General features: G+C 42.3%; 4 protein-coding genes across 4 annotated transcripts in view; 2 read left to right on the forward strand and 2 right to left on the reverse strand.

Moving 5' to 3' along the window:
• The first annotated feature begins 316 nt into the window (after positions 1–316).
• Positions 317–11,658, forward strand: GNG13 (G protein subunit gamma 13). Its single transcript, XM_075179274.1, has 4 exons — positions 317–722; positions 6,649–6,875; positions 7,059–7,195; positions 10,961–11,658. The coding sequence occupies exons 3-4, from the start codon at positions 7,098–7,100 to the stop codon at positions 11,064–11,066; spliced, it is 204 nt and encodes a 67-aa protein (XP_075035375.1). The 5' UTR covers positions 317–722; positions 6,649–6,875; positions 7,059–7,097; the 3' UTR covers positions 11,067–11,658.
• A 723-nt stretch (positions 11,659–12,381) lies between these two features.
• Positions 12,382–46,448, reverse strand: CHTF18 (chromosome transmission fidelity factor 18). Its single transcript, XM_075179275.1, is given in 23 exon segments — positions 12,382–12,731; positions 12,733–12,839; positions 15,380–15,437; positions 16,047–16,175; positions 19,507–19,651; positions 22,453–22,583; positions 27,187–27,336; positions 28,777–29,001; positions 29,109–29,277; positions 30,073–30,203; positions 32,192–32,290; positions 33,796–33,889; positions 34,403–34,545; positions 35,110–35,233; positions 35,600–35,697; positions 36,303–36,515; positions 36,621–36,768; positions 38,382–38,434; positions 38,844–38,942; positions 40,539–40,734; positions 41,822–41,963; positions 42,047–42,274; positions 46,282–46,448. Coding segments are annotated over 23 exon segments (2,994 nt in total). The 5' UTR covers positions 46,367–46,448; the 3' UTR covers positions 12,382–12,704.
• A 53-nt stretch (positions 46,449–46,501) lies between these two features.
• RPUSD1 (RNA pseudouridine synthase domain containing 1) lies at positions 46,502–58,473 on the forward strand. Its single transcript, XM_075179276.1, has 6 exons — positions 46,502–46,547; positions 49,763–49,961; positions 51,009–51,132; positions 52,765–52,867; positions 55,103–55,204; positions 56,169–58,473. The coding sequence occupies exons 2-6, from the start codon at positions 49,780–49,782 to the stop codon at positions 56,549–56,551; spliced, it is 894 nt and encodes a 297-aa protein (XP_075035377.1). The 5' UTR covers positions 46,502–46,547; positions 49,763–49,779; the 3' UTR covers positions 56,552–58,473.
• A 7,399-nt stretch (positions 58,474–65,872) lies between these two features.
• The window catches only part of MSLN (mesothelin), an 18,934-nt gene continuing 12,717 nt past the window's right edge, over positions 65,873–72,089 (reverse strand). The window contains exons 12-17 of the mRNA XM_075181318.1: positions 72,001–72,089; positions 71,222–71,355; positions 69,225–69,355; positions 69,018–69,112; positions 67,367–67,571; positions 65,873–66,949 (exon numbers count right to left, since the gene is read on the reverse strand). The exon at positions 72,001–72,089 is cut by the window's right edge and continues 58 nt beyond it. Of these exons, the coding sequence (XP_075037419.1) occupies positions 66,876–66,949; positions 67,367–67,571; positions 69,018–69,112; positions 69,225–69,355; positions 71,222–71,355; positions 72,001–72,089 (728 nt within the window). The 3' untranslated portion in view covers positions 65,873–66,875. The remainder of the gene's footprint in view (positions 66,950–67,366; positions 67,572–69,017; positions 69,113–69,224; positions 69,356–71,221; positions 71,356–72,000) is intronic.

Raw genomic sequence — 72,089 nt, forward strand, 5'->3', positions numbered from 1 at the left:
CACCTGCACCTGTCCTATTTTGTATATAGTCTTTAATCCAACTTCCCAAAAAAAAACACTTCCACGTTTTGCACTACGAGACTCAGCCGCGGCATTTGGCAAAGGAACCTCTTTGTCTTAACTGGGTGTCAACTGCTGTATCCTAAACACACGCACAAGCCTGGGCCAGCGTTTTGTTTTCCTAAGGGAAGCAATTAAGGCAGAATCCTGTAGACAGGTATCTATGGTAGCCGAACATTGCATGTCATTAGAATCAGCTAGCAATAAAATGGTAAAAATACACCGGGTAACTAATGAGTTCATCAGCCGCATCTGAGGCCATTCCTATCTCATTTCTCTGTGTGTGTATGTATGGGTTTTTTCCTGCTACTTAATGCAGAGAGCATTGTAAGTGCTTACGAGAAGACAGGCATATAGCTGCTCTCTCTCTCTCTCTCTCTCTCTCTCTCTCTCTCTCCATAAAACCTTATCGCTGGGCCCATCCCCAGAAATAAAGGGCCATCACTCTTATTAATCCTCCCTCTCTCTGCAGCAGCTGGATTGCTGGTACATTAACAGATTATATCCTGGATCTTGGGCAGATTTAGCAGGATTCCATCTGTTTAAAGGCCACTGACTTTTTGGTGAGGCTTCAGGATACACCTCCCTGTCTTTACTGCAAAGGATTGAATTTTATTTTTAATGTTTCTTTATCTTCTTTAGAATATCTCCATCGCAAAAAGGTAAGATATTTTTTGTATTATTATTTTCCAGTGACATTTTACAGCTATGGGGAAATGTTGATTTAAGGTACACAGACTCTGGACGTCAACTGGTTAATGTCTGTTGCAATTCATGCATGTCCTGACAGACCGCAGTGGTCTATTATATGTAAACCTGAAACTAAGAGGGGGAGGAAAAGTGGACACGGTTTTGTTGTCACATTGCATTATTGGGGTTAGACCACTGTTACTAAAAAAGACCGATATATATGTGCATAGTGGTTTATCCCAGCCTCTGGCTCCAAGAACTTACAATCTAAGCAATGTTGGAGCATGTTGTTTTTAAACAAGCACACGTTTATTCTACGTCTGATCAGAGAGTCATTCTGAGACTTTTGCTGAACAATGGACGTTTTATAAGCCAAGTGCCATCTCGACAAGACAGTTCTGCCTGTGTGATGTTCGCTTAGGCCGCAGCCGTTTTGAACAACTAAACAAGTCAGTTCGGACAATTATGTGAAGTTGCAGAAGAGAAGGGTTTTAAGTACGACTATAAAACATACTGCCCTTTTCTTGTATTCTTAGTATATAAATGTAGGTTGCTGCCTCATTGTCTCCGAAACCCCTTTCTACTTCAATCCATTTAAGAAATACTGTTAAGTAGATTAGGTTTGAAAGGTGTGTTCAGTTTCCTGAGTGCTCAGGACATTTGTTTGGTGGGTATCTGTGATTTGTCAGTCGCCCATGCCACTTTGACCATGTTACAACAATGACTGCAAAGTCAGCTTTTTTAGGAAACTATTTATGAAAATGGGCTCAGTGTGGTCACCTGATGGCCTGGGTTGGTTGAGATGTCGTCTTGTTCACCGTACTTGCCAGTAAACCTAATAAATCTACTGGTGAACGTTTTCCAATGATGTGGCAGTGCACCATTTTACATGGCCAAGATTTGTGATAATTAAAGCGTTTGTATTCTACGGGTCAAACGTGATCTCATCCAGGAAACCGGTCCGAATTGTATCCCCATAATTTGCTTTTGTTTTCTCTAGGCCCCTAATATTTAAGGATTAATTTATTAAAATATATATGCAACTGGTAAAAAGAGGTGCGACATGCTTTAAACCAGGGGAAGACACCTGTCCAGAATAAGGCGGCCTCCCAATTGTATCCCCAATCTAGATTGTATTTGCATTGGTTTGCACTTTTTTGTGATGCTCTGTGTCGGTCAGTATTGTACAGCACTACAGAATATGTTGGTACTTTTATATATATATATATATTTATTCCTAGGTATAATAAATGGACTAAGTTGGATACTTAGTTTCATTAGGAGAGGTGAGCGCAGAATAATATTGACTTTGAAAGGAATAGAAGCACCTCCCCTCCACCCCTAGCCAAACTCCTATCACCCCTCCTATTTTCCATCTAAATTGGTAAACATTTTGCTAGGTCTCCTGGTGGAAGTTTATGCTGTCCCCAGGCTACGCTGGTGCTATTAGGTTATTTTTATTAGTCTAATTAGTTGCAGAAGATACCATGATATGCTGCGCTTCCTGCTCCCTCATCTCAGCTCAGTACAGTTATCTAAATTCACTGCCTCTGAACAAACTATCTCGGCTCCTGTTGTCTATTAAAATCTTCCTGGCAATTAATTTGTAAGCTGTCTTGCTGCAGAAGCAGAGCTCAAATCCTGCCCCGGTCTCTGTTTGTGTTGGATTTATATTCCTCACTTCCGCAATCGCTTGCCAGGCAGGACCAACGCTTGGGAAATATTGCTATTCAGTCATTCCATCTTTGCAGTCTGCAGAACCTTTACCGTCCCTGAAGACCATCACAGTCCTTGCTCAGTTGGGTTTTAAAGTTAGTATACATTTCCTAAATCATTGCTGTAACCAGTGCAGGAACACGTCTGGGGAGTTTATTCTGAAATTGCAGGCCTTAGAAATGGCAGCAGGCTTAGTGGCAGCTAACATTTGCACCCTGTGTCAATATGATATCCAGGGGCTTATATAACATGTGGTGGTAACACAGATCCAGTATACAGACATAGGCAGTCAGGCATACAATGCTTGCTGCACGCTCTGGGTGGTGGAAGTGGGTAGGAGTGTGCAAACAGATGGGAACTTGTCAGCAGAATTTGCATTGGGCTAATGTGATGCATTAGTGGCTAAAAACTGCTATCAGCACACAGTCAATAAATAGTAATGTACTGAGTAATCTGATCAGCTCAGCAGGAGACCTCTCTGTATATCCATATGTCACAATCCCATATGGTTACATTTTGGGACCAGTTATTTTCACATGAACCTCGGTCCTATAAAAATAAAGCTCGTTGGTGGGTCTCAATAATAATTCCACGTACAGTGGCTCTCGGCTCTGCAATCTAGCTAGATTCTTCCCCATATGAGCCTGTTCAAGCATCTCTGTAAAAGTGGATTAATTTACGTCCCTACAGTCGATCTTTCCACCCCTGTACCTGTGAGGAGAGTCACCAAGCATGCAAATTTTGGTAGGACTTTAGGACAGGTTTATGTAACAGTAACTTGAATTCTGCCAATAGGGACACCTTAAGCCTATAAACTCTACCTATGTCCACCCGGAGTAGAGTGATGCTGGGCTGAATTCTGCACTAGGGCGTGTGTGGTGTTGTCTTCTATTCACCTTATAAAAACACTTCCCTTCAATAAGTACTTATAAAGCCCTGGGAATAAGAATAGCTAGAGTTTCATTTTGTAGAATAAGACACATTGTACTATGTATGTGGTCATTGGTGAGAAATAGGGATGTCTCCAGGGAGAAATCTGCACCCAGACCCCCACCAGCCCTGGAATCCTACATGTACTCCAAAACTTCCTCCATGTGCCCCTCCCCCACGTACCTCTCACATATAAGTTACAAATCTGTACAGAGTTCAATAGACCGATATGTCCTCACACAGGAGGTCACATAACACGAAATAGGACTACTCTCATTCAATCATATTCTCACTTTAAAGCAAAGCAGAAAATAAGTCAAAACGGGAGCAGACGGTTGAGGGCCATAGGTGAAAGGTCACTGGTGGCCTCTAGACCACCTGATGTCCACCACTGTTATAGAGGTTAATATATATATGTATTATGATCATGTCCAGTGGTCAGGTCATGTTGGAGGTGTAGTGTCCTATGTCTGTATAGAGTGTAATAGAATTGTATTATGACCATGTCCAGTGGTCAGGTCATGTTGGAGGTGTAGTGTCCTATGTCTGTATACAGTGTAATAGAATTGTATTATGATCATGTCCAGTGGTCAGGTCATGTTGGGGGTGTAGTGTCCTATGTCTGTATAGAGTGTAATAGAATTGTATTATGATCATGTCCAGTGGTCAGGTCATGTTGGAGGTGTAGTGTCCTATGTCTGTATACAGTGTAATAGAATTGTATTATGATCATGTCCAGTGGTCAGGTCATGTTGGGGGTGTAGTGTCCTATGTCTGTATATAGTGTAATAGAATTGTATTATGATCATGTCCAGTGGTCAGGTCATGTTGGGGGTGTAGTGTCCTATGTCTGTGTATAGTGTAATAGAATTGTATTATGATCATGTCCAGTGGTCAGGACATGTTAGGGGTGTAGTGTCCTATGTCTGTATACAGTGTAATAGAATTGTATTATGATCATGTCCAGTGGTCAGGTCATGTTGGGGGTGTAGTGTCCTATGTCTGTGTATAGTGTAATAGAATTGTATTATGATCATGTCCAGTGGTCAGGTCATGTTGGGGGTGTAGTGTCCTATGTCTGTATATAGTGTAATAGAATTGTATTATGATCATGTCCAGTGGTCAGGTCATGTTGGGGGTGTAGTGTCCTATGTCTGTATACAGTGTAATAGAATTGTATTATGATCATGTCCAGGGGTCAGGTCATGTTGGAGGTGTAGTGTCCTATGTCTGTATAGAGTGTAATAGAATTGTATTATGATCATGTCCAGTGGTCAGGTCATGTTGGAGGTGTAGTGTCCTATGTCTGTATAGAGTGTAATATAATTGTATTATGATCATGTCCAGTGGTCAGGTCATGTTGGGGGATGTAGTGTCCTATGTCTGTATAGAGTGTAATAGAATTGTATTATGATCATGTCCAGTGGTCAGGTCATGTTGGGGGATGTAGTGTCCTATGTCTGTATAGAGTGTAATAGAATTGTATTATGATCATGTCTAGTGGTCAGGTCATGTTGGGGGATGTAGTGTCCTATGTCTGTATAGAGTGTAATAGAATTGTATTATGATCATGTCCAGTGGTCAGGTCATGTTGGGGATGTAGTGTCCTATGTCTGTATAGAGTGTAATAGAATTGTATTATGATCATGTCCAGTGGTCAGGTCATGTTGGAGGTGTAGTGTCCTATGTCTGTATACAGTATATTAGAATTGTATTATGATCATGTCCAGTGGTCAGGTCATGTTGGGGGTGTAGTGTCCTATGTCTGTATAGAGTGTAATAGAATTGTATTATGATCATGTCCAGTGGTCAGGTCATGTTGGGGGTGTAGTATCCTATGTCTGTATAGAGTGTAATAGAATTGTATTATGATCATGCCCAGTGGTCAGGACATGTTAGGGGTGTAGTGTCCTATGTCTGTATACAGTGTAATAGAATTGTATTATGATCATGTCCAGTGGTCAGGTCATGTTGGGGGTGTAGTGTCCTATGTCTGTGTATAGTGTAATAGAATTGTATTATGATCATGTCCAGTGGTCAGGTCATGTTGGGGGTGTAGTGTCCTATGTCTGTATAGAGTGTAATAGAATTGTATTATGATCATGCCCAGTGGTCAGGTCATGTTGGGGGTATAATGTCCTATGTCTGTATAGAGTGTAATAGAATTGTATTATGATCATGTCCAGTGGTCAGGTCATGTTGGAGGTGTAGTGTCCTATGTCTGTATACAGTGTAATAGAATTGTATTATGACCATGTCCAGTGGTCAGGTCATGTTGGGGGTGTAGTGTCCTATGTCTGTATACAGTGTAATAGACATATTTATAACTTATCAGGTGTAAATTTGTTTATTCCACCTCTAGACGAGTTTAATGTATTGCTTTGTGTAAGCCCTCCTGCAACTGTTACTAAAAACAGTTCTTTAGCTTCCTCTACGTCTTTTTATCATCACAGATATATTTATTTTCTTTGCCTAGGATACAATACAGAGTTGCTCTCTAGAAACGGTTGTATCCAAGGAAGAGACCTGAGCGGAGATGTAAAATATTCTAGAGCCAGGAAAATAAACCATTGGTAAACACAGAGCACACAGTCCTGATATGCTGCGTAAATGTACATATATGTATTTGTGACTGTCGCGTGAGGCCGGTTTATTGGAATACATTTTATTATCTCTTCAGTGCGCTGTGAAAATTAACCCATATGACACAAATTCATATGTTGCAGTAGCGCAGAGGTAGGCTGCCTGGGGAGCTTCAGCTGTTGTGGAACTACAAGTACCAGCATGATCTGCCAGCCTTTCTTACAGATCCCTATGAATGAATCCAGTCTTTTTTTCTTTTTTTTTTAAATGATCCCTCTCAAGACTGTAGACATTTATATCAGGTCCTCTCAGCAGACTTATTGTTAAGTTTGGGCTGTTTGTCAGTTACACTATACTGTACATTAATATATATTGTTACATCCACAGATGGAGCAGCCTTTGTTACAGCATTTTGGCTCGCAAAGTTCAGCAGTCAGGTAGATCAATATGGCATGAAAATAAAACATATGTATATGAATGCGCTTTAGAATGTGCAATACAGCCTACTCCATCTGTACTATGATAATGGCTCAGTACTCACCAGAACCTGCACAAAGTGTGAAGACACCCAATCTCCAATGGACGAACGCCTAGTTGTGTCAAGGAAAGGGTTGATAATATGACATATTTGATGTTCCCTCACTTTGCCCTAATTTGCCTTCCCCCTAGGCACTCGCATGGACTCCGGTGACACACCTGCCCTATATGACAATTAGTGCAGCCTCTGATTGTCACCATAAAAGACTCCATCCTTGCAGCCGGCTCACTGGAACATTCAAATCCCATTCAAATTCTCCCTGTGCGTTATTTGACTGGTGCTGGGAGCCCATGCAAAGCAGGAAATAAGCAGCCTGAGAAAAGAAGCTACTGCTTGTCCAAAGTTTGTCTGACAGCAGGTAAGAGGGCCTCCAACTCTCCTTCCATAGTGCCTACTACTGCTAATTTATCAACAGGCACCTTGGGATGATAAGAGGACCAGTCCAATTATTTAATAATAGGAAATGATGTTTTATACAGCAAACCAGCTATTGTCTCTGCTTCTGTCATGGCTCAATACAGTTTACGTGTTTGTTTTACAGCACAGTCTCCGTGGAGTCTTCCAGCTTGAGTCGGTCATCATGGATGAAATGGATGTGCCCCAGATGAAGAAGGAGGTGGAAAGCCTAAAGTACCAGCTGGCTTATAAGAGAGAGATGACGTCCAAGTCAATACCTGAGTAAGTACGGGAGAAGGGGACAAAGATCAAGGAGGGAGGGGAGGGGGGGCAGATAATTAGTCTTCCAGCCCAACATTGGGGTCTGTCTGTGAGAAACTACATGGGTGAACAGACCCTTCTTACAAGCGATGGGGGTGGGTTAGCTCAGAGTGCTCCTCTTCACTAAAAAGCAAATGACACAATTGGGAACCAGCGCCTTTTTGTTTGTAGTGCGGTGGCCGCTTTGTCTCTTGAGGTTTTCCAGATCTACATCACGGGACATCTGCTTGGTTATACAAATGTGTGAACATATATACATTCTCATGACCTCGGTGATTCACAATCAGTGCGATGGAACACATCTGTGCACCACAGTACACGGATGAACGTGTCACTAGAAGTTATGGGTGATAGGACTTTAAATATAAAAAAAAAAAAAAAAGTTGAGCTACGTTTTCAGTAAAAGTGTAAATCTATTCTTATCTTCATAATTAAAATTCACTACAATTTAACATTGTAGTGTCGCACATAAATCGCGCTGCCTCACGTCCTGTGTGAGCCTGGTCCTCTTACTGCTTTGTCTGTCTATTAATACCCAGTTTTGGGTTTCTTTGTTTTTAACAATTTTTAACTGAGTTTTTAAAATGTGGGGGGAGAGGGGGCGTAGAAAACAAATAAGGGAGTGAGGGGAGGGGGAAGAGTACAGTGAGATCAGCGGCAATTATTATATTACCCAGGCTTGTTTTACTACTGATTGCCCCCATCTGTACAGTAGTATGCTGGTGCTATATAAATGTTAATTGTAACAAATCCTATCATAATGTATAGTAAAGTGTAAGCTCCAGTGTCCTGAAGTCACCTATATGTAAAAATCATCCTGTATGTGGTTAGTAAGTTGTTCTGTACCATTCTGCTTGCTCATGGGATATGACTTTCATGCTGGTGCTCTTAACTTTATTGAATGAAGTATAGTGATTATCGATTCACTAAGGATCTGGTGTGATCTTTATATTTACAAGTGCACCTGTTGTCTCCACACAGTGGAGGCAGCCATATTGTGGCCTAAACCGCCATCCATGAGAACTCAGCCTCTCACTGTACAAGGTGCACATTGCTGGGTCCCATGGCAAACTTTTTGAGAGGGCTCAGGCATAGTGCTCCAGCCCCCCGGGCCCCCCGCTCTGCCCTGACTGGATCTTCACTGCGCACAACCCGCTCGTGGGGACCATCCATGCCCTGTAGGAGCCATACCTGCTGAGGTGGAAGTAGTTCACATACGGTGCCTCATGCCTCATAGCACTAGTTACCAGTGACTTGAAAGGGTGAATTTTGGTACAGGCCAAAAAAATGGCTTCTTCCACTGTGGGTTGGGGACAAGTACATTTAAAATTGTCATCTGACCCAAACCTATTCCACAGCCATATATTACATTGTATAAAATGTCAATTGTCTATTACATACAGTAACTGTCCTTCAACTGGGGAAGTGGGTCCCTGATATGTGACCCAAGGCTTTACTTTAATGTCTTGTGTATGAATTATATATAGTGTGTGTATGTATTATATATATATATATGTGTGTGTTCTCTTCCTTTTCCTTTTCCTTTTCCTTTTCCTTTTCCTTTTCCTTTCCCACAATATTACCTGCACTGATCAGAAATCCTAACTGAGAAACGTAGCTAACAGGGCAGATTTTCGGATACCCTAGATTGAGCCCAAACAAATGAATTGTGCTGTTATGTGAACAAACACCACTAAAACGGGTTTATTGTCATTTTTACACTTTGATAATTGTTCACTGGAACACTGTGGAAGAGGTATTCTGTACAGGGAACGTAGTTTATTTGCATATGGTGATAAGTTTGATAAATGAAACATCAATCAAACTCCAATGAAACACTGCCCCTAGTGGGCAAAATTATCATGTGGCACAGTAGTACATTAGTTGGGTATTACCCAATAACAGTTTCTGGACACAGCGTGTCTTAGGAAGAACGTCTTTGTTTTAAGACAAGCTGCCTTATTGGAAAGAGCTACTGCCATTCATATAAGCTCCTTCCCCACCTCCCAAACCTTAAAAAGGAAAATGTCACCCCTGTCTCCATTCTGATTAACTCCTGAAACTTTTACAGATATACTTGTGAACGTCAGTTTAATTATATAAACCATCTGTAGATTGGGTTATAACTATTCAGTGTGACTCTTGAGGTCAGTCATTAGTCACTATCCACAAACTCATCATGATCAATTGTGGAACTTATTATTTACATAATCTAAGCGCTGCTGGCCAATATGTCATTTGTTACATATATTAAATTCTGCAGGTACTTTTGAAGTGGTTTTCATGTCAGGTGATATCCAGCAAGTGTGAGCTATAAGGGGGGCAGCTGACACTATCCCACGCTGGAAGCTGCTAGTACTACTACCACCCAGTAATGGTCATGGGGTGTTGATTTTTTGTTAATGTCAGGACCGGTCGTCTTTGGCTGAACGTATAACAACAAAGCAAACTTTTTAAAAAGTAGTTTTCTCAGGTAGTGGGTTACAACATTATTGAATATATGCTTTTTAAATCGTGCTTTAAAACACCTCAAAAAGATCGGCAGATTCACGTCCCCTTTGGCCATACACACAGGAGGATCGCCTTGTCAAAGGGCCGGCCGAAATGACTACGTCATAAGGACCCTATGGATTCTGCTTGGCAGATAATTGTATGCACACACCAGTGCAGTGATTGGCTGGTCAGATTTCCAGACCTGTCCAATCAAGCTATACCATGCATTTGATTGTTTGGGATCCAACCACAAGGTGCTGTCAAAACTGCACTTTGTGCTGCAATCTTAAAAGGGGACCTGTCACCTACACACACACAGTGGAGGCAGCCATTGGGCATTGCGCTACTTATCATTAGGAACCATCAGGCACCGTATCCGGTGATGTCACTGGCTGCACGTTCTAAGGTCAAAAGCAGTCAGTCCTGATGTAAGGCTGTGAGGACACAGAAAATCCACTTACAGACAAGACTGTTTCACCCTTGTTAGACCCTCTAAAGAGCATTTGTCAGGAGTTTATTATTTGCATTTTGCTTTCCATACAAGTGGCTTCTGCTACATTACATGTCCAATGGGAAAGAGGGATCTGCAAACCACAATAGAGCACTAGCTAAATGAAATGGAACTAGAAAAACTTTTGTAAAAATGCACTCTATGTTATACATATCACTGGTATGAATCTATACACTTCTAAAATGCTTATTTTTATATACTATAAAGTATATGTCATGTGCGACAGACCATACACATGTACTTTAGATGTATTTATATTGAACCTATTATTACACATGCCCCAGATGAAAAAAGCAGATCACCAAATGCTCCAAAAAAAAAAAGAAAACGCATTCTATACAGAATGGCAAAAATAATACAAGACTTGTTTATATATCAGTGGTATAACAGGTCCTTTAGGAATAGTTTCATTTTTTCCCCCCACAGATATCGTCTCAGCTTATACGATGGCGTCCAGCACTGTGTGTAGGCGACAGGTCCACTTCGGGGGGAATAACGCAATCTATTTTCAATGTGTGTGCTCCAATTAAGTTACTTGCAAGGCTTTAATAGCTGTGCTGACTGCCTACTAAGGTCTATTGTATTAACCAGGAGGGGGGGAAGGGGAGGGGCAAAGGTGAAAGCTCAGACCATTCTCTTTTCAAACTCACTCCATACATGTCTACCCACATCTTCCATAGAGTAATTCTCTCATAACTACCATTTCTCTCTCACATTTTCAGATTATTAAAGTGGATTGACGAGGGAATACCCAACGACCCCTTCCTGAATCCAGAACTGATGAAGAACAACCCATGGGTAGAGAGAGGAAAGTGTAGCATCCTGTGAGGCTCCAAGATCAGGCTCGGACCCCCCCACCCCACCCCCCAACTCAATGTATCATCTACTCTGAATGTAACTAAATTATAATATTAGAATACAGCCAGGAAGCTGATCAGAACTGTATGATAACACTGCATTGTTCCAACTGATATTACACTCACAGATGGATCTATAATCACCCATGACAGCTAAAACCATGGGGTAAAGAGGTGGTCTAGTTTTATTTATTTTTTTTACTGTAATTTTATGTTTAGAAGGTTGGTGAAACGCGTGGAAGTGTTTTAGTTTAATGAGACATTGCAGTGAAACGGTTCCGTTGTACATATCTAAGCTGTAGGTTGTCACAATTGTACGACAGCAATAAAACAGTCTTGGGCTTTTCTCAGAACACGCAGAGCCTAGTAGCAATTACTGATACAGCTCCCCCTGACTGTACCTTCCAGATTATGCACTATAACAGTCTATGCTTTTCAGGTTAATGCCACTGTAATAATTTATAAAATCGGGGGAGCTCCTGACCCCCCTTTGTATTTTTCCTTTTTTGTCCAAATAAATTGAATAGAAGATTCATATCTAATAAAAAATGTGGTTAATTTTTCCTCTACTGTCACCATTGTTTTTATATCTTCCAATGATGCGTGACTTTGAGGCGCTTTTACTTTTAAACTTGTATATTCAGTAATTAAGGGCAGTAAGTCATGAAAGGTTTGTTGAACATTCGTGTCCAAATAACCAATCCCCATTCCATTAAAAGGTAAAAACTCGCTAGGGGACCCTACCGCTTGCTTCACAATCCCCACCTCCTGAGATGCAGCCGTTGTCCGAATCACTGGGGAAAACAAAACATTTGTAGTACCCTGATGAACAACTCAGCTGCTGCATTTACGTGGTAGCACCACAAATCCAGCACCTGCGCGGCTCAGGAATGGCGCCCTCTGTCGTGTTTGCGATGGAAGGCTTCGGGATCCAAAGGAGGTAGCCCTAAATTGGACTCTTACTCATTGGGTTGGCTTCCGTCAGGGTGGAAAACTCTATTAAGTTTTTTGTTTTCCAAATTGCGCTTGGATTCTTGTTGAGTAAATTGCACAGATGCAATTTGTAGGGTTGGAAAAAAAAAGTGCATACTCAACTTTAAGTCAGGCTTATTGATATGTAATCCATGGAGGATAAAGGGCCCTTTTTGGGCAACAGGACGAGAGTCTTGGTCTAGGGATTACAAAAAATGGTGGCACTTTGAAAACGTAGCTAATTCCAAGGAGTAAAACGGAGAAAATAAGATCTACACACCTAAGTGTTTATGGTATAAAGAAGGATGCATTAGTTTATAAACACTGTTTATTCAATTATTATCATCAATACAAAAACATATCCTTAACAAAACCCTTTTGATTGTAGAGAGGCCATCCAAAAATGATCTGCTCCATATTTAGTGCGACTCTGGTGTAAACAGGAAGAACTAACAGCTCTTTTCTAGCTCCCTGTGTATACAAGTGGTATAGTTCCATGTCCAGGTAAACGTTTTGCAATAGTCCACGAGCTAACAGCTGGACGATGCCATAAATGGTCAACAAACCCTTTCCTTGATCAATAACAAGTCTTAATTTACATGTTACATTCCGGCCTTTATATACACAAAAAAAATAATCATAACAAGTCTTTAATGTACACATTTCCTCCGCACAGCATTAGAAACTCCTTCGTTGAATTTAAACCAGACGTGACTGTTCCCAACAGCCGCCCCAATCTTCTTCTCTATAGAATCCTCCTGGTTTGCGCTCGCTGCGGGAACAAAGAGAATGGATTCAAATACAGAACAAAATCTGGGGGGGTTTTGTTCTCCTCCAAAGCCTATTTAAAAAGGTATCTCCCTGTTTATAGAGAAACTGTCAAATAATTATAAATTTCACCACAGAGAAATCTGATCACAGATTTAGAAGGTAGATGGCAGTTTACAACAGTTACATTCCAATGTCTTAAAATGCTTTACATTAACAAAAAGACCCTATCTGAAATCGCCAGCAGTAAACATGGCAGTGACCGACCTATTATGGCAGAATAACGATCTGTGAGATTGGCCGTGGACATACGTCTGCCATGCCATTGGTCAACAGTTTTTTGTTTTTTCCCCTCCCCTATCATATACACAAAAAGTTGTAGATTAACTGTTAGATGCTGTTTAAGCTTTGGCTCTAAATGCATTGATGTTAGCAGAAATTTTACTAGACATGCAACTTACCCGCAAGTATCCAACACTCCGAAACATTGCAATGTGCATGCAATTTAAAGGGCCACACACAGACAGCCATTTTGCCGGATGAAAACAATGCAAAATGCAGCCCAACAACTCAAGGAAGTGAAGGTTTTTCATGAATATTTGACCGTGGAGCGTCTCAGTGAAGTCACTGGTTCCTGGTGAATTGATAGGCTGCATTTTGTGGGTTGACTACTAGTTCACCCCACACAATGGCTATACACAGGCCACAGATACACAAGTGAAAAGAAAAAATGGGACACTAATTTTACGCTCGACTAGTATAAAATATTGAAACCCCTTTTCTGTTAAGGCAGAAAGCTGAACAACATTACAGCTGAGTACAGCACAGAGAGAAGCGGAAACACAGTACATAGAAGTACGGGAGATCTTTACATAAAGCATTCTTGATTGCCAAATTAAATGTACATAAATAAAATAATGAACCAGGAGATGGAGGCTTGCTGGAAGAATGCATCAATTATTCAAAGCAATGAATTACGGCCTAGAGTAGTAAAGAGCGTGCAAAATGGAAGATGCAGCATTATCTATGTATGCCGTAATCTTTTCCATATAGTCAAGGAATTGTAAACTATATTCTGTGGAGAAGGAAACTTGTGATGAAATGTACGTAATGTAAGACGACCGCTGCGCAGTGCACTACAGAGACTCAATGCACTCAGAAAGGAGGTAGAGGTCTTTAATGTAAAAGAGCAGTCTAGAGACAAACACAGTGGGCCACTATCATTGCCCCAGTGGTGTCACAGGGCCAATCATCATCATCTATATTTATATAGCGCCACTAATTCCACAGCGCTGTACAGAGAACTCATTCACATCAGTCCCTGCCCCATTGGTGCTTACAGTCTACATTCCCTAACACACACACACAGACACACAGACACACAGACACACAGACACACAGACACACAGACACACAGACACACAGACACAGACTAGGGTCAATTTTGATAGCAGTCAAATAATCAGTCTTTTTGGAGTGTGGGTGGAAACCCACAGGGAGAACATACAAACTCCACACAGATAAGGCCATGGTCGGGAATCAAACACATGACCCCAGGGCTGTGAGGCAGAAGTGCTAACCACTGAGCTGCAATGATAGTGATCCAGAGGCCACATTAGTATTGACACAATATAATGTAGCTGCCTCCAATGGTACACTTACACACAGAATGGTACGCGGTGAGCAGAAACAAATACATACATTACACCCTCTCAGTACCGCAGGGAATTACTGGCTCTTCACTATAAGAATTCCTTTAGACCGAGCAGCCCACATCCACACATGCAATGTTAATGTGGGAATTAGACAAACTAAAGACTGGCTTTTTAATCACAGCACCTCCGAGCTGGAAGGTGTCATGTAGGTGTGCACTGCACACGTTCAATAGACAGGGGATCAGATGGATATATCCCAAAGTGTATTTATAGAGGACACTGCAGTGAAGGGTACAAAAAGTGATTAAAAAGCCAACAGCTGTTAATGAAATAATATTAATATTCTTAGACGGTGTTTTCAAAAACAACAAAACTATTAGGGATGTAGTCATCACTTAAAGAATTAAAAGCCAGGCATGCAGATCACTCCCCATAAGCCATATTTTGGAACAATCTGACTGGCTAGGAGGGGGGTTGTTAGTAGGGATAACAGCCCTTCCGCTTTAGAGCCACGACTTCAAGAGCCATCAGAACGTCAGGCAATGACGACAGAAGTCCCTACGAAGGGGTAGACACCAAGGCTGATGACTAAGACATCAACCAGGGCCGTGTGAGAAAATCAACCTATTAAAAATGCCTGAAATCCATCCAATAAGCGGGAGCGATGGACAAAGAGAATTGTGCATACAATACCACTACTAGAATGGAGATAATAATCCCATACCATCTCATGAAGTAATGATTTGTAAGGTGCAGGTTGGTCAGAAGTGGGGAAATTAGCTCCATGTCCTAGGGAAGGTGCACTCTCTAAAGCACCACTTGTAATGGGATCCCCAGGAACACCACGGACGTCTACTATTTAAATCTGAGGTATAGTTGTTTCACTTGCCTGTATGTGTAGAAACCACTTTCTTGACTATCTGGCGTCCAAAGAAGTCTTTTTCAGGCTACAAAAGAAAAAAGAAAAAGAATAACGAACCTGTACATTGAACATGAAGTCTTACATTGTTCCTTAGAAGAGAACCTGTTTCAGCAGTGTTTTCTTTTGTTGGGAGGGTAAGAAGTGGGTTGGAAGGTTTATATAAGTTTGCCTATAGTTATATAGGTCACAAATGAAATCAGTGTAGAATACAAGCATAAAATACCTATAATTCATATAATATGTACCATGATTGTATATGGACATATTGTGGAGCTGAATAATAAATAAAATAATATATACAATAAGCTAGCACAGTATAACAAATGTTCATATGGTAGATCCTAGCACACAGTAACGAGTGTGGACACTGAGCAGTTACGTAGGGACCATCTTCATACAAAAGACTTTTGTTATTTTGGAAACGTCTTAGCGTTCTTGTCTACACTGTGGTTCTCCATAGAGTTGTCCGACACAACCAAGTTTACAAACCACTAGAAAATCTCTATGGGGAACTACAATACCGGTAAACCCGCTTCTTGTATGGGAGGTAAGAGGTTACCAAAGTTTAATGTAGACATTTCCCCTTTATCCCGCTACTGGGTATAAGTATGAAAGGTCTACAAGTCAGGCGTACCTTCTCCTCAATCGTCGTCTTCTTCACAATGTTCTCCAGACGTTGTTCATGGTTTAACGTCCCCGGTTTAGCGGTGGGTTTTGTGTCCATCTTCTCATTGGCATTATTCTCCAATTTGTTGTTAGAATCCTGCCAACAGATACAATTGAGAGAAGGTCAGAACTCTGTGATGTCCCCTAAATCACGCTTTCTGCCTGACAGGGGTGTGTGTCAAAAAATAACAACAATCTACCGCTCTCAACATATGTGTGTATGTATCGGTAAGAGTTAATTCGCCGTGGGAGGAATTGGGGGGAGTCCACATGGATCCCTAATAGAACATGTTTTCCAGGTCTCACCGTATCACAAGTGAAATAATTAGTACTTCCTGTGGATCTTTTACAACGTGTCAGTTCATAGCTATGACACCTGTGCTCCAGCAAGGAGATGTGGAAAACATGCACTGTTAGATCCCACAAGATCTGATTTGGGAAACCCTGCCCACAACACTGGAGAAAAATTTACGCTAAATTACAAAAAAAAAAAAACACTCATGGGAGGAAAGTAAAAGTCTAGGTAGTAATGGCTGATTGGAGGGCTTTAATGTCAAAAGCCCAAGAGAGGCTGCAACGTTCACCTTATACAACGCATAAAAAGTGTGTCACGAGGACCAGTCGCTACTCCACAAACCCTATCGACCACCTAAGCAAAAGGGGGGCTGGCTATGTCCTGCCTCCTGTAATCAAACATTTTATCTACAGTATGGGAGCCGACTCGAGCTGCAACTACGAAGGGCAGAAATCTACCCCCTTTAAAAGTAATTTCTTGACATCCTGCAGCATGACCATGTTCCTTACTCCAGACAAGATATGGCAGATATGGGGAAAGAAAGGCTTCTGCAGCACTGTCTGAATCACGGAGTCAACTGAGCCTTTACGCTAAAAGGATCTGGATTTATCATTGTGGCCGTTGAAGCCACGATTGTTAAGCTCCTGTGAAAGGCCCTCGGCAGAGATGCTGCGGCACGTCGCCAAAGATTGACCAAGTCGGCATACCAGGACCTGTAGCAATGACCAACAAGTGAATCCTTTCCAATATAAAACTTCTGATGTATTCAGAGGGGACCCGTGTCAGAGGGGAAAATGTACAAGAACTGGAACGGAACCTGTACCTAAAAACATAGCTTTATACATTACGGCCCTTGTTTAGCCAAAAAAAGAGAAAATTTGTACCTTTGTAAACCCATGTTGCACTGCAGGGAGGTAAATTTAGAGTTGAGGAGGGGGCATGCCCTAGTTCATCTCTAAATCACAGCATAAAAATAAAGCTGCCCAGTATTTGTGTGCTACATGCATAAGCAGCCGGTATTTCCCTGCATGCAAAATAAATAAATGCATTAGACCCCCCCCCCCCCCCCCCAGCATGGCCACAAGGTTTGTCCAAGTGCAAATTTGCTCTTTTTTTGCCTTTCCACCTAACTCTAAGTAAGGCCTTTTCACATTTCAAATCCAGAACAGAATGAATAGAAAATAATTGAGAATGTTTTTGCATACTTGCTGGTTACATGAGTCCCTCATAGAAGAACCACTATTATGAATAATAAATCCTCCCAGCACTCCTTGTTGGTGTAATATAATATATGGGCCACTAATTACAATCTGATTCCATCCTGGCTTCCCAATATCTCTAAGCTGTAAGCTTTATGTCTGCAGAGCCTCCTGTAACCAGTCTGACAACCAGAGACACTGCCATTACTATCTGCAGCCACTTCCAAGACTGTGTGTTTATTCTACATATACAAGTAATAGGAAACCATGTTATGTCACCTGACCAGCAGTTAACTGGTAAAACAGAATGAAAATGGGATGCAAATTTGCAGCCAGACCCAGAAATATCGTGTAAGGCTATGTAAATATGATTATGCAGATTCTCCCATACAGATCTTTTAATAGTGTATTTTGTTGGATGAGAGTTGGGCGATGCAGCCGGCAGACTAAACATTCTCTACATGAAAGGCCTGAGATAATCACTGGTATGTTAGACACTGATTAGTCATCTGTATAAAGCAGAAAGATAAAAATGATTCAGTTTCAAGAGATCACTTAACTCTTCCTCCTATTTCATCATCCTCTGCGCTGGTAATCGTAACGAGAGCGGCTATTAACGCCTGTTTACACTGTATCCCAGAGACCAGGAAGACGCAAACAGATAACCCTCCGGGGGCAACATGTTACTAAACTGTGAGACTTCAGGGACAATCAGGTGTACACAGGGGTACTCATAAGGATAATGATTGCTGCAGGGTAACTAGGCTTTAATCCTCCAGTATTCCAAACACCTCGTGTAATGAAGATGTATTTTTACATTCGCCGACGTCACTAGAATTTTTTTTCTTCATGTGGATGTTGATTTACAGTCTTGTGAATTACCACTAGGGGTGATGTGAGCGAAGCTTAATTCCCCCCATGCGCCTATAGTCCCTCCCTTCCTCTGAAAAGTAAGCTCTTTAGGGACACCCTATACCTCATGTCTGTCCCCTCTCCATCCCCCTTGTCTGTCCCCTCTCCGTCCCCCTTGTCTGTCCCCTCTCCATCCCCCTTGTCTGTCCTCTCTCCGTCCCCCTTGTCTGTCCCCTCTCCGTCCCCCTTGTCTGTCCCCTCTCCGTCCCCCTTGTCTGTCCCTGCCATTTCTTAAGCTGAATATTTTCTATGGTACACGATTTGCTGTTATTTGCATCCATGTGTGTATTATTCTGCTGAACTGTACCCTTTCTCCCTGTAATGCACACTGCTGTCACGTGTCATATCTGTGTATGTCGGGCGCTACGGAATCTGTGTGACCCTACATACAAACGTCAAGGGTAACGAGTCTCAGCAGCAGAAATGAGAAAAACATAAAACTATTATTTCACTAGAACAATTCCATTTAAAACTACTAGAAATAAACGATTCCTGCCCGTCGGCCGTACCATTTTATTTATTGATTAGCAGAGAGAAAGCTGCGTGTGGATCAAATGAGAAAAATTTGGCTCCTGTATACACACCCACAGCGGTGATAAGATTTCCTTAATTGACTGTATCCAAACCATTACAATTCTTATAACACCCCGAAGCCTGACACTTTGATTGCTACAACAGTCTTCCCTTTCAGAGGTCCTGCCCAACAAGCACCATATCAGTTATAGCTTGAAAGTTTAGAATTCTATTGTTCTGCATCCTAAGTATTTACATTACAAATGATTCATCCGATAAATTATTTCGCCAAGCGTTGTTGCAGCGACCAACAGAAATGGTTACACCAGTGGTTGACACACATCAGAGAATGCCAACCTTACATAAACGCTGGTCCTCAGAGTAGGAATTTATACTAGACGAGAGATAAAGTATTCATGTATTATTGGAGCCATTTATGACTGTGAAAGGTTTTCAAACTCTCTGGTGGGGAAATTATACAGTAGAGCCAAGGATGACCTCTCTCTTACCCTGCCTACGTTCCTCGCCTGCTGAAAAGCCTCCGAACGTCTCATCTTCTCCAGTTCAATCTCACGTGAGATCAGTTGTTTCGCCTGGTAGGTCAACTGCTTGCGGGCTGGGAGATCTGGGAACCTGCAAACATCCTCAACGTTGCTGCAAGACAGGGATATAATAAATGATATATATTACACTGGCACGGTCAGCCTGCATGAACAGGAGTGAGAGTTGGTCAGAGGTACATGGCGGATGGGGCGCCAACAACCGAACTGGGTGTTTAAATCAGACACGACCGGTAGGAGAAATAAAACTAAAATGTTGGAGCCTTCAGATTTCTTCACCAAAAGAACAACTTGATTCATACCTTAATTATCTGTACCCAAAACTACATTCTAATCTAAGGTGTGCACCTTCTAAATAATGAACTGTGTTCCTTTCAGCAATAGGTAGAGGGCCACAGGGAAGCAGCGGTTAAAACGAAAGAGGGACGTATCTGTTTTAGAGGCGACTGCCATCTGCTTCAAACAAGTGGGTATTACATTAACTGCACGACACAAGCTGATAAGTGAAATAGAAGGCACTGCTGCATAATCTGGTCGTCAGGAGATATCACCCAGGGAGATTATGTAACAGGCAGTGGATTAATAACAGCTCGCTGCTTTCTGTGCATCCTCGGGCAGTGTTGGGAAGTAAGAGAGGCAATATCCTGACAACACAGCCATCAACTCAGCAGGACTTTGCTGTGAAATCTGAGCAGTTCTGTACTTAGGGGAGAGAGCGGTGCAGTTTATGCAAATCTCTTAAGCTGGGTGCACACTACAGAAAATTACTGCAGCTGCGATTTCTGTAAATATTTTACAAACGACTGAAAGTCCCGATTAGCATGCAGATTTATGTGTACACACTATACACGGTTTACACGTTTTACTGTCAGATCTGTGCTCTTCATCTGTCCTAACCATGGCCTGAAAAGATGGTGACTCTGCACACTCCATAGAGATCTATGGACACCGCCGGTCCCGAGGGCGTACACACTTCCACATTTGTCCAACATCGCTTATCGCTGATCGTGATTTTTTTTTTTATAAAACGAAATCAAACGATGCGATGTGTTCAGTTACGATAAAACAGGATCGTGGGAGCGAACACTCTAATGTGATATCTTAACAAACGTTTATCGTGTCATTGGCAGGATAACTGGATGATAAAACTGTAGGGTGTACCCAGCTTTAGTTGTGGATGAAATTAAGAGAGTTAAATGAAAGAAAATCTCACTTCATCCGCACTCTTCCGATACAACAGATCCTTCTACGTGTCAAATGATCCAGAGAAAGAAATACTCCATATTGCTCTGACAGACCATTTCCGAATTATTTAGTGGAGTGGTCTAAACCCCACCGTGAGTTTCCATTTCAGATGACTGGGCAATAGGCATGAGAGCGGCTTTAGCCACCCTGGTAGCAATACCTCGCTGCACTCTCTGAAGTCTTTCCTTGGCGACTTTTATTCAATCAACTAAATATATCCTTCGTTTTAGTCTGCAACTTCACCCTCAATGTTTATACCAAAATGTGCTCTTTGTTATGGCACAAAACATAGACCAAGTGTGCTTTTATTTGTTTTAACTTTGTGTACTACTTAGTTGATCTATTTTGAACCCCTTTGGATTGGTAAAAAATGTCTTACCATGCGATGCCATAGCCACGATGTCACAAGGATGCCCTGCGGAGGGCCAGCATGACTTATGGACAAGTGCGGGTTTTTTTTTTTTTTTTTTATACATACGCTAATTCATTTCTATTTATCTATTGATGCTGCTTATTCTGAACCAATATTTACATTTATTCACAAAAGCAGCTGCTGTTATGAAAGCAAAAACAGCATTACCTAGTGGTCAGGTATCTTAAAAACGTTAAGATGTGCAAGGATAGCAAATAATATTTTTGGAGGCAGGCGATGAAAAAAGAAAAAATATGGAGAAAACCGAAATATACACACAAAATAAATAAAAACAAAGAACAAGAGGGAATAACAAAAGTTTTTCACAAACAAGAGTCTTTGAAACAACTTTCCGTTCAGCCATGTGGCCCGTGGACACGACACAGCTCTGTTGTGTGCTCGTCATAGGATAGAATTTATATCAAAGGGTAACAAAAACAAACACTACCTGATCATACAAGGGAGGAAAGCAGAGAGGGGAGACAGAGCGAGAAAGCAAACCAATTTAGTAAGTGTGACACGTATAAGCTAAATAATAAAAGTCACCTGAAGGTGTAAAAGCAATAGAAAGAGGAGAACATTCTCTTATTTAGGAAACATCATGCTTCCCTACCAATGGCTGCTGCTTATGCCACAGAAAATAGGTGCAGAGAGCACCAGATTGTTCTAGTATACTTCAAAATAAAATATTTCATGAATGAAAGCAGATCCTGCAGACATGGGATCCTTCTGGGGCAGAGAAATCGGCAGAGCCTCACCCGCTGTGCCAGCCGGCGGAGGATTACATTTCATTATAGAGCATGACACGTATCACTGTACTATACATGCAATAATAATTGTACGTAATAGAGATGACCAGGCACAAAAATAAGTTTACACGCGGCTGTGAAAAGCAGCAAGATAACAGAGGATTGGGGAATTATCTGGATGACTGACAAGGTTGCACTGCATGAGCTTTGCAGAGTATATAAAGACACATTAAACGTTTATTAAAGGGTTAAAGCAGAAGATTTGGAGAAATGCTGAAGGGAACACTTACACCATCTAGTGTGCTGTCTGTGAGCGCTAGAAACTATACCTTATTGATTGGGTACATGTCTGAGGTCCTCTGGGATACACGCGAGGTACATTGAATTTTCCATGTGCTCTTTATAATTAAAAGAACGGTTTGCAGCAGCAGAAGAGGACGAGGTGGTGTGGGGGGGGGGGGGGGGGGGGGGGGATGAGATCATACTCACGGATCCAGCTTGTAGACATATTGCCCGTCCATGGTGCGTTCCTGATGGTAAGTGAGGTTATAGGCCAGCATGGTGTTAATCAAGTCAGCCAGCTGCTGTCTTTCCTTTATACTGTACAGCTGCGTATTCACCTGGAGAAGAGATAGCGACCCGTCAAATATACTGTACAGGAACACAACCAGCCCCATGGCCTCTGCCGATCACCACAAAACCACCTCTAGTTCCTGCACAACTACATCTAGCCACACTGGGGTTGTTCTAGGTGAAGCAGGCAGAACGACGAAGCAGCAAGCTGCCCCTAAAATACTATTAAACGCCATATTCTGAGGGGGAAGCGGAACCCTTCTTCATGCACAAAGAAAACTGCTCAAATACACTTCTCCAGTGTAGCATAAGTCGTATACAGCAAACATTTATTAAAAATGTAAGAAAAGGATATTCTAAGACAAAAATAAATAAATAAAGACCGCTACTCAAATGGAATAGCGACAACTTATTTTTATTTTTGTTATAGAATTATCGATTACAGACGTTCCGAGGAAACAAAAGAAATTAAAACACTACAGATTTTTCGCACATAAAGCTTGCCATTGTGTGTCAATTTAGCCGCTGTAGGCCAGACTGGCTGCAAATACCCCTATGCAGGGTCCTACATTAACCCCCGTACAGAACCATTTCCTGGATTAAAAAAAAAAAAGAAGATAGTTGTATTTATTGTACACCACGCAGAGGTGGGATCACCAAATCACTGTCCCTTTCCGATTTCACCACTGGGCCACCAAATCATTGTCCCTTTCCGATTTGCCCACGAACATATTCAGCCAATTCAGAGAAAGGAAGTTAAGCAGTTTATGCCAAAGATGTGTGTTCACCTTACAATTTTTATTTCCAAAACAAAAGTGCTAATTTTACACGCTCTCACTTTTAGCCTACTCTGATTTTATAAAATATTTGTAATATTGGTGAATTACACCTCTTACCCCCACACCAAACATTTTAGCATTTAAATTTCCTTTATGACAAATTGAAAGAAGACTATTTTTCACCTATTAATAGTAGAAGTGCAGCTCTTTATGTTACAATCACATCTGTAGTGTTTTCATACACAGTGTTTAAACCACATAAACGCTATTTAGAATATGCAGATTAGTCCTACATTACAATAATGCAGTGTGTTGCATTTTTAATTTTTCCAAATGTTACAGCATGCAAAGAAAGTTACACATCAAAAGCAACACTGCAATATACTTATCTACTTTTTACAAAAAATAACATTATTAAATGCATCAATACCACAAAGTAAAGTTTAGCAGGAAGCATACACGGCTACAAGCCCAATGCAGAAACCATTAAATAAAAGAAATAAAATGCTCTCTATCATAGACACACAAACAATAATGTTTGGGAAACAAAGAAATGACAGAAGGTGATGAACAAATATACAGAAAATAGGACATAACGGGCGTCCAGAGGAGCTTAGGCTACAAATCTCAGGAATGGGGTAAGAACACAGCTAGGAAGAGGAATGGGGAAGGTATAGATTTCCTGTTTACAAACACTTATCAGCCATCAATTATTCATCCAGGAAAGTGAATAGACACAGGCCCGGCTTCCAAACATCGATCACAGATGAGATGGTAACATTTTTCTTGAAGGAAACATATTGATCTTGGCAAATATATGTGCACAGGCAGGTAAAGGCCATATCTTAAATGTGTCAGCCCTCTGCTATCACAGCTGCTACAAATGATTTACTACCAAAATATGCTCTATTAACACTTAGGTCATAGGTCCACCCAACACCTCCAGCCTGTGTATGGCATGTCTTCAGAGGTATCTAGAGGATCAGCCGCCTCTATGGTGTATATACAGAGTATTACACGTCCTCAGAGGTATCTAGAGGATCAACCGCCTCTATGGTGTATATACAGAGTATTACACGTCTTCAGAGGTATCTAGAGGATCAGCCGCCTCTATGGTGTATATACAGAGTATTACACGTCCACAGCAGTGTATAGAGGATCAGCAGCCTCTATGGTGTATATACAGAGTATTACACGTCCGCAGCAGTGTATAGAGGATCAGCAGCCTCTATGGTGTATATACAGAGTATTACACGTCTTCAGAGGTATCTAGAGGATCAGCAGCCTCTATGGTGTATATAGTGTATTACACGTCCGCAGCAGTGTATAGAGGATCAGCAGCCGCCTCTATGGTGTATATACAGTGTATTACACGTTCTCAGCAGTGTATAGAGGATCAGCAGCCTCCTCTATGGTGTATATACAGAGTATTACACGTCCACAGCAGTGTATAGAGGATCAGCAGCCTCTATGGTGTATATACAGAGTATTACACGTCCGCAGCAGTGTATAGAGGATCAGCAGCCTCTATGGTGTATATACAGAGTATTACACGTCTTCAGAGGTATCTAGAGGATCAGCAGCCTCTATGGTGTATATAGTGTATTACACGTCCGCAGCAGTGTATAGAGGATCAGCAGCCGCCTCTATGGTGTATATACAGTGTATTACACGTTCTCAGCAGTGTATAGAGGATCAGCAGCCGCCTCTATGGTGCATATACAGAGTATTACACCTCCTCAGCAGTGTATAGAGGATCAGCAGCCTCCTCTATGGTGTATATACAGAGTATTACATGTCCTCAGCAGTGTATAGAGGTTCAGCAGCCTCTATGGTGTATATACAGAGTATTACATGTCCTCAGCAGTGTATAGAGGATCAGCAGCCTCTATGGTGCATATACAGAGTATTACACGTCCTCAACAGTGTATAGAGGATCAGCAGCCTCCTCTATGGTGTATATACAGAGTATTACATGTCCTCAGCAGTGTATAGAGGATCAGCAGCCTCTATGGTGTATATACAGAGTATTACATGTCCTCAGCAGTGTATAGAGGATCAGCAGCCTCTATGGTGTATATACAGAGTATTACACGTCTGCAGCAGTGTATAGAGGATCAGCAGCCTCTATGGTGTATATACAGAGTATTACACGTCCCTCAGCAGTGTATAGAGGATCAGCAGCCTCTATGGTGTATATACAGAGTATTACATGTCCTCAGCAGTGTATAGAGGATTAGCAGCCTCCTCTATGGTGTATATACAGAGTATTACACGTCCTCAGCAGTGTATAGAGGATCAGCAGCCTCCTCTATGGTGTATATACAGAGTATTACACGTCCTCAGCAGTGTATAGAGGATCAGCAGCCTCCTCTATGGTGTATATACAGAGTATTACACGTCCTCAGCAGTGTATAGAGGATCAGCAGCCTCTATGGTGTATATACAGAGTATTACATGTCCTCAGCAGTGTATAGAGGATCACCAACAATACTAATAGTTATGAGAATGCAGGAAACCAAATGACTAGGAAACAGACATAATTGGGACACAATTAAGAAAGCCGTTTTGTAGGCTTAACCTGTGGACATCATGAATATATAATCATTGCTCTTATTGGTACGGTTAACTGTGATGTCGTCCATCTTCTAATAATTTAAGTATACTATTCCTTTAAATATTGAACTGTATTTAAGGGTATCAAAACAACCCAATAGACATATTGCTCCTAATATGTATGTGTGTTGTGTGTGTAATATAAATATATATATATATATATACACACACACACACGCGCATATATACATACACAAACGCACATATATATACACGCACACACGAAGAATTTTCGATGAGCAGCCATTACACAGTATAAACATGAAGGGCAGATTAATAATAGATCCTGAGGATGAAGAAAAACGGTCTGAGACTTTAGGCCTAAAAATATGAGTCTTCAGTCTAATTGCCTTGGCCCACCCGGAGACATAGATTAAATTGCTTTTTGTTCACTACAATTACATTTAAATTAAAAGGACGTGACCCTAGGGCTTACAGGTCCAAATAAAGAGCAAAAAGAAAATAACCTCAGACCCACGGGGAAGAAACGACCTTGAGCGACAGATTCCACTAATCGGAGCCAACTAGCAGGTCGCCAGAAATGTCTATGGAGTCGGCGCGCTAAATACACAGCAAACACTGCTATACCTAAAAGTAGTGTGGCCTCTGCAAGACTGGTTCTGCTGGGATTTGTAGTTATACAGCATCTGGAAAACCAGAAATATTTACGTTTGCCATAACGTGCAAAAGAAAAATAACGCCTAGTGATTGTGCAACAGATTCCACCAACATGTGCAGCGGCGCACACACGAGTACGGTGCAATGTACACACAGGGCTTACATAGAAGACATATGTGACATTTACAAGTATACCATGATGGGAGCAGCCATGTGGGACTTTTTCTTACAATTCCAATTAAAGGGTGCAAATATACACCCGGAAAAATCATTTTGCAAATGCATTTATTGTTTTTTGCACACAGGGAAATCCTGGTACCTTTTACATGAAAAGCAAGAATACTAAGCAGATTCAGTTTTACACGAATCCCACCCCCCCTTCCAATTTTAAATGTGTCCACAAACTTAAAACCCCATGAAGAACAACATGACAAAACATGCACATTCTAGTTGGATTTACTGCTAAGTCTAACCAAAGCCCTATATGTATTGTCTTATAGCTAACCACACGCACTACAGAAACCTAAATGCCCAGACATTTACAATGCAAAAGCAGTATAGGGCTTTATTAACCAGAACACTGAGCTGTGCAGGGCCGCACTCGGGGAGAGGAGTACGAAGGGAGGCGCTTACTTACAGGCCGAAGCTTCGGAGAGATGACATCAAGCAGAAGACACAGAGCGTCCAGCACCAGGGACTGAGGTCCCACACGTGTCCGAATGGCCGGAGTGATTTCAGAGACCATGGCGTTCAGAGTATTCCGCATCTGATTCAATTTGGACAGGGCCTGAGAAAATAGCAGAGAAGAGATGCTGTTGTAATTATTCATAAAGTCTGGTCCAAAAACCACTTTCCAGAAATAATATTGGAATCAATTTCATCAAACTAAAAAACAAAAAAGAAACAAACTACTATAAGATGTTTGGAGTTGTGTGCAAGACTAGGTATTGTGGACAATGCAGGCGGCAACAAACATTTTCAGGCTACCATCCTAGTTGTACATAATGCCGAGTGCTGTATCTCCCAGACGTTCTTTTATTTTAGTCAACAAATAAAATCCTAATATAAGTATTTGCGAATAAGAACAGTCCCAGTGTTCTGGTCCCCAAGTAAACCTGCACACACACATACCAATAACATACTGGTAGGTTAATTGGCTGCTGACAAAATTAATCCTAGTCAATGTGTGTTAGGAATTTAGACTGTGAGCTCTAATGGGGCAGGGACTGATATGAACATCAAATATTACAGCGCTTCGGAATCGGTGGTGCTATAGAAATAAATGGTGATGATGATGATATAGGAGAATCTGCAATGCTTTTCATACATTTATGACCATTTAGCTCCATCTACAGATTACTAAAAAGTACTGCAACCAAATTAGAGGACTCCAATCTAAATTAGTATGAGTTCACCGAAATATAAATTTGAGGATCCATCATACTCTCCTTGCTGTTATGATTGTTGAAAGTCAAAAGGTATGGTATAAAGGGATTTTTTCTATCACTTAACATTAAGCCGTTGACCCATATGGGGATATAAAGGCAAGCATTCTTGATGTTCTGTAATGCCAGAAACTCCTCTTCCCTTGTGGCCCGAATCATCGGCAAAACTGACTAAATACCGAATCGCTCCCTTGGATTTTATTACAGTCCTTTAGATCAAATATGACCTGAAATTAACTATCCCTGTTTTGTGCAGCAAGAGGACACTGGAATAAAAACACAAACCCTTCTGGTGACCTGGACAGGACAGATGACTACAACATAGAGCAACTCTGGAACGGTCAAGTTAAGCGTTTTTGTGCTCCAAGTCACCCCCGTAGGAAATGTTAGATGCAAGCTGCATTCATCCTGCCCTGGTGGTGCGGTTTCACAACCATCCGAAAATTGTTTCGCTCAAGGAACTGTCACTATGGCCACCCGAGCGGCTGCAAATGGTGGCCTAGGTGCCAAACCTCAGGTGGAAATTAGAACATTTATTCAGGTCCTTGAAGGACGAGATAATTCAAAAGAAAGGTCCTACAAGATAAGTGCAAAACCAAAGTTTGTACAGTAAGAGATTAACTGACTACTTACAGTAGTGGGTGCATTTCACCTTCTCACACAAAGATTTGCTCACTATTTAGACAGGTATTATTTATTTCTGTTATCACTTTTGTAATTGTATCCTATTTAGAACACACAATTTTTAAGCGGTAACTACAAACTAGAACCACTGGACATACCTCGTAGTGGACGTTGGGATAGGCAATGCGGGGTATGTTGGAGGCGGCAAAGAAGAGATGGAAGGCAACAGGTAGGAAGGGCAGGTATCTCATGAGCTGGAAGTTCTGCCCGTGCATTATAGTGGTATTAACGATGTCTGTGAACTCCAGCCAGTCCAGAGCTGTACACACAATGCCAAAACTGGACTCCTTCACCTTCATGTTTAAAAAGTTGTCATATAACCCCTGCGGAGAGAAACGGATATTAGCAACGCCCGCTGATTTAAAAGTACCACTACATTCATAACCAAGACACCCACTTTAAGAAACTGACACTTGATGCTCCCGCTTACCATCGTTAGCTTTTCATACTCCCCCGTGGCGGTAGTTAGGTGCAAGATATGGTGAAACCTTTGGGCCATAGCGCTCAGTGGCATTCCGCCCAACACATTGAGGGGGTCATTCTCACTTCCTGGAAGATGCTGGAGGTCCGAAGTAGCGAGATCTTGACCAACGCGCTTCCTAAAGACCGAAAAATATTGTGTGAGAACCCGGGGCAGAGGAAAACCAAATGGTGCAGTGACTCAAGGTGGAAGAAAACCCATGGCCAATAGGATAACATTAGAAAAGGTTGAGGCGGCCCTGAACTAATTATAACAGCCTGAAGCCTTACCAAGATAACGAGTACTCCAGGCAAACATATATACGGACATAAGAGTCCGGGAAGAAAGATGGGGCTCCCAAAACAGACACTTAGAAACTTACAGATCTAAAAGATTCAAAACACAACTGGGAGAAAATTAGCATCCATCTACCTGGAGGAAGGCAGTTTATATAATGGCCTGTAGCCATCGTGAAACTGCCACAAATAAACACTGTCGCTAAAGTGTGGAGGTCCACGTACAACTGGAGGAAACGTAGAGGAAGCAACTGCTACTCTAAAGCACCAGGCATTGGATTCGGCAGCAGGGCGAGAGAGGACACAGAAGCTCTGGAGGCAAGAAGCCATTATCATCCGACTCTGACTTAGATACTGCCTGGGGACAAGGAGGTTAACCTGAGCCTAAGGACTGTCTGATACACAGATGGCAGATATTAGACTGCGGCTTTATTCAGTACAACATGCAAAAATAATAGGATGGCTGCAATGATTTACCATCATTTCTGAAGTATAAAAAGGACAGTGTAGGCAACAAGCGTAGACGTGAGAAACTTGTATTACACTTGCCCAATCTAACCGACAGCAAACCGCGATTCGGGACAGTATCACTCAGTCTAAATTTAATACCACTGATCTATTTAAGGAGGTCACTTTACCTTTGGATTTTGGGGAGCTGGAAGATCTCCTGCCACACAAAAAATAGACCCTTGTTTTGATCCTTCAGCCCAATCTTCATGGTCTGAACTGTGCGCATGTTCAGCTCCTTCTTTCCTCTGCCGTGCAGGAACTGAATGTGGAAGAGAATCGTGTAGTAAGAGGGACGTGATGTCTAAGAACGCCTTATGTAATCATCAGCCATCCAGAGAGAGCGAGAGAGAGAGCGAGAGCGAGAGCGAGAGCGAGAGAGCGAGAGAGCGAGAGAGCGAGAGAGCGAGAGAGCGAGAGAGCGAGAGCGAGAGAGCGAGAGAAAGAGCGAGAGAAAGAGCGAAAGAAAGAGCGAGAGAGCGAGAGCAAGAGCGAGAGAAAGAGCGAGAGAAAGAGCGAAAGAAAGAGCGAGAGAGCGAGAGCAAGAGCGAGAGAAAGAGCGAGAGAGCGAGAGCAAGAGCGAGAGAAAGAGCGAGAGAGAGAGCGAGAGAGAGAGAGAGAGCGAGAGAGAGAGCGAGAGCGAGAGAGAGAAAGAGCGAGAGAGAGCGAGAGCGAGAGAGAGAAAGAGCAAGAGAGAGCGAGAGCGAGAGCGAGAAAGAGCGAGAGAGAGCGAGAGCGAGAGAAAGAGCGAGAGCGAGCGAAAGAGCGAGAGCGAGCGAAAGAGCGAGAGCGAGCGAAAGAGCGAGAGCAAGAGCGAGAGCGAAAGAGCGAGAGCGAGAGCAAGAGCGAGAGCGAAAGAGCGAGAGCAAGAGCGAAAGAGCGAGAGCGAGCGAAAGCGAGCCAGAGAGAGAGCCAGCGAGCGAGCGAGCCAGAGCCAGCCAGAGCCAGAGAGCGAGCCAGAGCCAGAGAGCGAGCCAGAGCCAGAGAGCGAGCCAGAGCCAGAGAGCGAGCCAGAGCCAGAGAGCGAGACAGAGAGCGAGACAGAGAGCGAGACAGAGAGCGAGACAGAGAGCGAGACAGAGAGCGAGACAGAGAGCGAGACAGAGAGCGAGACAGAGAGCGAGACAGAGAGCGAGACAGAGAGCGAGACAGAGAGCGAGACAGAGAGCGAGACAGAGAGCGAGACAGAGAGCGAGACAGAGAGCGAGACAGAGAGCGAGACAGAGAGCGAGACAGAGAGCGAGACAGAGAGCGAGACAGAGAGCGAGACAGAGAGCGAGACAGAGAGCGAGACAGAGAGCGAGACAGAGAGCGAGACAGAGACAGAGAGCGAGAGAAAGAGCAAGAGAGAGAGAGAGAGAGAGAGCGAGAGAAAGAGAGAGAGAAAGAGAGAGAGAGCGAGAGAAAGAGAGAGAGAGCAAGAGAGAGAGAGCGAGAGAAAGCGAGAGAAAGAGAGCGAGAGACACACACAGACACACTAGGGTCAATTTTGATATGGAAATATCACCAGGAGACTGGGAAGCAGACGTGGCTCAATGCTAACAGGCATTCTACACATGTATTTGCATGGAGAAGACTGCACACGTGTATGTGCACTAAACACTTAATAAATGTTATAAAATAGAGTCCATGGAGATACAAGGGATGGTTTTGATGACAAAGCAAAAGCCTTAGGCTGCCACATTTAGCCTGTAGATCACCGGTTAAGAAGCCTTTGTCTAGAAGACGACATATACAGTAGAGTAACCGCACTGGGATATGTACCAGTCAAGAATGTTTCAAGTGAACCTACCAGAAATGGGCACACTTTAAGGTGACAAAACTGGCTCTTCTGTGCCGAGTCAGACAGACTAGAAAGCAGACAGTGCGTTTGCTGCTAAAGAGGGTTGGTTCAGAAATTTATAAAAACCGTCCTGTCTTCTGGTAAGCACACTTTAGCTCCATCCTCAAAAGAATTGTTATCTAATAATAACTTGTAATAATTGATGCTAAAGTATAAATTCTGTAACCCCCCATTTAAAATGTCGGTATTTCAGAGTTAAAGCATGTAAAATTGTATCATTGACAGGGGCACGCTTTGGTATTTTTTGTGCTGTATTTGGATAATAAACAAAAACAATACAAAAAACAGAGGGCTTTAAATTAAAACTATATATTATGTACATTTGATCTGCTTAGTGAACTCGTCTTTATAACAAATGACAAAATCAGTCTAAATTACGAACTATGTGCATATAACATTTTCCATACCTGCAATGTATTAATACAGGACCTGATATCGTTCTCTGTCTTCTCACACAACGCCATTAACGCCCCGGTGTCTGATTTCATCCCCTGTCTAACAGCGATCTGTAACAAAGCCGAGTGTAAGAAACAAACAGAGCTTTCAGTTCCATCCTCTCAATATTATGGACTGTTCACATGTTATTGGCACATTTTCACTCAAGATTAGCAGCAATGGTATAGTGGGAGAGTGAGCGGTAATCACTGATACCCAGCATGCTTTTGTCATACAGAAAAAAAAATAAAGGGGGGAATTCAATTGACCGCGGGTTTGTTTGTTTTTTTTTTTTTGTTAACGCTGGGTAAAAAAAAAAATAATAATAAAAAAAAATACCCGTGCAGGGTTTGACCGGCCAACGCGACTGTATTTAGGTACCGCTGCGTAAAAAATCGTGCAATTCAATTGTAAAACAGGTAAGCCAGCCCCACGCTTTAATCATTGGTGCTTGCAAATTTTTGGGGGAGTGAAGGGGAGGGTTTAACGCGGTCATCTATAATATAAAAAATGCATTGGCGTACATTTTATTGCATTATACAACCTTTCTATTTTATAATAATATCTACATACAGTACTTTATATTTTTTACTATATTTTTTTATTTTACTTTCTTTTACTATACAATCATCTATACCATGACAAAACACATTAACTACATGAATATTAGTACATATATAGCTAGGTACCAACTCCCATGCTCCCCTTCACACCCCATGGTAAGCAGTGTCCCCCAGACTGGATGAAAGAAAAGGAGAAAACCGTACACTTCAGGTATACTGCCTTTGTCTTTACTTCAACTGTATGTTCTTAGAACCATTTCAATATTACCAGTTAATTCAGCATAGTTTGAATGACAGCATGGAGTCGCTTTTCATTGGCTGGGTCAATGATATACTCCTGGCCCCTCCCACACAATCCAAGACACAGGGCAGACGTGAGCAGTCACGCCCTCTGAACGAGAGCCTTTCGTATGCTCTGCAACGCTCCTGTCCGATGCTACATATTTAATCTGCCTACTGTTAAACTGAAGATAATAGACCCGCGTTCAGGTTTGTACTTCTAAAGCACAGAGCTTCAGTGTCTTAGCAGGTGGTGTAGTATAATTTAGTGCATTCAGGATCAACAGGCGAAGACAATCTGCTTCATTAGCAAGCGCCTCCCCTGTGGTTCTCCGTAACCCAGATACGTTAGCAGTTTATTCAGACGTGACCGTGTCCATATGCTACTTAGACACACAGAGCGCAAGCTGTTCACTTAGGGGAACGACAAGACACCTGAACTCCGGCCAGGGTCTTTATTTCATAACAAAGCAGCTGCATACAGAGTCAGACTAAGTGAGGCGCAGCCTTCGGACCGTCAATAGATGCAACGTCACTGCTGGCTCTTTCTATATACTCAATCCAAATGAACAGCCAAAACAACAAATTACATGGAAATAAGCCATAAAGTCAATGAGTTCAGTTCTAATCATCCACAGAACGACTTGAAGAACAAAAAAATGGAATATGAACATGCTGGAACTAATCACTTCATTCAGGAGAGACAAACAATTATTTACGTTCGTTCCACTGACCTCATATAACCTCTGCACCAGCCTGGAGGGCAACGTCTGAGGGAAATTCAGCATGAAGGCTTGTTGCCTCAGCTGGCGGAGGGACGTGACATACCTGCAAGAGAAGAGGTCACATACAGCTACAGGGAATCAGTGCAGCTAACGATGGAGCATAAAGGTTTAGTACAGGCACCTCTGTATTGTCCATAAACCCTTTCAGTACTGGATAAGGATGTTTCAATCTCTGCTGTGGGGTCATATTTGATATCTTACACAACACAAAGATAATGTAATAGGGCCAGTTGTTAGCTATGTGTATAACTGGACCTGTCCCTGAATGGAAGACTGCTCAGAGCTGTATTTACCATATAGGCCAAATAAGCACACATGTCTAATAGGTAGAGGGGGCTGGATGGAAGGAGCTGTGTTCTCACGCACCCCCGTTTCAATTTCATTTTTTATTTTATTTAAAAAAAAATAAAAAATTTAAAGTTTTTTAAAATGGACAAATTCCCTCAGACTAGCTCACAAGTCCTGGCCTTGTGGTTTGTTGGATAGAGGATGGGACTTAACTCGTACAACATTAGAAAACAAAAACAGCTGTTCTTGACCCAGACAGACTACTAACTGGTCATTGCAGATGCAGATGATGGGTCTGAGCATCAAACCACCATCCTTCTTTTTCTTCTTCACCGGCGCCACCTCACTGCTAGATTCCGCATCCTTGCCATCTTTACGGTTGATCAAGCTTAGCAGCATGTTGATAGAGACCTAGACAAAGGAGAGGAATGAAAACTGCAAATCAGCAAAAAGAAAAATAAAGCAGGTTTAAATAACATGTTCCCTCTAACAATCCTCCCCTCCATCTCAAGTTCTACGTGTCGGACACTCCCTCCAAACCCCCTAAATCACCTTTCCCTGTATCACTCTCTGCTTCCTCTTCCGTGTTCCAACACACAATACCCATAAACACAAAATAATTATTAGCAGTGTCGTAGGGGTGCCCAAAGGACTTATGGCCAACAGACGGACAGTGGTGTGAATAAGATTTTTGCCCTCCTTCCTGATTACTTATATTTTTGCATGTTTGTTACACTTAATTATTTCAGATCTTTAAACAAATCTGAATACAAGACAAAGACAATCTGAGTAAATACAAGATTTAGTTTCTAAATGGTCATTTCATTTATTGACGGATAAAAGTTATCCAACATCAACTGGTCCAGTGCGAAGTAGTCACTGCCCCCTCAGTTACTCATTCAACCAATGAACCAAATTGAACTGATAATTGTCCCAACTGAGAATTTAATCTTAGTAATTTTATCTCTTACTTACTGTGGGTGCACCATCAATTTCATCAATAATTAAGCAGTTGGGTCGCTCATCAAGCCCCAGAACAGATTTCATTTGAGTTGCAGCTTCAATGCGAGTTCTGAAGACTTCCGGACTACGGTCGTCACTGCGATATTAAACAAACATTTCAAATTGGAGGTGTCCTGGTCAGAAGCAGCAGATGAAATTAGTTGATGATCAGTTCTAATATGGAGAAATCATCAAACAAAGCTCATTCTGACAAAAAGCTGAGAAACGGCTGTGTGTGGCCCCTAAGGGACTCTGATGCTCAATAAACTATATACATTTACATCATCTGATTGTCAGCATGCGGTAAATACAAAAGTATAAAAATCTAATTTTTTTTCCCCAGCATTTATAATTTTTTAGAAAAGTAACTTAAACAAGGCCCGTTTATTTTCCCGGTCTATCTTTTCAGCACAATCCTCTGCAGAGAGCGTGCAGTTTTAATCTACAGAACAGAAGAACTCACCTGGCATTCAGTTCCACCACGTTGTACCCAGCATGCTTTGCAATGATGTGAGCCAGTGTCGTTTTCCCAAGGCCAGGGGGGCCACAGAGCAATGCGACCTGGTTTATAAATGCAACGGAAGATCATTATAAAAGGACATTTGATGTCAATCAGTATCAAGTTATCACTTAGCAGCCTTTGAATTTTGCTGTTTTGGTAGCGTCTTTATTTAAAACACGTAATACACCCAGTATTGTTTTATTACCGTGTTTGTTCCCAATTGTAAAGCGCTACGGAATTTGCTGGCGCTATATAAATAAATGTCGATGTTATCCAACCCAACGTGCAATGGGAGCAATTATTTTTATAAAATGAACATGCCTCAACGATATCGCTGGTTCCTAGCGAATGGATAGCCTGCATTCTCATGACTATCAATTCTGCAAGCTAAGTAGCCACCTTCACTGTGTGTACGTGCCTGGAGCACTTTAAAGCACGACTGCAAAACTCAGATTCATAGACCCTGTGTGTCTATTTTGCACATTTGGCTCCAAGTGAGCTCAGCAAAAACTAGTCAGTCTACCTATCTCGCCACTTGTGTAGAGACAGCAGCATCCAGCCGTTAAGCTTCCCCTAAACAAGTGTACCAGAATCGCTCTAGAACTCTAGACTGCTCTACACTCTAGAACCATAGTTCTCCTCTGTTCCCACAGTCTCCAGTCACCTTGTTCTTGGGTCTGTTGTACTGATCTAACTCTGCCTCCAGGATCTCCTCTGTGATCTGTGCTTTGGTCTTCCACTTGCCTGGCTGCTCCTTCTGAGACTTGAAATTTACGCGCTGGTCTACGACGGCTTTGGGTCTCTTGGCTGCCTTCTCTTTACCAAAAACCACAGTGTCCCACAGCTTCAGCCATTTCAGCAGGCAGCGATTGGTATACTGTGCAGAGAGAGAGGAGACTGGCTGACCACAAAGCATCAAAACTCCCAAAAACGTACACTTTATTACAAGCCTCTTATTTCTGAAAGCTGAATGCAAGCTTACATCGTCACTGAGCAGGTCTGTGTAATGCTTCGGGGTGTACCTGTCAACCCACAGACTGTGAGGGGATGGATCGTCACCCTCCTCTCCCTCCTCTTCGGCGCCATCCTCTAAAGCCCCATTTTCAGTCTCTGCAAATTCACTCAGTTGACTAAAAGGATAAACAAACAAAGAGTCATAATGTTGATGCATAAGTGCTTCTATAAAACCACAATTCATATATTCTATGACAGGATAAATTAGCCACATAGCCAAACTGCCTACTAGAAATGACATAACCTATTGTTTTTTTAAAAAAAGAAAATCCCCCAGACTTTTACAGAGTAAGTGATGAAATGAAATTTTTGGCAACTATATCTGCATTAACTCCCTCTTGAGGAATCACATTAACGTAAATCAGCTCAGACTTGCTTGTGCACTTTGGCTACAGAAACCAGAAACCATATGCAGATGAGATGCTTGCTGGAAGTTCAGTGTTTAGGAACAGTTTTTACAGTAATTATCAGAAGAGATGCTTTTTTTGCGCCAAAAAATAAAATATATATAGGCAAATAAAATGCCCTTTCGTCAGATGGCGATAATACCATCCTGCATCCTCTCCCCCCTATCTTGTAGGGGCAGAATCTAGAACAGCTGATGTTGCACTGAAGTACAAACCACACCTGTATGACACTATAGAGCTGTAAGCGTTAATGACAATTACATGGTCTCTCATCTGTATTTACAATACTTTAAGTGAAAGTAGTGTTCTAGAACTTTTTAGTTAGCTCAAGGGTACAGACTGGAACAATTTTACAGAAAGATAATCGATATCCCAAGATTACATAACATTCGTTTGGCAAGCCAGCAGCTTCCGTAAAGTAAGAGTTTGAAAGGAGGCAAAGGAATAAACTGCATAGTTTAGAGCATTGTCACAATTAGAATGATTAAATGTTCCCTCTAACAAGAATATCTAATATATAAAAGCCTAGCGGCGTGTGTTAGTGTGTGTGTGTGGGAGAAACTACCGGGTGACAGAGTGCTCAAGCTGCAGCGCCACCTGCTGGGCGGAGTTATATACTACACTGACCTAAATTCTTAGCATTATCTAACATATAAAAGCCTAGCGGCGTGTGTTAGTGTGTTTGAAAAAAACTATTTTCTCAGAAAGGGCTCATCCAATTGAACTGAAATTTGGTATACTGATATTATTTGACAAAAAAATTATAATAGTGAAGTCAGTTAACTTCCATCATCCCCCCTTCCCCCCCGTGGGAGGGGTAGTAAAGGCTAAATTTACGAGTTGAGGGCTCAAACTCATTTTTGTGAGGTAATTTTACCTCATAAACACACATGCTGTGTTAGTGTGTGTGTGTGGGAAAAACTACCGGGTGACAGAGTGCTCAAGCTGCAGCGCCACCTGCTGGGCAGAGTTATATACTACACTGACCTACTAAACTCTTAGCATTATCTAATATATAAAAGCCTAGCGGCGTGTGTGTGTGTGTGTGTGGCGATGAAGATGACAAGAACCTTTTTAACACCTTAAGTAGCTTGATTTGACTAGAATGCATGAGTATCATGCACAGGTTAACATATATATATATATATATATATAAACATTTTTGGACCAAAATCGTGCCACACTTGTAGGTCATACACGACTTAGCTCCAACCAGCTTGGAGAGAGAGTGAAGAGAAAGTGATTGCAAGACGAAGTATACCCCATGTCTATATGTATAACACAGTGCTCAGTTCTATGCCCAGTACCTAAAGACAACTCACCTGTTCAACATATCTGTAAGACGCTGAGATTCTTCTAACACCAGCCTCCGACGCTGAAAAACAAGAGTCCTTTGCATGAATATATGAAATGTGTACAAAGGAGGGGGGGGGGCATGAAAGAATAAGGATACTAGAAGCATACGTCCAATTTATTTCATATTTAAAGTGTAACAGATCCACTGAGGATTTTTATCACTCCAAAAAAAGTAAGAAAGGGGAAAACAAATTGACAAAAGTATGACAATAAGTGCTGGTTTATCTCATATTCATTAGAAACACCACAGTTATAATCGGACTGGTTGCTACGTACAAATCCCCAGTAGGTACCTGTGGAACAAAGTGTCCTCTTGTTTGACAAGTATTCTACGATGATCTGAGTATCCACACGGAAATTAACAAAAAAAAACGAAACAACAAAATATACATCTTCATCTAGGGCATGTAAGGAAGCGCATACATTACCTCATCTGCTACCTGCTCCTTCAGATAGGAGAAGGGGACCCCTAGAAGGTGCAGTTGTTGTTTACCCCTCCAGCTAAGTCCATCATGTTTTGTGATGTCCTAAAACAGAATACTAAACGTAAACACAACACAAACATTCAGAATGAACTTAGTTACGGAATTTAGGAAAGCGATGAAACGTTACAGTAGTCTGGTAAACGGACAGTGTGCAGCTACAATACAGTTAAATGGTGCGGTCGTCACAATGGTGGTTTAAACGCGAACTCTATTTTAGCCACGAAATCACTCATGTCAAGGTTTACTGGTCTTAATGACAAATGAAACAAAAATAAAACCGCTGCGCTTTTCCAGCCAATTCCTTTTACTCAGAGCTCTGCCGTAATAAAATGGATTTCTATAGAACAGAATTAGACATTAGCGCTTTGTACATTTTCCAAAAACACTGCATGCAGCACTTAAAAAAATAAATAAAAACTATTCAAGTTGCACGTGTGACACCTTAGAGCTCATATACAGACTGCACTGAACTGCAGCAAACAATCAGCTGTCTAAAGCAACACAATGACAAGCAAGTACCTAGCACAGTGGTCAGGGAACAAGGGTAAATTACCCCAAATGGGGTAAAAATGAAATTCCTGGCGGTAATGCTGCCGATTCACATGCTGTCCGTTGGATTGTAGAGCCCTTTAAATGTGAAATTGCTGTTGTACCAGAAGAGCCTCAAGGGTTGGCAGAGGCACTTCTTGAGCTTCGATGCAATAATGAAGCACGTATTACATTTGAAAACAAAGCAGATCTGTCATATTTTTGGATGTCAACAGCTGCAAAGGCATCAGAATTGCACATGAGGAGGCAGTCAAAAAGTTTCTGCCTTTTGCAACAACCAACCTTTGCAAATAAGGATTTTTCACTCTAACGAACATAAAAACAAAACAGAGTAATCGATTGGACGCTGAAGACTGTATCCAAATTGCTCTGACATCAAAATGCCCCAATATTTATGCTCTTGTTTTAAAAATGAAGCAACATAATTTCTCCAAAACCTGAAGTTTTGAAGTTGAAGCTTTCAAAGAAATTTTGGATAGATTCAATAAAATTTTGAATTCCAATAATAATATATGATTTCCTTCCTTTCAAATCAAGGGGGTAAGGTCGGCGTATCTAAATATATTTGGGGGTAAAAGGTAAAAAAGTTCCCTGACACCTGACCTAGTGGCTATGGATAGTTGCAAATTTTGCACCTAAATATTAGTAAATGAACCATCCAGCCGACGTTCTTAAGAAAACTTTGCAACACTTTAAAAGTAAATTAAAAGAGACTGCCCTATGCACTACCCTAAAGCCAACAGCGCTGCAGCAGAAACTATTTTAATGGCAACAGGCACACAAAGCCGTCGGAGGCACTCTGTCCGCAATCTAATATGCAACGGACACACATCAACGGTGAAGTAATTGCTGCAGTGAGAAGCAAAGGGTAACCGTTTTCTTCACTCAACGATAGACAAGCGGATATTGAATATAGAACACGGTGCAGCTATCCTGTCTCATGTCAATAGACTAATAACACGGACTCCTGCATTGTCCATCCAAATTACAGTAGCAAATAAGCATCTTATCAGAGACCAGCGGCTTACGTCGTTGCAGACCAAGATGATTTAAGGGAACCGAGTGGAGGACAATAACAGCCTCTCTTACCTGAACCCCTGTCCCGTCCTGGTCCTCCTTCAAGGCCATGTAAACCCTGGAGCCGTCACTAGAGGTTACATGGATGTAGTCCTCCAACACGGGAGGCCGCGTCAGCACGCGCTTCTGCTCCGTTTTAATTGGAGTCACTTGCAGAGGTGCCATGTCACTGACCTCAAGCAAATCGCAGCCAAGAAACTTTTTACACCTGCCAGGAGAATGTAATGATTACAGGATACAGCTAAGCACATTACTGCAGGGGACACCGTATTCCATAATCAAGCATTAACTTATACTATATTCCCTGCAAAACACATTCATGGTGGCCAGAGACTATTTAAGAAATAGGATAACGTTATTGGTGGAGAGACTATCATGGTCAAACATCTTTGCATGGAGCATAGGAAAGTTGACAGGGTCAAGATATGTCTTTAAAAAGTTTTGCTTAATATGTAATTATTAAGGATTAAATTTAGACATATGGGGGGGTGATCAAATGCGCATGGGAGAACACATTTCCGGGTATGGTACCCAACAGCTACAATGTTACATCACCACGCAATGCTCCCATGACCTTTCCTGAGACACTCTCATCATCACTATTTATTTATATAGCGCCACTAATTCCGCAGCGCTGTACAGAAAACTCATTCACATCAGTCCCTGCCCCATTGGAGCTTACCGTATAAATTTCCTAACACACACACACAGATACAAACAGACTAGGGTCAAATTTGATAGCAGCCAATTAACCTACCAGTATGTTTTTGGAGCGTGGGAGGAAACCGGAGCACCTGGAGGAAACCCACGCATCACGGGGAGAATACAAACTCCACACAGATATGGCCGTGGTCGGGAATTGAACTCATGACTCCAGTGCTGTAAGGCAGAAGTGCTAACCACTGAGCCACCGTGCTGCCCACTTTGCAGACAACGAAATCCTCCCCGTAGAGTCTAGAATCTATATTTGTCACGATCGCATTTTTCGGAGGGGCAAACAATTAACAAAAAAAGTTTGCAATGTAAAATACATTTTTGCAATTTAGCTCCCACAGCCAATCTTGAGAAACTTACGAAACCATACGCTACAAAAAGTGTCTACAAGTGAACCTACAACTGATAAAAGTACCTACAGCATTCATTTATGTCTTAGTCCTTATCTCCTGTCTAACCCCATTAAAATTTTCTCATGGCCCAACTGCAACCCCCCCCCCCCCCCCCCCCATCTAATATTGATTAGGCTAATCAGTCTTCAGGATGAAGATACCCTTAATTAAAGAATAAGCCCGTCACACCTTTCCTTTCTCTTCTGCGTTGAATCTGGAGACGGCGGGGGAGTGATGTCATCACTTATCGCTGTGCTATCCGCTGGCAGCTCATCAGCCCCAAAGTCCAGCTTCTTAACAGCTTCTATTCTTGGGCGTTTGGGTTTAGGAGCTGGAGAATAAAGACAAAACTTTTCAGTTTCTTAACATTCTATTCTGTTCCCACTAAGATGAAAAGATGACTTAAAAACATACTGAGAGGAGGATCATAGAAGCTGTCTGAGAATTCGTCCACTTCTTGCTCATGAAGGAAGGCAGCATCTCGCTTCTTACTCTTCCCAGCAGTAAGGTTGCCATTACTCTCCTGGCTGAGCTTGCGGCTCTCTGTGCTCCTCACCTGATCAGCAGAAATAATCGCCTCTTCAAATGATGGTTTGTTGCGAAACTGCGATGTTTTCGGCACAGGGTGAGGAGGGGGGTCATCTGCCGGCAAGAAATCGGACAGAGTGTTGCCAAGAAAGTAGTATATTTTGGTTTTAAAAAGGATCTACAATGAGCCTCACAGGTATTTAATGTGTAAGGTTAAAAGACTACTGGTCTAGAAAATACAATATCTAACTGATATATAAAACTGGCTAAGACTGTGCCTATAGCAGTAATAGGAAATAGTCATCCCTATGCTCCCATAGATCTGACTTATTCTCCGATTTAAGAAAAAAGACTAATCTACAGTCATGGGCAAAAGTTTTGAGAATGACGCCAATATTATTTTCAAAGAGTCTGCTGCCTCAGTTTTTATGATGGCGATTTGCATATACTCCAGAATGTCATGAAGAGTGATCAGACGAATTGCAATTCATTTCAAAGTCCCTCTTTGCCATGACAATGAACTTTATCCTGAAAACAACATTTCCAATGCATTCAGCCCTGCCACAAAAATACCAGCTGACAGTGATTCGCTCGTTAATACAGGTGAGAGTGTTGACGAGGACAAGGATGGAGATCACTCTGCCATGCTGATTGAGTTAGAGTAACGGACTGGAAGCTTTAAAAGGAGGGTGGTGCTTAAAATCATTGTTATCTGCAAGCAAACACGTGCAGTCATCATTGCTTTGCACAAAAAGGGCTTCACAGGCAAGAAAATTGCTGCTAGTAAGAGTGCACTTAAACCAGCCATTTATCGGATCATTAAGAACTTCAAGGAGAGAGGTTCAATAGTTGTGAAGAAGGCTCCAGTGCACTCAAGAATGTCCAGCAAGCACCAGGACTGTCTCCCTAAAGTTGATTCAGCTGTGGGTCAGGAAACCACCAGTGCAGAGCGTGCTCAGGAATGGCAGCAGACAGATGTCAGTGCATCTACACACACAGTGAAGAAAAGACTTTTGGAGGATGGCCTGGTGTCCAGAAGGACAGCAAAGAAGCCATTTCTCTCCAGGAAAAACATCAGGGACAGACTAATATTACAGGGATTGGACTGCTGAGGACTGGGGTAAAATCATTTTCTCCAACGAATCCCCTTTTAGACTGTTTGGGACTTCTAGAAAACCGCTTGTCCAGAGAAAGAAAGGTGAGCGCTACCACCAGTCCTGTGTCATGCCAACAGTAATGCATCCTGAGACCATTCATGTGTGGGGTTGCTCCTCAGTCTAGGGAGTGGTCTCACTCACAATTTTGCCTAAGAACACAGCCATGAATAAAGAATGGTACCAAAACATCCCCCAAGAGCAACTTCTCCCAACCATCCAAGAACAGTTTGGTGATGAACAATGCCTTTTCCGGCATGATGGAGCACCTTGCCATAAGGCAAAAGTGATAACTAAGTGGCTCGGAGATCAAAACATCAAAATTTTGGGTCCATGGCCAGGAAAATCCCCAGACCTTAATCCCATTGAGAACTTGTGGTCAATCCTCAAGAGTTGGGTGGACAAACAAAAACCCACAAATTCTGACAAACTCTGAGCATTGATTAGGCAAGAATGGGCGGCCATCAGTCAGTATGTGGCCTAGAAGTTGATTGACAGCATGCCAGGGCGAATTGCAGAGGTCTTCACAAAGAAGGGTCAACACTGCAAATATTGACTCTTTGCATAAACTTAATGTAATTGTCAATAAGAGCCTTTGACACTTATGAAATGCTTGTAATTGTACTTCAGTATACACCATAGCAACATCTGACAAAAAGGTCTAAAAACACTGAATCAGCAAACTCTGAGAAAAATACTTGTGTCATCCTTAAAACTTTTGGCCATGACTGTAGATTGGAGCAGACAGCTTTCGTATCACGTTACCTCCACTGCGCAGCATACCTGATTGGGAGGAGGGCGTGCAGTCCAGACTACACCTAGTGGTCTCCGTCCTTTGTCTGTGGGCTCCGAACTGATCAATATGGGATGTGTGTATCGACAAGCAGGGTATCCACGTAGCAGGGGGAAGCATAGTGGGATGAGTGACATGGGGGCATTTTGGCGCAGTTTTAATTGTACTAATGAGATTAAGACTAATGAGCAGCCCTTACGAAGATTGGAGGGCCCCACATTAGGCCCTTGACCAATGATGAAGAAGTCAGGATGATTAGTACTTTCTCTATGTTTGCAGATGACACAAAACTATATAGTGTAAGAGTCAATACAAGATTTCTTATATTGACTAAGAAACCTACAGTAGATAAGCCTAGAGACTGTGAGCAACATGACAGATTAAGGTTACACATTTAAGGGTTAAAAACTGTACTCAGTGAAGTCCTTTAGTGAAACATTGTTGGGTGAATCTATGATGGAGAAGGATGTGAATGTAATTGTAGATCAGACATAGTAATGCCAACCTGCTGCATGTAGAGCTGTACCGTCTCTTAATGAGCATAGATTCAAGAGAGGAAAGTATTATTTCTCCACGTTATGAGCCCTCACCTTGAATGTGCATTTAAATGTCGGCCAACATTTCCAAAATAATGCACTGGAACTAGAGAGTGTGGAAAGAAAGGGAATTAAAATAATGAGGGGCAAATAGGTTTCAGTTAAGACGGTTAGGTTTATTTACACTAGAGAAAAGAGAATGTAAAGGGGATATACAGTAACTGTGATAAATGTATTAATGTCCCATACAGAATATAATGCAACAACCTGTTCAGTGTAAGGATCCCCCACATGAAGACGCTGCTTGCTGGAAGAAGAGAGATTTAGAGTTTGATGCCTGTGTATTTACACTTTGTGATTCTCAGTCACGTAAAAACTCATGTGCACAACTTGCGCCAGTATTCTGAGCTGCACCAATCCTTGCACTTCCTGAAGCAGATCAATGGTATTCACATACAGTGCAGTAAGGGGGTGGTGACAAGTCAACTGAGTAAGTATTCAAGGTTAGCGGTACTTCTAAAGTGTGCGTTTTGTAGGCCTATAGGGGGGGCAAGTGCTACACTTACCATGCAATTATTAACTTGTCCGTCTGTCATGTCCATATTTAGAGTTGAGACATACCTAAACATAATGCATTATTTTACGAACGTCTCTCTATATCTGCAAACCTACATGAAACTATAAGTCACCACCTTTAATCTCCAGATACACAATATCTTATATAAGTGGTGAAACTGTGGTTAAATCTACATGTTGTGACATCACCTTTACTAACTGTGCTATTTTGTTTTACAATAAAATGGACATTATGATCATTTATATAGTGCCAACGTGTGCTGCAACACTTTAAAATCAGAGTGATAAGTAAATAAAGAAAACATACACTAAAAACAGCAGGAGACACCCAGCCTGCAATATTCATGTATGGGAAAGCTTGAATCCTTGCAAAGTAAAGCATAAATAATGCACATTATAAAAAGGAAACAATACTGCATTAGGCACCATTTTAACATTAATATTCAGCTGACACATACATGACCCACAAATAAATATACAAAGCTGGGATATTCTGATAAGTTTTCAAGAATCTTTATTCTTCTTTAGGTGTACATGTAAACATAATGTATGTCCATAATAAACAAAGTGCATGAAGCACCTCAACATTGTTTGGTACAGAATAAATTCATATACTGCTAATTACATCCAGTATACAGAACTGGCAGGACAAGGGATGTGGTACTGTGCAGCTGCTAGTGAATAGATAAGGAGATACTGAGAATTGCACCCAGTATGCAGGACAAGAGACGTGGTACTGTGCAGCTACTGGTGAATAGATAAGGAGATACTGAGAATTGCACCTAGCAGGCAGGACAATAGACGTGGTACTGTGCAGCTGCTGTGTATAGATAAGGAGATACTGAGAATTGCACCCAGTATGCAGGATAGGAGACGTGGTACTGTGCAGCTGCTGGTGTATAGATAAGGAGATACTGAGAATTGCACCCAGTATGCAGGATAGGAGACGTGGTACTGTGCAGCTGCTGTGTATAGATAAGGAGATACTGAGAATTGCACCTAGCAGGCAGGACAATAGACGTGGTACTGTGCATCTGCCCTAGGTATACGCAGCACCCTCACCTTCCAGCTCAGCCAGCACCTCCAGCTCGGAGGAGAACTGCTCCTCATAATCATCCTCTACCCCGTACAGATCATACTCATCCATGTCTGGTCCGCAGACGCCGCCGGGACAAGATTCGCGCCAAACATCCACTTCCGGGTGACGGCTCTCCCGCCATGTTGGGTCCTGGCGTGTCCTGTCCTCTGATTGGCTGCCCTCAGGAAGGCTGCGCTGTGATTGGCCAGCGTTGTGCAGATCGCTGCAGTGTGTGGACTCGGAGCGGACAGTATGTATGAGCTGCATTCTGTGTATATAGATCTGTGCATGCCCTGTGATGGTGCCATAGTGTGCCCAGCGCACTGACTGCTCCTACACATATATCTCTATATACATGTGCACTTACACTGTGTATATAGATCTATGCATGCCCTGTGATGGTGCCCTAGTGTGCCCAGTACAGTGACTGCTCCTGAACACACATCTCTATATACATGTGCACTTACACTGTGTATATAGATCTGTGCATGCCCTGTGATGGTGCCCTAGTGTGCCCAGCACAGTGACTGCTCCTGATCATACATCTCTATATACATGTGCACTTACACTGTGTATATAGGTCTATGCATGCCCTGTGATGGTGTCCTAGTGTGCCCAGCACAGTGACTGCTCCTACACATACATCTCTATATACATGTGCACTTACACTGTGTATATAGATCTGTGCATGCCCTGTAATGGTCTCCTAGTGTGCCCATCGCAGTGACTGCTCCTGAATATACATAGATTGTAAGCTCGCGAGCAGGGCCTTCTTACCTCTACGTATGTATGTATTACCCAGTATTGTTTTATTATTGTTTGTTCTCAATTTTAAAGCGCTATGGAATCTGTTGGCGCTATATAAATAAAAGATGATAATATGTCCCAGGACTGCTAATCCCTATTTCTTACAGTGTGATGCCGCTTGTTTACATACATGTGCACTTAGACTGTGTATATAGATCTGTGCATATAACCACTTATTATGTTTATCATGTTGGGTGTCCCATTGTGTATATTCTATGGACATCTGTACAGTTTCACTGGTTCTATAGTCTCAGTATCCGTCCTTATTTTGCTTGTCTATATAGCTACGCAAGTGTATGTACTCAATTTTTGTATATATATAGCTACGCACCTTGCCTCTTATCTTGTTCCTCCTGCTCAGTGCAAGTGTCAGTGTATCTTCTTGTTATGTATGTAGGGGCTATTGCACAGTATTACTTCTCTGGGTTCACGCCATGGTTTATTTGTTATGTTAACCTGTGCGCATGGGAATGTGCACATTATTACTTCTCTTCTTTCATATGGAATCAGTAATTCTTAGTAACTGCCTAGTTTTTAAGAGTTTAATTATGCAAAGGTCAGTAATGTACAGTTTAGAGATCTGAAAAAAATGATCTCTCTCTCTCTCTCTCTCTCTCTCTCTCTCTCTCTCTCTCTCTCTCTCTCATATATATATATATTTATATATATATATATATATATATATATATATATATATTTATACACAACAATAAGACATGCTCTAATGCCATACATAAAATGATTAAAATCGGTAGTGCCTGGAGAGTGGGTAAGACAATAGTCCAGAATATTGTATAATAAGACTAATGCTGATCAGGGTTTTTTTTTTTATGGAGGGAAAACCAAAAAAGAAACAAAACAGCCAACAAGGGCGGTATTGATGATCTAAGAAGCGGTAAAAGGAGATTGAAGGAGGAGATGTGGCTTGATGCCAAACAGTCCACTCTGGTATTTGGAATCTGTTGAGGCATCGAGGTGCAAGCGTGTAGATGTGACATTTCTAAGCTCTGACCAGAGAGTAGTTAATTTAGAACATTGCTACCATATGCTGTGGTTGAATCTTGCATTGAGCAGTCTCCCCAGCATCTACTAGAAGCATCAGGAAAGATCTTGTTCAGTGTGATGGGGACTGAACACCAACGGTATAATAGTTGATATACATTCTCTTTTATTTTTACACAAACAGAACTTCGAGGCAATGTTTACTCTTATTTTCTGTCCGCGCTGTCCAAGGTCTCTCTCAGACCCCCCCTCCCAGCCTCGTTTATGTGGATCTCTCGAAATAGGTTCTATAGATTTTAGTTTACAGTGCGAAAGGAAAATAAAGTCGTTTGTCGATGATTGTCTCTAAGGGAAAGGGATTCACAATGTTAGCAGCCTGACTCATAATTCAGGTTTGACTAATTAGTGAAAGTTCCGCAGCTGTAAAAACTGAAATAATAATTTGTTTGGTATATTATATTATATTTTTCTTATAGCATTGAGAGGGCCTTAACAGCTTTATCGTAGAATTTGTGGTTCAGTCTTTTCAGGATATTGGCTGCTCTACGGGAGAGGATTGTGTTTAGTTGACCTGTAAGGCTCCGTATCTCTTTAATAATGGGCATCTATACAGTGACATTTTTTGATCTGCAGTTCTCGGTATCTGTTTTCTGGTTTAGTTTCGCTGGACCATCTATGGAACATAGTTCTGTGTATGTATCCCAGTTTTCACATCACAGCTTTTGAACATTTTGTATTGAAATCGATAAGTTTCAGATAAACTGTCACAGAGAATTGTAAGATAGACAATTCAAGCGTATCATTTTTAATATTTTTGTAAAAAGAACACAAAATTACATGAGAAAGTCGTGGTGAGGGAGTGGTGTCCTGTGCTCCTGCTAACAGAAACAGCTAGATCTAAATAAATTAATCTTTATATGTGTACCACTCTATAAAGGTAAACCAAGTAAGCCAGGTCGTGTCCGATTCCAGCTTTTGCATCTGTAGTCTCCAAAAATGTAATTCTCAGTGCACTCTAAATAATAGTATCACCAATGTCAATAGCTTTCTATAAAAGTGTTATCTCATTTGGAATGTAAAGAGAAAAACAAGGTTTCTCCCGTGGCTGAAACAGAAATGGTGTTTTAATAACTCACTAGGAACTAGCGACATCACTGAGGAACACCATGGCTAGAATTCACAATGCAATGGTTCTTATTGAAGTAATAAGTTGCAGTCTCAGGAATGTCTATCTCCACAATGTTTCAGCATCAGTTGTGCTCTATGGCCTTGAGTCATTAAGAAAAGTAAAGAACAAAAAAAAAAAAAAAAAGAGTAACTTTGCACCTTGGCAAAACCATGTTGCATTGGAGGGGGAGGTAAATTTAAAATGTGGGGACAGATTTATAATTGGGGTAGTGCATGTCCTAGATCAACTTTACATTTGAGGGTAAAAAAAAAAAAGCTATCAAGTATTTGTGTGCTACATGAAAAAACAGTCAGTATTTAACTTATGTACAAAATAATAAAGTAATTTGCACCCCTTGCATTGTAACATGGTTTGTCCCGGAGAAAACTTACTCATCTTTTTGCCTTACTCTCCTTAATGAATCAGGCCCTACATGTTTTATAGTCATATTCTAATTGTCCATACAAATTATTGACTCTGTGTTTCAGACAGTATCTGTGTTTCAATGGAGACGGGCAGTATCGCCAACTTGTCCATCCTGTATCAGAGCCCAGACTTCATAGTGGTTAACAAGCACTGGGACATTCGGATAGACAGCAAGATGTGGTATGAGAAGCTGACCGTACAGAGCCAATTGAAGCATCGGTTCCCTGAGCTGGCGGATCCAGACACCTATTATGGATTCAGGTGGGCGTGGTTAAGTGCGAGGGTGGGATTATCGTCCTGCTTCTATTGGATAATATGAATTCAGAATTCAAAGCTTTAACTGTGGGTTAAACTTTTCATTGAGGTGGGATTCAAAGATAACTCCAGCCAAAGAAATTTAGTTTTTGGAGTAGCTCATTAAGTTAGACAATTAGTTAATATTAGCTATTTCCTACCTTGGTTCTCGATCTAGCGGTACCGCAGTGTCCAACAGCGTTCTCCTTGCTTCTACTGCGTACCTTGTATTATACAAACAGCATTTTAGCCAAAGAGCTTTCTGCTGAACTTCTCTAGCATGTTATTGGGAAGTTCACAGAGGTGCGACATTGACTATGTTAGAAGAAAGACCCTTCCCCACAGGAGTGAGGAGAGGGATGCTGGACCAGGAAGGATGCGGACCCCAGGCAAATAATATTCTAGTCTAACTAATTAATCTCCTAAGCCGTAGTGGAAGTGGCGGTGTGGAAACTGTAATAGCAACGTAAGTGAATTGAATTGGAGGAGAATAGGTGGTATGGCATACCAGCCTATGCCAGCCCACGTCTACCACTGCTTCTAAGACTAAACTTCTTCTTTTAGATGGAGTTATCCTTTAATAATGGGTTGGTGGGCCATCATTTTTCTTGGAAAGACAGGTGTATGTGCCTATTCATCATCTGATTGGATAGCATTTGCCCATATTTCTCACTGATCGGGTGTGTTCATAGTTTTGGCAAGCAACCGGGTTACATTTTGTGTGGTGACGCTTACACTCACCTAGATGAATTGACACAATTAAGCATATACGTGTAATATAAGGGAGGGATTAATGGCTGGTAAATTGCTGTAGATCAGTAGATCCCATAGTTTTTTGAAGGGTATATTCCATTAAAGAAGTCCTGTTAAACCGCCTTTAGAAGAGACAGATTTGGGGAGACAAAGCAGTTTGCTGCAGAAGTGGAGGTAGCTTGTAGACCTAATTCTTATTGCCGTAGGTTGCTAAGCGCTTGAACAGTCTGAGCCTATATGTGGAATTTCTACATCTCTCAGGTTCTGCCATCAACTTGACTTCTCAACCAGCGGGGCTCTATGTGTCGCCCTCAACAAGGAAGCCGCAGGACGGGCGTACAAGTGTTTTAAAGAACGCACAGTCACCAAGGTGTACTTGGCACTGGTAACTATGAAACATTTCATTCATCTAAAGAGAACATTAGACTCCTATAGGTCTTTTGTGGAATTTAACATTGTAGTCGCAGTGCACTAAGTGTATGTGTTCATGGGTATAACCAATGGTGCAGAGAGGGGGGAGGAGCAGGTACAAAGTAATCGGGCCCCGGCCTGCCTGGGGGCCCTGTCCTGCCTGTGTAGTGGGAGGATCTACCACCCTGTGTGGCCACGCCCCTTTGGTGGCTATGGCCGGGGCCCTAAAAAAGTTGCTTCACTGGGGCCCGAAAATTTCTCTTGGCGGCCCTGGGTATAATTAAAGAAACAGTCACCAAAACAGCAAATGGAAGATGACCTATTAGCTACACAGACTGGAGGAAGCCAGTCTTTTGTGAGGTGAATCAATATTGAGGAGTATACAGCCTATCCATTCACTAGGAACTAGGGACATCATTGAGGCATATGGTACTCTGTGCCTCATACCTCAGTAATATGTAATTCCTAGTGAAGTTATAGAGTAAAGTTATTCTGCTCACACAGTTGCCACCTCCACTCTTTGTAGGCCGTGGGCCAGCACTGGGAGGGAACAATGCAAGATGGCCACTTGTTGTATAAAGAAGATCTGACATCACATGTGGACGCCATCTGACATAAATTCCTACAGCCATCTTATTCCTTCACAGTTTAGAAAATTAAATTGAGTTCAGTATAGGTTACAGTACCTCTTCCACGTGCACCACTTTTCATAAAAGTCCCCCATGTCTGTAAACTATTTTAATTTGCTTTGGTTTTTTCTTTGTACGTTAGCTTTTTTTAGTTGTTTGTAGTCTGCAAATTTAATTTTATTGTCTTTTTGTGATGTTTGATAACGTAACTCCCCCCCACCACCACCATCACCAGCATTGAGCTGGAACAGAAGGATGGATATCTGATACTTAAACTGACATTAAAAAGGATCGCCACACATTCTCTAGCTACCAGCTAATAATAAGGTGACTTAGAAACCATTGTTAATGATTTTTTCCAGGCCTGGCTAAACTGTGGCTCTCCAGATGTAGTGAAACTACAAGCGCCAGCAAGCTTTGCCAGTGGATAGCCAGATGATAACTGGCAAGGCATGCTGGGACTTTTATAACACCTGGAGAGCCACAGGTTGGCCAAGCCTGATTTGTCTGTTGCCTTTCTGTGGCACTTATACACAATGGGGGCAGCCATTTTCAGGGCGGAACTAAAATACCTTAGAATGCATTGTATCAATTCACTTAGGGACCCTTATCTCGTGAATATAGTGATATTTGTGCCTCTGTGTTGTCACTGAGCTAACAGTCTGATAGGGTGTATACTGGTCCACAGAATGGATGCTTCTATTGCGCATAGATGACAGGTCCTCTTTAAGCACATAATACCTCTACTTAAAAGCAGTAGAAGCCATCTGGCCAGCCCAGGCTGTTCCTCTCCGCCTATAGCACAAAATAGAGTGGCCTACTTTATTGATAATTTATTGGTTAAGCTTTGTCCATTCCAGGTTTGTCCTAGATAGACCCTTTTCCAGGGACGGATGCAGTTGCTCTCTGGTGTCAGCCTGCAGAATGTGCACCTACCAATGTGCTGATGCTCAATACTGTGACTTTTCCCCACACAGGTCAGGGGCATCGTTGCAGAAAACCGCATGACAATCACACTGGCCATAGGCAAAAACACACAAGACGGACTCACACACATGATGTGCGTGGAAGGGACAGAGGGTGAGTAGTGAGCACGGCATAAAGGCTTATTCAATGTGCAGTAACCATAGGAAACAACGAAGTATCTGCTTTGTGTGTAGTCCGATTTGCACTTGATTGTGACCAGGATACATTTTTCCTATCTAAGCCCATAAAATATAAAGATGTTGAATATAATATACTGGCACATGAAAGTTCCATATCGTCATCATCACCATTTATTTATATAGTGGCACCAATTGTACAGAGAATATTTGCCTCTCACATCAGTCCTTGCCTTATTGGAGCTTATAGTGTAAATTCCCTAACACACACAGACTAGGTGTTACGATTCCTAGTAAACTCAGCAAGCAGCCACGGAAGTATAATACAAATGTCTTTATTGCAGCAAAATATATAAGCAAAGATTCAGTTCCAGGAACTTGCAGGTTTTCATAAACAGGTATAAGCAAAATATATAAGCAAGGATTCAGTTCCAGGAACATGCAGGTTTTCATTAACAGGTATAACTCCAAACATAAACATGAACAGGTGTGGCAGGAAGGTACACAGAAATAACAGGTTCCACAGAATGCTAATATAGTTTGAATGCAGGGATAAGAAGGGGGAGTTACCCAATTCCAGGATGCAAAAGTCTTGTCCAGGAAGCAAACAGTCCAGGCAAAGTAAATGTCACAAGCAAACTTGCATAGTCCGGTAATCAGGCCAAGGTCTAAGGTAACAAGAGGTCAAGCAGTATCCAGTATTCAGGCAAGGTTCGGGGTCACGAGCAGACAAGCATAAACGGTAAACAGGCCAAGGTCACAACGGGAGATCAAATATCAGCAGAATCAAACTGGACCAGGGGGGAACACAAGCAGCAGCCAGGTATACAAGGATGAACTGCACAGAGCACAGCTTGAGGCAGGTATTTAAAGCAGTGCAACAGGTGCAGTTCTAATTAGGCATAATGCAAAGTGATTAACTCCTTCAGGCATGTAGAAAAGTTCAGGAACACAACAGCAGCACCTCTGGTGGTATAAGGTACTGCTGCTAGATACAAATAACAGGCAGAGTTGTAACACTAGGGTCAATTTGTCAGCAGCAAATTAACCTGCTAGTATGTTTTTGGAGCGTGGGAGGAAAACATAGGGAGAAATGCAAATTCCGACAGATAAGGCCACGGTCGGAAATCAAGCTCATGACCCCACTGCTATGAGGCAGAAGTGCTAACCACTAAACCACCATGCTTCCCACAGCGCTGGGGTCATGAGTTTGATTCCTGGCCAAGGCCTTATCTCCGTGCTCTCCTGAAAGAAACAATAGTAAGTTTGCATAGTTATAATGGAAAGACATTCCTATGGAAGCCAGTGTAACAGAATATTGCAACCATTGTGCCAGTCATTACACCCCTCAGAAAACTTGAGGTGGTCTACACCTCTGACCAGGCCCCAGGCCCCTTTTTAATTTTTAATTCTACAGAAGCAATTTTTTTATGTATTTTTTAGGAGGGACATAGAGGGGTTTCTTTTGGCCATCTATTTTTATTTTATGTCCATTAGTATGAATCTATCTAGTAGTAATGCCTTGCGCAGGAGAGTTGAGTCAACTACCCCTACAAGCTCCCAGGCCTAGAGAAAGGTAACCAGGATTTCATATTAGAAAGTTTAAGCATTCTGGTGCTATGACTTTGTGCAAACAGTACAAACAATTGCTGTTTTTACAGATTTCAGGGTGGGGGGGGGGGTCAGGAACCATTTAGTTTGTTTTGATGCCCCTAAGGGCTGTGATTGAGCCACAGTCAAGGGTCATGCAGGAGCACTGGCAGATTTTATGTGAACCGGTTAAGGTGCATGCTTCCTGCGGCTGTGAAGGGGTTAAGTCATAGTCCATGTTGACTATATGCCATAAATAGCCCCTACCCTTCAGTCACGTGACTCCTTATGGATGCATCTCATGATGGAATGTACGGGGTTAAGTCAATCCACCCCTAGATATGTGTATCACCTCCTACAAGTTACTTATTCATTGTGTTGAGATTGACCTGGTTTTAACATAGGGAGGTATATTTACTAAGCTGCCGGTTTGAAAAACTGGAGATGTTGCCTATAGCAACCAATCAGATTCTAGCTATCATTTATTTAGTACATTCTACAAAATGACAGATAGAATCTGATTGGTTGCTACAGGCAACAGCTCCCCTTTTTCAAACCCGCAGTTTAGTAAATATACCCCATGGTCTTGTCTATACACTCATCCTGCTCCTTCTGTTGGTAGGATGCGAGAATGCAAAGCCTTGTCAGACTGACCTTATAGTGCTTCAGCACGGATTATACAGTGGAGATCCTGTTACCAAAGTCTTGCTGCAGCCTTTAACAGGTAGGTGATGCCGTCCTGCCTTACTCACAGAAGGTCACTGGTATGTGGGCGATGCTCTGCACACAACCTTCTCCAGTGGAGATCCGGCAACAGTTGGATTGGCTGAATTTTGCCTAACGCTCAACAACAGCTTTATTTACATGAACAGGAAGTGCATCTGTCACCTAGACACATCGGAGGCAGCCATTTTGTACGGCTGTTATTAAAGAGAGTGAATCCTATCAGTTCGCTGAGAACTGGGGACATGGCTGCCTCCTCTGTGTCCAAGTGCCAGGTCCGCTTTAAAATAAGTTCACATCCCTTCTGATTTGTTGTTACGATGCTTCTTCCCTTGTTTGGTAGTTCCCTGTTTTTGGGGTATAGATGAAAAAGTGTAGCCTGTGGTTTAAAGCTGTTGACAGATAGCAACATGACGGCAATTCAATCATGCATTTCTATTCTATTAAAATTAATTATAAGATAGACAGCGATCTATGCACTTCAGCTCAGCGCCTTACCTCCCTCATAATCAGCTTCTCAGAAATATAAAACAATTGATAATTTGTGAGAGCAGTGGGAACAGACAAGGGGGTAAATGTATGAACATGCGGGTTCTTCAACACCCGCGTGTTCGGCGATTAAATTTCAAGCGGCGCTGCATTGTAAAGGGAAACCTCCCTTTACAATGCAGCGCCACTTAAAATTTAATCGCTGAACACACAGGGGTTGAAGAACCCGCATGTTCATACATTTACCCCAAGGTGTTGTTGGGGAGCGATGTCACACTAAGACTGGGTTGTTTCAATGATCTACTGGAATATGATCTCTTCTCATCTCAAAGTTTAAATATTGCTGTCGCTATGTCAGTTCTTTCATCTGCGATCTCTGTGGCCTCCTTGGTGGCAGGAATATAATACTATTGTACCATCTGACATTGCCATTGTATTTATCCATTTTAAAATACGTATATGTTGTATTACTGCAGGGCGAACCCACCAGCTTAGAGTCCATTGCAGTGCCCTGGAGTATTCCATTGTCGGCGACTTCACCTATAGCTTTAAAAAGGACACAGGGCCGTATAGGATGATGCTTCATGCCTACTACTTGCGTATCCCTACCAACCATGAGCTCATTGAAGTCACAGCTCCCGACCCTTTCCAGCCCGACACGGACCCCAATTGGATGCCTAACGATACCGTTCGCTACCTGGCCGATGCCATGACTGAGATTAACAATAAGGTGTTGGCATCGGAGAGCAAAGAGACGGAGAACAAGCCAGAGGTGGTGAATCCGTCAGGACAGAAGAAAGAAACGGAGCAGGAGCAAGCCGTGTGTCAGGAGTGGTTAGCAGAGTGGTCCAGCCAATAATCTGCTTTATCCCCAGTTCTTTAAAGTAGCTGTAATCACAGCGGGTACCAAACGGTGCCCAATTAACCAGTAACATCTTAGCAATAGTTTTATTGTATCCGGATCAGCCTATCACTGCTCTAGGACCACAATGCACTGCTTCAGTAGAATCTTCTGTGTTAAGGCAGTTCACCAGCAAAACGCCATTCACTGCTGCTAGCGTATTTTAATGCATTTATTACTATGCCAGTCTAAGGATATGAGAACATCACAGTATGGAAATCTCCACTGATATCTGTGATTTGCATCAGGGCTGCTATTATGAAGACTTTAAACTGCACCGATTGAATACACATCATGGAGGCAGCCATTTTGTGATTGATTGCACCCTATCACAGTCTTATTGCCTCCTAATGAATTTGTAGCCTGCATTGTTAGCAGTGTCACAGGTTGTTTTTTTTAATGAATATTGGTTCGGTCCGAAAAAATGGCTGACGCCAGATGATGGTTATAGCCATATGTCTTCCTCTATGTTTCTCATGTCCAGACAATTTTATTTCCTGTCATAAATTGTTATGTCCCTGTTCACAAGTTTCTTCCGTACACTACTGTATGGATTCAGAGCAGAACGTTTTAAAATCCTTCCATTTTCCACTAAATAAAACCTCAGTTCAGCCATTTTGAAAAGGCTCTCCAGATAGTGCAGCTAGAGTTTACAAGCTTTTAAACGTTCAGCAACAGATTATAGCATGAAGAAAAGTGATCTAAGCACACTGCTTTAATTGCTATTTTAAAATAAAAAATATATATAAAGTCATCATTAACAGCAGGCAGACAGTATCCACCTTGATGGAGTTTATGAAGACACGCTTAGTAATAGATCTATTGGACCTAATAAAAACAAAATAGAGGTTGTCCCATAGCAACCAATCAGATTCTAGCTAACATTCATGTAGTGCATTCTATAATATGATAGCTAGAATCTGATTGGTTGCTATGGGCAACACCTCCACTTCTCCTTTTTTGAAGGCTTGATAAATCTACCCCTTAGCCTCTATTGTGTAAGCTAGTAATTTGTGATGCGTTTTATATGTTTGTGCACACTTAGCATATTGCTAATGAGTTCAGAAGGGCTGTAGGGTGCATTAACGCAGTAGTCTATGTCCTCCCTTGAAGGTGTACTGTAGCATTATAATGACATTATAATGTGCGTCTGTTCTTATAATGCTGCAGACCATAATACCATAATAATAATGGTTATGCACCCCAAGGGGACGTGGCTTTTTATCCAGGTCAACCAAGCATGCATAGTACGAGGTAACAGATTTATCCCAGGAGACCTTCTCATTCCCTAAAGCCCCGGCCATCAAATTTTAAATTAATTATTAATGTAGACATTAGTGGGATTTTACCTCCCATTGGTAGCTGAACGTCGGCATCTCAGTCTTCCATAAGAAACTAGCTTATAATATAATATTGCAGGTATAGGATATTAGTGACATGTCAGCAGGAGAAATTAAGTTAGTTTCTCTTTTGTTGTTAAACCTATTAAATACACAGTATACATATAATTTCTCGGACTCGCCAGTTAATAGGGACCATGTTTGATTTATCCCTGCTTATAACAACTGTTTCTAGTAGATGGGATGATATGGAGATAGTCTTAGTAGTTAACCAATGTGTAAGAAAGTGAACGGTACATTGAAATGTAAGATATGTATATTTTTGGAAGAAGAGTATTTATTTTTACGCTAGACGCAAGTATTTTTTAAGTGTATTTAAAACAAAAAATGCCTTGACTTTTAATTTTACATAATGCTGCTATATTTATTTGTTGTTTTTTTATTACTTTTAGAATTTGGTGTCTATTTTAGGTGTTTCGAAAATGTTGAATGCATAAGAGCCAAATACAGGGAATGTGAATAAATATTATAACTTCACAAGATTTGTGTTTTAAACTTTTTTCAGCTTCAGATAAATCGCTCAGTAGTCTGCTCCTGTTAAGTTCATTTGGTGTTTACTAAACAGGGCTAATTTCATTTCTAGGCCCACCGTCCAAGACAATCATAATCTCCTACAGCAGGTTTACACAGTCTGAGGCAATGCAAGATAATTAACAATGTCTCTGAAGCAATATTGGTGCAGATTTACAGAGTCCAGTAATAATTACAAAGCCCCACAAGAGAGCAATAGATAGCTACACCAGCCCATACCTGGGAATTCTGAGTTTTCTATATGTTGTTAAACAAAGGCCAGAAAAGAGGAGACCGGAACCAACAGACATGCATGATGCATTCCAGGTATCAGGAGACGAATGAATGCAGAGGCAGGAGCAACAGATGCAGGAACATATAGAACACGGGTACAAGAACCAGGAATCTACCATGACAAACACTATCACTGGCGATTAGTGCATGACAGGTAAAGGTGTAGACTTCCAATCAGCTTACAGGGGAAGACACACTGGCGTGAGTAGCAGATCTAAGTACCAAACTGGATGCAAGACAGTTTTAACCCAAACAAGGCCATACTGAAACAGCAGGATATTAACTGATAGGAGGCACCTTATCCTATTGCTTTCGTAAAGACCAAACAGGGTGCCTGAACAACGGACCCTCTTATGTCCTGAATAGATCCGCAGACAGCACACCACATTCACTGCTTCCTTGGTTTTGAAGGCACAGTGATGGCACTTTCAATTCCTGGTTCATGTGAAAATCAGAGACAATTTTAGGCTGTGTAAGGGTTAATTGCAGCAAGTTACTGTATCATTGTGGGTGGTTGAAAAGAAATAAGACTCCTTATATATTAGAATGTGCTGGAATATAATGAGTTGCAACGGTCCGAGAGAAAAGCAATGAATCAAGACTGCGGTTCTGCAAAGGTTCATTATGATTAACATATTGTAGATTGTTTCAGGTTACGTGTCCATGTATTTCATGATGCTGTTGTTAGATTCGGCGGTGGTGCTGCTCGCACAACCGGTCGCCTTGTAACCGCAACCAGTGTCTCAATCAGAGGCAATGGGCGCTTCTTCCCTTGGATTGTTTGTTATATATGGGCAGCACGGTGGCTAATTGGTTAGCACTTCTGCCTCACAGCGCTGGGGTCATGAGTTCAATTCCCGACCATGGCCTTATCTGTGTGGAGTTTGTATGTTCTCCCCGTGTTTGCGTGAGTTTCCTCCGGGTGCTCAGGTTTCCTCCCACACTCCAAAAACATACTGGTAGGTTAATTGGCTGCTAACAAAACTGACCCTAGTCTCTCTCTGTCTGTGTGTGTGTGTTAGGGAATTTAGACAGGGGCAGGGACTGATGTTAATGAGTTCTCTGTACAGCCCTGCATAATCTGTGGCTCTATATAAATAAATGATGATGATGATATTGCCCTGGTCTGCTGCCTGCCTTTTGACCTCCGCCTGTATAGCAAATTCTTCTTGGACCACTGCCAGTCTCAGACCATTGCCTGGCTGTCCTTGCTCTTAGATCTTGCTTGTTAGTAAACATGACGTCCTTTGCTAGGTATTTCAGTGTTACTATCTTATCACTGTTTTTACAATCTAGGACTATATTATTTTATTTTTTTGTTAGCATAAAAATCTTGGCCAAAGAAATCATTTCTTTACAGGCTACTCTGGAGAAAACAAGCTAATGAGAGATACAAAATAGAGCTGGCAGAAAATTCCATTCCTTGCACCAAGCTGTAAGGAATAGATGCCATATAGGCAATTCTTGACAGGTGGCAGCAGCGTACTGTAAGGAATTCACATCATAACAGAAACTCTTGACATAAGGCAGGACTGCAAACATCATGTCATCAGCTGCTGGCTGATCAATGGAATGCGGCAACAAACTATTAAGGAGCAGCAATGATTGAAAAGTCTATCTCGGCACTTCTCCTGGCAACAGCAATTAGGGCTGAGGAGCAACATTTGATCGCAGCCCATATAAATCCTTCTCTCTCAGCCTGGCTTTGCTGGAGCAAAGTTATTGATTACCGCACTGCTTTTTTTTTTATAGACTAGTATTGTATTGATTTATTGACTTGTTTTTTTTCCAAATATTTTACAGTTTTGAGAAAGGGGGCACCAGGCACCATTCAATAAATGTTTAGACTGGGCTTATCCACTGCCAATAGCAGTAAGGCTGAAAGGGATCTGAATCAATGTATGTCCCCAGTGAAGCATTTTGTTGTTACTAGATTTAATCGTTGTTTCTGCCGTGGCGCAACCTGGGATAGAAATAAAGAGGGGTGTAGAAGAAAGGGGGGGGGGGGGGAGGGGTGGGAGAGAACAGTATACACGGTACAGCCAATATGCTTTTGTGTTGCTGATAGTTTTGCAGTTTTTTGGTCTATAGCTCTTTTGCTTTGTCTATAGCTCTAATGCAGTGTATATGTGGAGGGACAGAAGATGCCTCCGGAGCCGGTGCCCGTGAAGAGGGCGAAGATTCCGGCTGTCGCTGCGCCCCTGGAGGGGCTGAAGAATCCTCAGATGGCGGTGCCCTACAAGCGGGTGAAGAGGGAAGAAGAGAAGTACTCACCCGTCCAGCGATCCAGCGGTGAGTATCGTGGCTTCTTTCTTGCGGGTCCCGTCCGCGGAGAAAGGATGAGCCAATAAGGGCTCATCTTTCCCCGCTGGCCAATCAGCGGCCGGATACGCGAGCCAATCGCGGCTCGCGCCCGGCCATTCAAAACATTGGCGCCGACGCGAGCCAATCAGCGCTCGCGCCGGCTAATGACGTCACGCCGGCGACTATATAAGTCGCCGGGTGGCGCCATTTTGGGAGAAGAGAGTCGGCGGCGGAGGGAGAAGGACGTCGTGGGACGTCCGGAGCGGAAGAAGGCCAGGAGCGGAGATCGTCAGCGGGGAGCCCTTGTAAGGGCTGAGAGCGCCCCCGCCAAGCAGCCCTCAACAGCGCCGAAGAGGAGAAGAGGCGCCGCCGGCTGGAGGGTCTGGAAGACCCGGAGAAAGAAGCGGAAGACGGCGTGGCAAGCTGAGATTCCTGTAAGTTGACTCAGCGTTAATTCGGGCACTAGGCCACGGTCGGGCACAAGGCCCGTTGGCACGGAGAATTAGGGGCACAAGGCCCAGGGACTTGGGCACTAGGCCCCGATAAAGTTAGTGGGCCAGTAGGCCATTTTGATAAAGGGGACAAGCCCCTGTTAGTGAGATAGAGGGCGTGAGAGCCCCAGGTACAAGGGCACAAGGCCCTTAGGTAGTTAGTGGCCTAGAGGCCATAGGAAGGCCACAGGGCCTGTGTAGGGGCTGGTAGCCCGTAAGCTATAAAGGGCACAAGGCCCTAGTAGTAGCTAGGGAGGCCACAGGCCTCGGTAGGCAGGGGCACAAGGCCCTAGTTAGTGGGCTCAGAGCCCTGAGGTAGAGAGGGGGCTGAGGCCCATTTATCAGAGCACAAGGCTCTGTAGCTGGGCAGAGGCCCATGGTGTGAAGGGCAAAAGGCCCTGGAGGTGATGAGGTAGAGGCGTGGGAGCCTCGTGAGTGTAGGCGCGGTCCTGTGTGAGGTGAGCACACGTGGTTAGAAGGTACAGTAGAGCGGAGGCTCCTGTGGTGCTGTAGCAACCGGCTGGTTGGCTAGCAGCGGTGTGCTCTGGTAAGTAGCGTGCAAAGTACTGTATACTGTATTCTGTCTGTGCGGCGGGTATTGTGGAATTACAGTATTTTGGGTGTGCTACGTATTTGTGTCTAGGGGCAAGACGTCAGGCCCCCATTAAAGGTATAAAGGTAGGCTCTTGTTCCTGTGGTGTTCTGTGCTAACCCGTGCTGTGGGGACAAGTGTAGTTACCAGCATACACATAGTCAGGGGAGAACACGTAGTTTTCCTGTCCCTTAGGTCCCCGGGGTCACACTGGTACCCAGAGGGGGTGGCTGAGTGAGTTGGTGGCAGTGCAGCACACCTTGAGGCAGTTCCAGGGGCGGCCGTGGTTCTGATTGAGGGTCCTCAAGGCCGGTTCCGTGCAGGTGGACCTGTGGTTCCGGACGTAGGGACACGTGTGAGATACCCGAGTACAGGCAGTCGGGCGGTTCAGTTCGATTGGCTGTTCCGTGCGGCAGTCGGCCCGCGGGTTAGTGTGCTGTTCCACTGAGCCTCAGCCGGGCTTAAAGAACCGGTCCTTAGGGTCTGTGGGTGACCCCATAGCAAGAAGGCAGCTTCTTGGTATGACCTGGGTGAGGGGGTTAGGAACCGCCCTCCGGTTTAGTCCGTGAACACCGGCTGGTGTTCCCGTAGTGTGTAAGTGAGCAGTTCCGTTAGTGCACCACACCTAATTAGTCATAGTGGTTTGACTTAGTTGCGTTGCCGACCATTAGTGTTGTTAGGGTCGGGTCGCTGTTGTAGTCAGTTTAGCATTTGTGGGTGCCATTTTAGTCTCACTGAGAGTGCAGAGGGAGGCTGTGTGTTCCTTGTCATCCGCAGGTTTCGGGGAGGTGCAGGAGAACCGGATCGGGAGTGTCCCGGTGAGTATTTCGCTCGATTCCCCCTTTCGGTTAGGCCCTCACCGGCAGGTGTGTGAGGTACTTGAGGCGGGATTAGTCCTCGGACTAGTCTTGGTCTTAAGTGCCTGTAGTCCCCCGCGTCTTGGCAAGAACAAAGTGAGGAGGCGGCAAGTGGGCTTGGACTGACCGTGTCCTCGTTCTTTGCCGTATTCTCGAACAGCCCTTACCTGGTAGGCACGGCCGTAATCTCTGTCTCTTCCGTAGAGGGACGTGGTTGGAGTTGACAAGGGTTGCGGCTGCTGATCTGCTGGGATTGGATCGCAGCTGGGATATCGGAAGCGGACTGGAGGTGACTATCGTTTTTAAGGTAAGTTCTTTTGTGTTGCGTCTGTCCCTGTTTTCCCCGCAGGGGGCATTACATATACTGTTGTGGTGGTGATTGTGCTATAATGATATAGCACTGAGGGTTATTACAGGCAGGTTGGTTTATATAGCCCTGTATATAGCTCAGTGTTTATAGCCCACAGTTGTGGCTGCTTTGCCCTGAGGCTAATAGTTTATAGCTCAAATGTTGAGCTCTTACCTTTCAGTATGGGTGTTGCTAGGTATAGGTGTATGTGGATAGTGTAGTGTGTTATTTGTCTAGAGCAGGGCCTGCTCGGGTGGGAAATGTGCAGGTAATGAGATGAGTTATCTATTTAAATTATTTTTTCTTATTATTTTTTAGTTTCTTAATGTATATTTATTTATTTGGTGGTGATGTATAGTCGTGTGTAGTGGACTAAGTGGGATTGGGTGCTGTGTGTATGTTTAATGCAGTGTGTTAGCGCGGATGTTTATTGCTCAAAAGCTCTTAAAAGAGCAGTTGTGGGATATACTGTGCTTTTGGTGGCGGGTCTGGGCAGGTCGTCCGTTGATTGGTGGGTAGGTGCTGAGTTCCGGATGATGACAGTAGCGCTGGACGAGGGGTCAGTGTGGCTGGGCCGAGCGGCTTTCCCCAGTGACGTTGGAACGCAAACGCCTAACTTCCGGTATTGAGGTGGAACGCACAGGCGCCTGTGCGTTCCACTGCGGAGTGGTAATCTCCGTATGTGCCCTTCTGTGTTCTGTATGTATTTTTCCTTCCTGTGGAGCAGTAGATGTTCCGATTTCGTTCTCGGTGTGGGAGCTGGTGGGATCTTCTTATTGGAGTTCTATGTAGGTTCTGATCAGCTGTGTATCCAACGCGTTTCGTCCGTGGACTTCGTCAGGGATATGGCTGGTCTGTTAGTAAGTCAGTCTTCTTATACCTGTTTTTTATCCTTTTGGATAGCGGGATGGGAGGGGGAATGGGAGTGGGGCGGGGATTGGGGGCGGTGGATGAGTTTATGGTGTGCTGTTATAACATAATAAAGCAACCTTATTGATTGTGTGCATTTTGGGGATAATATGTGCTAAGGGGGGAGGGGGGCTGGTTTTAGTTATATATTATTGAATGGTATATACGTCGGTTAGTGTCTTATTAGAGGTGTGTGTTGCGGGGAATAAAAGTTACTAGATTTAAAGTTTAACCTCCTTTTATTATAAATATTTGGATGGGGGCAAAAATAACAGTACCGGGGTCAAGGGGATAAGGTTGTAGCATAGCCTAATAAGTGCTGCATTGAAATGGAGTAGTGCCTGGTAGTGAGGGCGCTCTTCATCAGTCGGCTTGGGGTAATTAGCTGAAGTTCACCCCAGTAATGTGACTGGGAATCACAAATCTGCACTCTCTTAGTGTCCATCAAGACCTCCAGCGAAACAAATTGTGATATTGGCCAGGTAGGATTTACAAGCCCGATGATAGACAAACGGTGAAGAGTGCTTCCATGCCTGCAGCATGGTCTCCATAACAGGATCAAAGTCTTTTTGCTTATAGTGCGTTTCGCATCTGCCCCCGGCCAGTCCCATAGTGGGCTACCTTGGGCTGGATCACTGGACCACCTGCATTTTTTTTCCTTTAAAAGTTGAGTCTTGCCCCCCCCCCCCCCCTCCTCCCCCCCCCCCTCCTCCCCCATGGCTAAAATTTGCCAGCCCTCCCCTGCCGGGTGTGTGGGACACACATTTGGGAGTCAAGTCAAGTGGAGGCATCCTGGAGCCCTCAGACTATCCGTGTGCCCTAAGCAGCCGCCTAGTGTGCTTATATGGTAGTGCCAAACATGCACATGACCAGCTTTATTAAACACTTCACAAATGATTCAGTCCTTTTCCAAGACTAGTATTCTTATCATGGCTCTAATTCAGATTCATCTAATTTTCAGTCTCTGGCTGTAGATCCTGCCTCACATCGTTACAGCTGCCAGGGGCACAGAAAATAAAAATAGTATTTACCAGTATTGTGGGTCTTACGCTATGTTTCTAGAAATTATATTATACATATGTAGAGCACCCAAGTTGCTTTAGCAACCCAAATGCAGCATTGTCACCGTTCCATCGCACATTTATATACAATATTTCTTTCTGTATGTAACTGAATGAAGTTGATAGTAGTGTTTCATTGCTGATCTAAATGTAGTCACAGGAAGCAGGTTCTGAACTGTTGAAGCATTGCAATAACATATCTCCCATACTTTGGGTAGGTGGCTTCACGACAGGGGGAGTGGTTATGGCAATATAGGGGCGTGACAATATGGCAATGATTTTGTGCATATGTTTAAAGTCCACTTCATCCAGTTGCAATTTCTTTACCTGAAATGATATTGAGGAATGCTGCTCTCCTAAAATGAATTGATTCAAAAAAAAAAAAAATAGAAAACTGCTCATTTTGGACAAATAAAATACTATCCTGTAATTAATGTTACAAAATAAAATGTCGAGTCCTTGTTTTAGTTATTTTTTTTATTGATAATTACATATATGCATATTCCTTGCCATTTTGTAGTTCAAAAGTAAACTAGAAGCTGTGTTGGAACTGTTAACATCACCGAGATATTCTGTACAACAGTAATATCACTAGTTCCTAGGGAATTGGTAAGCTGCACTCTAGGCTACATCAGTTTGTAATAAAAACACTTTGCATAGAAACAGAAAGATGGTTGCAACAGAGCATTATGGGTACTTTTTATGTAGGCATCTTATTGGCTACAGTCATTGGCCGTGATGTTACAGCCTCTCCAGTGGCCAATAAGAAGCCATAGCTATATACAGCAGGCGTAGTAATACATTCAAGGTGTATCGTGCTTTGTACATTCTGTTTTGCCCCCCTCTTTGTCAGCCCTCCCAGCTAGTATATAAGGCTGGTGGGGCTAGTGTAGAGGGGAGAGTCTGCCGTTTTAAAGACGGAGCTATGTCCAGTTACGTCATGTGACTGATTGGATGGAGCTGTGCTTTAAACTTTTAGAATAAATAAATAAACAAAGCCCCCCCCCTTGAGTCCGATCCAATTTAACAGACCTAAATCTAAAGATACAGAACAATTTATTTGAAACATGTACCAGTTTTCCAGATTGAAAGATTTTCAAGGAAAACAAGAAGCAGCCATTATATACAGTTTTGTCTGGTAATTATATATATATATATATATATATATATATATAGATAGATAGATAGATAGATAGAGGGGCTATTTACTTTTACAAGGTCAACTTGTATTTTAGATTTTTAGACACAATTCATATCTACCTATACATGAATCTCAGTGATTCTGTTTTCTATATAAAACAAAATATCAATAACTTATACATCTTGTTAATAACTATATTGTATATATAATTATGAATGGAAATCTTCATTGCTCCCAATATGTAGAAGGCAATAGTGTTACATTTTCCTTATAAAACGCCCTTTTCCTCGTACATGAAGGAGGAAGGAATAAAGAATAGAGCTGTCGGCATTATGTCCTGATGTGTCTATTGTCGCTGCTCGATGATTCAGGTCTTATAAAAGAAGGATTCCCACAATAGCAGCCAGGAAGATAGAGAAGCCACGTGGGAGAGCTGGAGCCGATGAACCTGCAGGGAAACATGGATGACTTGTTAGATATATATGTGATAGTGTTTGTTATATTATATATCATATAGGAGTTTAATTCTAAATTTATTATATGTGCACTTATCTTCTCCGGTAATTTTTATCAATGTCTTTTTTTTAATAACAGAATGTTATATACAGAAAAGGGCCAAACTGACATTTACTTTCATTTGTGACTGCACTACAAAAATGAGATTTTAGGGTAGATTTATCAAACCATTTATAAAGGAAGAGTTGAGGTGTTGCCCATAGCAACCAATCAGATTCCAGCTATCATTTATCTAGTACATTCTAGAATATGATAGCTTGGATACGATTGGTTGCAATGGGCAACGCCTCCACTTTTTAATTTTCATTCTAGCGTTAGTTTCACAAAACAGCAGTGATATTTTTCTTACTAGGTTGTTGAGCAGTGGCAATAGATGAACTGAGTGTCGTGTAGACATAATCCCGAATTCCACCCTGGAGACCTAAGCCGAGGGTGTCAAGATCAGACTGCTTCTGTGCTTTGATCCACGCGCTGACTACCGGGTTGGATTGTTGGTTCACCAGGTCGACTGTGTTGCTGCCAAGTAAACCTTTCACATCACTGACACTGAGGCCCTGGGGGACAAAATAGTGAGGTAGATGTTAAGACAGGTTGGAGACAAAAGGGGTCATTCATGAAAACCCATGCACAGGAAAAAGGTGCTGTAACTTATGGCAACCAATCAGATCCTAACTCATTTTTCTCTCACTGTTTACAAAATGAAAGCAAACATCTGATTGGTTGGTATGGGCTACAGGTATTTTCTAGGGTACCACTTTTCGTGAACGCCACCTAAAGTGTAAACCAGCTATACAAAGACACTGACCATCATTACCTTGAATTATCACCCTCTTTGTTGAGCAAAAGTGGTTATCTGCATATGATATACAGATCTATATACAAGGGATGTAACTACCAAGGTAGTATGGGTAACCTCTGCTACAGGGCCCGGCCAATCAATGCTCCTTAGCTTCCGGGCCCTGTGAAGCTCCCACCTATGCTGCTGAAGGGCCCTGCACCCTTTTGCATTGTCCGTGGTCAGCTGGGAACTTGGATAGTGTGACTGCCGACACTGCACGGTATTTATAAGCCCCATGTGTATGTCCCATACACAAGAGAGAATATTATGAAATGTGAAAGTTGCATTTTAAATATAAAATGTACTTAAATATAAAAGACAAATACAACATGCAAATAAAACATAAAATTACATTAAACAACATCTGTTGCTTTCCCTTCTATCTTGCAGCAGTCCAATTGGAAATGTCAATTAGGTAATGAAAGTAGCCTATGGTGACTTGGTAGTGATTTAAGTGCTATGAGTTGGAGGGGTCTGTCAGCCAATCAGGAATGGATAGATAGTGCTGCTAATATTGTCACCATCATCATTGTCTCATAAAAGGCATGTCATATTGCGTCACAATTACATGAATGTTCCTTTACTGTACGCAGCCTCCTATCTGTTCAGCAGCTCCAGGAGTATACTGATAGTTTAATTGTCTGCTGACTAAAATTGACTCTTGGGTGGGGCAGGGACAAGAAATTATAAATGTTCTCTGTTCAGCGCTGCGTACTATGATGTAGTTGTATAAATAAATGGTAATAAATAGTGTCACTCTTTTAGTGGTTTCACTTCTCCCTGACCCCCCCTCACTGAATAATGGCCACACTATAGATTTCAGTTTTACTGTCGAGAACTAAAGTAGCTGAGATTGGGACTGTGGGGCCTGGCCGCTACCCGGATACCCTAAATCTTTTATTTTCCAGTGTGGTCTGGATTTAGTCTGTGTGTGGGGGGAACGAACAGGGTCTCCTGACTTTAATGCTGGTACGGCAGCAACTACAGTATATTTTAGGCAATTAGGCATTCAGCCCAGCTACCCAACACCTGGTGCCTGTATTAATAGCACAAGCCCCAGACATTCGTGGTGGCCCAAGCCAATATCTTGCTTGGGACCCCATGGGGTCTCCATCCAGCTCTGTATGTACCCTACCCAAACCCCTGCTGTACCACTACTCACCATCACTGAAGATGGATTTAACTTTATAAAGGTTCCAATGTCCATATTGGGATTCTTGGCAGCAAGGGATTTGAGGTCCGCGACTGGTGCCCCACCTGTTGATTGACACCAGGTGAAAGAGGAGTTAGGAAAACAGTTGATTGATTGTGGTTTACATTTATCCAGCAACATCTCGTTGTGTATTGTTCATACCGCTCTGTTACTCACCCAGATAAGGCTTTATCAGGCTGTAATAGGCTGTTTGGTTCGCCACTCCCTGATAGGATAATTTGGCTTTAGCATACATGGAATCCTTCACCGTCTGGTTGCAAGCCGATATATCCAGAGGCTTGGCTTCACTGTGTGGGTTTGATGGATGTATGAAAAGTAATTGGTGAGAGTTAGATAGATTCATCACAAAGATCCATTACTAAAGCGGTAAACATTTTTATTCACCCTTTTAATAGCAACTTAATTGAGCTCATTCATACAAATTAAAGTGGTGTAAAACTCAGTAAATACTTGTGTTATTTACGTTTAATTAATGTCTGCATAGATTAGTGTCTTGTATATTTTTTCACCATCTGGTGTATTTTTGCCTCTTTTTTGCATAAGTGAAACTTTTTTATCTAAATTTTGTAATTTTCTGAGTTTTAACAAGAGGAAAAATACCATCTCCCCAATAAACCAGGGAATGCAGACAAGGAGAGGAACATGCTACGAAAAGCAATAATAATATCCTTTTAATGCACATGATCGTAGCCACCTGCAGGATGAACTAACAAATTTGGACCTGATTCATGTCCGAACACAACTTGTACGTAAGTCGTGTGTTTAAAAAGAACACTGAACATGATCATCTTTCTGTCCGTGTTCAAATCCAAACGTATCTACGTTTCAGTTGGAAACTGGGTGGAAGTACACACTGTCTAAATAGTACTTGTCATACTAATAATATCAACAACTCTTTACTGTACAATCATTCAAATAAATATATATATTTTAAATATAAATTTATTTTTAACATTAATTATAGAAATAAAGTTGATTTCATTACGTACAATGGTTTTAATTGTATAACTGTGTTGAATATAATTGTTCTATGACAGCCAGTGGAACGCACACATGTCATTTTTAAATCACTCAGTCAACACTATCAGTCGGCATTTACACCTGCCCTGTAGTTGGTGTGTAGCAAGTGTAAAAGGTACGACTGACAACAAGTACACTCATTGCAAACACAGGAGTAGAATAATCCACATTTGTGCCGGAACGCCCTTATTGTACCTGACGTCCGCTAGTCCACCCCATTCCCTCCCCGTTCCACCTCTTCAGTAGTAGGCAGCTGTAAGTGTCCAAGACAGAGCTTTATCGTCTTCCCTCCTCCAAGAGCCACCACCTCCCCTCAAATCTCTTTCACTGTCAAAAACACCACTATTTCCTCGGTCACACTTGACTACACCTTCTGCTTTATTCCTCACATCCAGTCTCGGACCCAGTCCGGTTGCCTGCACATTCAAAATATTGCTACACCTTCACGTTACCAAACAGGCAACCAAACCTCTTGCATTCTCTCATCATCTCCTGCCTCAACTACTGCAATCTCCATCTATTCCTCTCACCCATCTATCACCGCTTAAATCCATCCTAAATGGCAAAACTGATCTTCCTCTATAGCCACTCCGCGTCTATCACACCTCTCTGCAAATTCCACACTGCCTCCTCATACTCCTGAACCCAATTCCAATTACTCACCTACAGAGCTCTCAACAACACCACTCCTTCATGCATCTTGAAATACTGTCCCTCGCTCCCTCTTCAACCTACTTCTGACCTGCATCTCGCTTGGTCTCTGATAACCACCTCTCACTCCCGCCGACATTGGAATTCCCAACCAACCCTCATCTGATTCTCCCCAATCTTTAAATGCTCTATTAGAGCTTACTCTACTTACTCTACTGCCACCATTATTACCCACACTCAAGCACACTCACAACTGTACTATTCTCCACTCTGAGTCCCACTCACTCCTCTTGTTTTAGCCGTGTACTCTTCCAATTAGTTTGTAAGCTCTCTCATGAGCAGGGGTCCTCCTAACCCTTTGTTTTCATGACTGCATTTATTTTGTCTACCTTGTGTGCCCTGCTTTCGCCACAAATAGGACATGAAACAATTCTAATCCCATGCATTCATGTGTTCAACTTTGTTCTGCAGGAGCCACTGACCTGATAGCACTTGGGGTGATGAGCGCTAGCTGGGCACTAGTCAGGAGACAGATATAGTTACTTCCAATGATGTTTAGTGCAGAGCCATTTAATGGATTACCCAAACTAGTAAATTTCCCAATGTAAAGTGCGGCCTGAAAAAGGAGACAGCAGAGAAGGGAAAGCAGTGAATGTAGAGTTAAAACATGGTATGGACAATTCAAGGCTACACAAGGGCTACCATTAGAATTGAACAGATGTTTTGCATTGGTTCAAGTTTTTGCCAGATTTGATTTAATTATACACTGGGTTTCACAGTTGGTTTATACAGCATGTCGATGTATAGTGATATAATATCATAATGGCGACTTGTGTTCCTATTGGTGGCAGTTGTGTTTATGCCCACGAGCGCCTCAATGGCAATTTTAAAATCTCTGGCATTGTACCTCTTTGGTAAGTTAGCTCTCAATTTAAAAACACATATGTATGGCCCAAATATATGGGACTCTCATTGTTTAGAGTAGGACCACCCTATTAGCAAAATCACCGTGGAGTGGTGGGTGGCTTCAACATACATTTGCAAATGTGTGCAACTAAGACTTTTGCATTTTTATCTACAGTAGAAATAGCATATCTGTTGCTGGCTATAGCAGTGTGCTGGGGGTATTTGTCTGTGTTTGTTCCTTTTAGGATAACCCCATCCTTTCATGCACCTGATATAGCCTATAAATTGATTTGAGCAACTTCCATTTTCTTTATTGTATCTACTTGTCACAGGTGGATCCAGGTCTTTCACATACCATTGCATCTGTAGGTCCCACAGCCAATAAACTCCCCAGGGTGTCCACTGAAGTTATATTCCACTTATTGATGTCATTTGGACCACACA

Source organism: Mixophyes fleayi, chromosome 7, assembly GCF_038048845.1.
Source record: "Mixophyes fleayi isolate aMixFle1 chromosome 7, aMixFle1.hap1, whole genome shotgun sequence".
In the NCBI taxonomy this organism is placed as follows: Eukaryota; Metazoa; Chordata; class Amphibia; order Anura; family Limnodynastidae; genus Mixophyes; species Mixophyes fleayi.

Bases quoted from the DNA above. Each gene is read 5' to 3' on its own strand.
- GNG13 (XM_075179274.1), top strand. From the start codon at position 7,098: ATGGATGAAATGGATGTGCCCCAGATGAAGAAGGAGGTGGAAAGCCTA. The intron at 7,196-10,960 runs GTAAGTACGGGA...TCACATTTTCAG, and splicing joins ACGTCCAAGTCAATACCTGA to ATTATTAAAGTGGATTGACG.
- RPUSD1 (XM_075179276.1), top strand. From the start codon at position 49,780: ATGGAGACGGGCAGTATCGCCAACTTGTCCATCCTGTATCAGAGCCCA. The intron at 49,962-51,008 runs GTGGGCGTGGTT...TACATCTCTCAG, and splicing joins GACACCTATTATGGATTCAG to GTTCTGCCATCAACTTGACT. The intron at 55,205-56,168 runs GTAGGTGATGCC...GTATTACTGCAG, and splicing joins CTTGCTGCAGCCTTTAACAG to GGCGAACCCACCAGCTTAGA.